Source organism: Pygocentrus nattereri, chromosome 24, assembly GCF_015220715.1.
Source record: "Pygocentrus nattereri isolate fPygNat1 chromosome 24, fPygNat1.pri, whole genome shotgun sequence".
Taxonomy (NCBI): Eukaryota; Metazoa; Chordata; class Actinopteri; order Characiformes; family Serrasalmidae; genus Pygocentrus; species Pygocentrus nattereri.
In genome coordinates, this window is record NC_051234.1 from 27,459,981 (window position 1) to 27,532,069 (window position 72,089).

The following is a 72,089-nucleotide window of genomic DNA, read 5'->3' on the forward strand; positions in this document are numbered from 1 at the left end:
GTAGAAAAGGCATTTGATAGAGTAGAATGGCTTTATCTCTTTCTTACTCTTGTTTTGGTTTTCCTCCTAAGTTTGTCTCTTGGATCAAATCGTTATATACATCCCCAGTAGCATCTGTATGTACTAACAATTTCCACTCACGGTATTTCCAGAGCGAGGCATGAGGCAAGGGTGCCCCTTGTCTGCTCTATTGTTCACTATAGCGATAGAACCACTGGCCGTAGCTCTGAGACAATGTTCTGACTTCAGAGGTATTTGCCGTAAGGGTGTTGAACATAAGGTCTCGCTGTATGCAGACGACCTCCTTCTTTGTCTCAAACCACCCGTCATCAGTCCCCCCACATTCTCTCCTTTTTAGAGAACGTTGGGAAGTTCTCTGGCTACAAACTAAATTTACAGAAAAGCGAGTATTTCCCTATCAACTCGCAAAGTAATGGATTACCCAACTCCATCATTCCTTTTAAGTTAAAGTACTGAGGATTTAAATATGTGGGCATAACGGTCGCACGTTCCCTCAATGCTCTCTTTGACTCTAACTTTGTCCCTCTCTATGACCGTGCCAGGAAAGATTTTGTAAGATGGTCCGCACTGCCACTCTCTTTAGTAGGGCGAGTTAATTTAGTTAAAATGACACTTTTACCCCGTTTTCTATTCTTATTTTCCAATATCCCTGTTTTTATTAGAAAAAGTTTCTTGGTTACTGCATTTCTGCATTAGGAAAACCTTTTTGCAGAGACCAAGGCGTGGAATGGCACTACCAAATCTCTTATTTTACTACTGGGCGTGCAATATTCAAAAGATAGCTTTCTGGATGTCACCAGAAGACTCCCCTTCTGTCCCAATATGGGTGTATGCAGAGAGTCTTGCAGCCAGTTTTCTTTAAACTCTTTGGTATGCTCTTCCCTTCCCACAACCGGAGGTACCACTCCTTGTTTTCTTAATCCTGTAGTCACCCATACCTTAAAAATTTGGTCCCAATTCCGGAAACACTTTGGGTTACAATCGATCTCAGTTTTGAGTCCTATAGTGTCCAAACCACTTGTTCGTGCCTTCCTATTCCGACTCGGCTTTTAGCATATGGTACAAGAGGGGAATTAGAAGCTTTGAGGCTTTGTTTTCAGACAACTCTTTCCTATCTTTCACTGAACTTTCCCAAAGATTTAAGCTACCATGAAGCCACTTTTTCAGGTATCTTCAGATAAGGAGCTTTACTCAAAAAGCATTCAGCTCCTTCCCTAGTTTACCTCCTGTCAATAGTTGATATGTTGTTGAGTTTAAATCCAAATAAACGTGGCACTATTTCCCATATATATTTTACTGTTAGCTCTATAAATCCTCAGATGCTAGAGCATCTTAGGGCGGCATGGCAGTAGGACCTAACTATAGTTCTATCTGATGCTGATTGGGAGGGCATTCTTCACCAGGTGCACTCATCGTCCCCTTGTGCAAGACACGGGTTGATACAATTTAAGATACTCCATAGGCTCCATTTCACTAATTCTAAATTGGCAAAAATTTTTCCTAATACCAGCTCAGCGTGCAACAGATGTAAGCAAACACCAGCTACCTTAGCCCACATGTTCTGGTCGTGCCCTAGGCTGGAAGGAGTTCTGGAGGAGTGTATTTAAAACCTTTAATGACATCTATGGTGTCGTAATTGATCCACATCCTTGGTACACGACCTGAAGGATCATCTCGAACTAAAGACAAATGTCATGTTATCGCCTTCTCCACCCTGCTAGCATGGCACCTAATTCTTTTGACCTGGACGGGGGCTAACCCCCCACACATAAAAAATGGGTTAATGAAGTTATGGCCCACATTCAAATGGAAAAGATTAAGTCCACTATAAGACGCTCAAAATTGGCTACCTTTTATAACATACTTTGAAGGTTTACACACATTTGATTGAGAACACGTTCTTTATAATACATCATATGACTTCTATGTGATGCTGAACTCCAGCAACTGCCCTAATTTTAGGGCTATAAATTTGAGGGTTGAGACTGAATGGGCTTAGGCCCCTATGGGGTATATTTAAAGGGAATGGGGTAAAAAAAAAGAATAATAATAAATAATAATAATAATAATAATAATAATAATGGGAACGTGACTGATCTAGAAATGGTGTTTCAATGATACTATAATGGAGGTAATTACTAGCATTATTATTAATGTGGTTTGGTATTGTGTGTGTATGTATATGCAGGTGTATGTATGAATATTTTGGTGTATGTATGTATGTATGTATGTACATGTGTCAATTTTAGTTTCTATTCACCAAGATATTTTATCTTTTTGTATTAGTACTTGTGTTTATTTATACTGTTTTATTATATTGCTTTGAGCAGAGCAGAGAGACAAGGACGGGTCTAGGGTGTAGGAAAACCAAACAAAGAGTTGGCTCATGTTAGTTTATACTGTACTATGTTGTTATTGTTGAATATTACAAAATAAAAAAACAGAATGTTCAAAAAAAAAAAACTGCCCCTTTAAAGGATGTGACGGTGACCAACAGTGAACCTCCCTCTGTCTGTCCGCTGCTCAATATTCTTGGAAATTTGTTAGATTTGGCAGTGGAGCGAGGGTGCAGGGAACCGAGCCAGTTCATGTTCATATCATTGCCACCGTCCACCTGTATTTGTCTCTATTCCCCAGTGATCTGCAGTTGCCTGGCCCATGTGATGAGGTTGTGGGGTAGTATATCCACTTGCTCAATGCATGTCTGGGCTGTGTGCCATGCTGGAATTACCTCTTCATACACACCGGCGGGTCATCAGTTGTCTGCTTGTATGTATCCATCATTTCAAAAGAGCTGTTTAAGTGCAGTTGGAAGCATTTCCACGCTGTGCTCATCAGTAACATGATATCGGCTGGATAGTTTGCCATGACATATGAAAAAACAAGTGAAGCTCATTGTGTGGCTACCGTAAGAAACAATGAAAGGTGTTTTTCATTTCATATGAGCTCCATTAACGAGTAAATGAGTTTTAGATAGCAAAGTCAAGGCTTGTTCCATAGCCAATCAAGTGACAGGTGCTAATTAAGAACCTTTTTCTTGCACATTATTTGAAGGGTCTTTGATGCTGTGTGCTTTTATGTACCAAAAACACTCAATACTGATTTTCACATGACCATTTTCCAACCTTTCTTTATCCTTTACCATCACAGACTTCCAAGAATTCCACCCATTCTTCCACAGTTCTGCCATTCAGATCATTCATTCAGATTGGTTGGATATGAAATAATTCATTGTAAAGAAACGTCCAGACTAATTTCTTTACAGTGGTGTTGATGGGAACCAGGGATCACCATGTCTGCAACACAAATATAATGGTGGTGATAGGAACCAGTGTGTACAGCACAAACACACGCATATGTTTGGTTCCTGTCACCACCACCGTTAACAATCCTGACTTGGCATGTTTCTCTAGAACAGAGCTTTTACACCAGACAGCTCTGAATGACTTTGTTTACATCCCAATCATTTAATCATGGATCAAGTCTGAAAACATTGGAGCTCCCCTTTAAGACTGATTAGGTGTAGGTGTGTCTAGCAGAGTGGACAGTGAGTGGACACAGCGTTAAAAACTCTAGCAGCACTGCTATATCAGATCCACTCATATCAGCGCAACACTAACACTACCGCCAGTGTCACTGCAGTGCTGAGAATGATCCACCATCTAAATAGTACCTACTCTGTGGTGGTCCTGTGGGAATCCTGACCACTGAAGAACAGGGTAAAAGGGGGTAACAAAGTATCAATTAAACAGATGGACTACAGTCTGTAACTGTAGAACTACAAAGTGCAGCTATACAGTAAGTGGAGACGATAAAACGGACAATGAGTGTAGAAACAAGGAGGTGGTTTTAATGAAGTGGCCACTCTGTGTGTTTTAATGCACAGTTCACAGCGATAAATATCGTTGTACTGGCTGCCCCTGTAGGAAAGGCTTTAGGTGCTGACCCAGCAAGTGAAAGAGCGGTCAACGTGTGACAGAAAGTTCTGCAGACTTCTAAACTCATCCAGTTGTGTCTAATTCCTTCAGAAAGCTTTCAGTCCAACTCTTTCCTGCTCTGCTGTCCTCCATTCAGACCTTCAGGGATGTCACTCAGCCTCCCAGTAATTGAATTCCATCAGAGGACGACGCCAAAGAGACACAAGTCAATCTGTGTCATTTCAACAACTGGCACATCTCCCCTCTGTGTGAGTGTGTGTATGAGGGTGTGTGTGTGTGTGTGTGTGTGTGTGTGTGTGTGTGTGTGTATGGTGTCTGTCTGACAGGAAAGAAAGATGACGAGTGACTGAGATTTTCAATGTGCAGGAAGCAAAGTACTAAATATACATTCTCCACAGAGCAACTTCTGTATATACTCCCCCTGATGGTCATTTTTAAAAAGGCAACCACTGCATCCTTGCTAGTTTATTAGAATCAGAGGTGGACAGTTCATGTTGCTTATTAGCTTAGCGAGCTATTAGAATGAATTAGTGAATCAATTGAGTGGTATAAAATCATGGAATGACAGGAGATGGGAGTGAAGATCATGTGACCTGTTGTTTTTGTTCATGAACATTGATGAGGACGTTCTACCTCCAGCAGTGACTGGTCACAGGTTGAAATATGAATGGGAAAGCTCGTAACACTATATAGGGTGTCTGATTATGAGGAAAGTCCTGCTCTTCAATATAAAGGCCCTATCAGTTTGCTGCCTTGCCAGTGGGAATAGCTACCCCTCACTGTGGACATATGCGTATGAGTAGTAGCCAGAACAAGCTGAAAGTCAAGTTTTTTGTGCATGTTTAAGCCAAATGCTACAAACTCTTGATGCTGTTTTTTTCTGATTTTGATCAGTGATTTCAAGTATGTTTTTGAATCAGTAACATGGCTTGTAGGTCTCTACACATTCAAAGAGATCTTGTATGAGTGGAACTAACTGTCTTTACTATAAGGACTTTGGTTGGAAGCTCCACAGTGGCTACAGAGTTGTTTTTTCTGGCCATGGTCTACCAGGTGTTTCAATTCTGGCACTGCATACCTCACAAGTACCTAGATTTTTGTAGTAGGGTAGTACGAATAGTGCCTGATACCTCACATCTGAATCATGACTAGGTTAGCAGTTAGTAAACCAAAGTTAGCCATAATATATCATTTATGTCGATTTACGGTTATGACATTCTGAAATCTTTAGATGCATATCAAACAACCTCACGGAAGTAATTTTGCACAGAAATACAGTAACTGAAGGACGAAAACACATCACTCATTTGAAATTTTAATGGATTGTTCCTCCCCTTTCGTTCAGCCTGAGTGCAAACATTTACATTTATGGCATTTGGCTGACGCTCTTATCCAGAGCGACTTACAATTTGATCATTTTACACAGGTAGGGCAAGGCGGTGTTAGGAGTCTTGCCCAAGGACTCTTATTGGTATAGTGTAGGGTGTTTGCCCAGGTGGGGATTGAACCCCAGTCTAAAAGGCAGAGGTGTTAACCACTACACTAACCAACCACCATTAGCCTTTCCCACCGTCCACCTTTACCGTTTGCAGTTTGGTGTTTTGCTTTTGAATTTTACGATTTTCCGCTGAATGCAGTCGATCAGCCAAGACATGTTTGATGGCCAAATTTTGCTTCTAGACTAACCTTGCTGACAAACACTGGGAGTCCATAGTCACCCAAACTGTTTCCAGAAATATGTGCCCAACTTGTCTCACCCCACTCAAACCACACCTAGGTCTTCATTCATGTCACACAGACAAGTCAATATTTTAGAACACAGTATGACTCACTATGAGCTATAAAAACAAAGAAAACTTCTCTATGTAGCTAAAAGAAGAGTCAGACATTTAGGACAATCAGTACAATGTCCAGTTATGAGGTTGTGGGTTACATTTTTCTGCACAAATGAGCCTTAACTGTATATAGCTAAACTTGATTATACGCATGGACACACATGCAATGGAAAGGAGTTTTCTGAAAATCTATCACATTTATATTTCCATATGTGTTTGACATTTGTGAATGTAAAAAACCTCACAAAAAACCCGGATCAAAACCTCATATCTCCGAAATGAAAATTTTACATGACAAGGAAAATCATACTTTACTTTTAGTGTAAGTCAAAGGAACCAGACATATTTATAAGCAATTCTGGGCCGTTTCTTTTGGCCCGTTCATTGTGAAAGTTTTACACAATATAATGAACAAAAGTCATTTTTGAATGATGCCAAAAACTGAAAAGCGTTTTTTTTTTCTGACAGCAGTGATATGTGCATATATTTAGTATATATATATATATATATATATATATATATATATATATATATATATATATATATATATATATATATATACATACATATATATTTATATGTGTGTGTGTGTGTGTGTGTGTGTGCATGTGTTCATATGTTTATCTTCCATATAGGCATTGATAAACGCATCTTTTTTAGATTCAGTGTTTGCAAAAGATAAAAAAAAGTAAGCTTTAATTTTTAATAGGACTAAATGGCACCCCAGTCCTGGAATCACTCAGGCATGTTCAATTTTTCATTTTGGCCAGAGTGTACCTTTAACTGCAGTGGACTGAAGGTTGTTTACTCTGCATAGAACAACTGGGCGAAGGCAGCTTTCCTAGAGTGAACCACTGAAGGAAAATTTAAAAAAGGGTTTGAAATATGAAAAAAAAGGAAAAAGGTTTTCAATGATATAAATATAGCGGTAATCACTATATAAAGGCATTATTCACACTGAGGGAGGGTGAAGTGTTCATTCATGTAATGGCTTTTCAGTGAAACATCTCTGTGATGGCAGTCTGGTGGCTTATTGACTGGGAGTCCTATTAGCTTCCTCTTCTGTCTCTCAGTGCTGCGTGTCTCATTAACACGCTCGTGCTCCTTTACTGCTAACATGCAGCATTTGTTTCAGTGGATCTGCTGCGCTTGGGCCTCAGACCACGGCCCATCTCTCTGTCATAAACCACTCTTTCCCTTTCTGGCTCTCACGCCCACACTCGCACGCACAAACACTGTCAGGTTCAAATGCACTCGTAGGCCCACGTGTTACCATGGGAACAGCAGAAATAAAAGGATGTAATTGTTATGGTATTTCTCTCCTTTTACTCTCAGGCAGGAGAGAGGAGAGGGAGACAATACGAGGGGGATGGAGACAGAGAGGAGGGGGAGGAGGAAGCAAATAGAGACAGGGCAAAGGGTTGAGCATGGTCTCATCCCCTGACAGTTAAAAAACACAGCTTATGTCATGGACCTGACGCTTGCACTCCCTTTCTGTCTGTCTCTCTCTCTTTATCGTGGTCCATGCTGGATGTGCACACTGCTGGCCACTGGGCATTGAAACCCTTTCCGAGTGATGTCTGGCTCTTTAGCTCAACAGCCTACACAGCTTTTGCATCTCTCTGAAACCATAGCATTCGTATTGTTTTTAAAGCATCCCTATCAAGGAAAACCTGCATTTTTTAACATAAATACTATACTTTCAAAACTCACTCCATACAGTCCATACTATTCACTCCATACAGTCCATAAAAACATACTATTCACTCCATATAATCCATAAAAACATACTATTCACTCCATATAATCCATAAAAACATACTATTCATTCCATATAATTAATAAAAACATACTATTCACTCCATATAATCCATAAAAACATACTATTCACTCCATACAGTCCATAAAAACATACTATTCACTCCATATAATCCATAAAAACATACTATTCACTCCATATAATTAATAAAAACATACTATTCACTCCACATAATCCATAAAAACATACTATTCACTCCATATAATCCATAAAAACATACTATTCACTCCATATAATCCATAAAAACATACTATTCACTCTATATAATCCATAAAAACATACTATTCACTCCATATAATCCATAAAAACATACTACTTGCTCCATACAGTCCATAAAAACATACTATTCACTCCATATAATCCATAAAAACATACTATTCACTCCATACAGTCCATAAAAACATACTATTCACTCCATACAGTCCATAAAAACACACTTTTCACTCCATATAATCCATAAAAACATACTACGCACTCCATACAGTCCATAAAAACATACTATTCACTCCATATAATCCATAAAAACATGCTATTCACTCCATACAGTCTATAAAAACATACTATTCGCTCCATACAGTCCATAAAAACATACTATTCACTCCATATAATCCATAAAAACATACTATTCACTCCACATAATCCATAAAAACATACTATTCACTCCATATAATCCATAAAAACATGCTATTCACTCCATACAGTCTATAAAAACATACTATTCGCTCCATACAGTCCATAAAAACATACTATTCACTCCATATAATCCATAAAAACATACTACGCACTCCATACAGTCCATAAAAACATACTATTCACTCCATATAATCCATAAAAACATACTATTCACTCCATACAGTCCATAAAAACATACTATTCACTCCATATAATCCATAAAAACATACTATTCACTCCATACAGTCCATAAAAACATACTATTCACTCCATATAATCCATAAAAACATACTATTCACTCCATATAATCCATAAAAACATACTATTCACTCTATATAATCCATAAAAACATACTATTCACTCCATATAATCCATAAAAACATACTACTTGCTCCATACAGTCCATAAAAACATACTATTCACTCCATATAATCCATAAAAACATACTATTCACTCCATACAGTCCATAAAAACATACTATTCACTCTATATAATCCATAAAAACATACTACGCACTCCATACAGTCCATAAAAACATACTATTCACTCCATATAATCCATAAAAACATACTACTTGCTCCATACAGTCCATAAAAACATACTATTCACTCCATATAATCCATAAAAACATACTATTCACTCCATACAGTCCATAAAAACACACTTTTCACTCCATATAATCCATAAAAACATACTACGCACTCCATACAGTCCATAAAAACATACTATTCACTCCATATAATCCATAAAAACATGCTATTCACTCCATACAGTCTATAAAAACATACTATTCGCTCCATACAGTCCATAAAAACATACTATTCACTCCATACAGTCCATAAAAACATACTACGCACTCCATACAGTCCATAAAAACATACTATTCACTCCATATAATCCATAAAAACATACTACGCACTCCATACAGTCCATAAAAACATACTATTCACTCCATATAATCCATAAAAACATGCTATTCACTCCATACAGTCCATAAAAACATACTATTCACTCCATATAATCCATAAAAACATACTACGCACTCCATATAATCCATAAAAACATGCTATTCACTCCATACAGTCTATAAAAACATACTATTCGCTCCATACAGTCCATAAAAACATACTATTCACTCCATATAATCCATAAAAACATACTACGCACTCCATACAGTCCATAAAAACATACTATTCACTCCATATAATCCATAAAAACATGCTATTCGCTCCATACAGTCCATAAAAACATACTATTCACTCCATATAATCCATAAAAACATACTACGCACTCCATACAGTCCATAAAAACATACTATTCACTCCATACAGTCCATAAAAACATACTATTCACTCTATATAATCCATAAAAACATACTATTCACTCCATATAATCAATAAAAACATACTATTCACTCTATATAATCCATAAAAACATACTATTCACTCCATACAGTCCATAAAAACATACTATTCACTCCATACAGTCCATAAAAACATTCTAGAACAGTGCAAGTAGATGCACAACATTCTACAACATTGTAATTGAAGGGATAACATTCTAAAACAGTGTGAATGGGGGGAAACTTCCTAGAACAGTGTGAATGGGGTGAAAAGCCTTTTAGAACGGCATAAATAGGTGAAGCATTCTAGAACAGTGTAAGTAGATGCACAACATTCTAGAACAGTGTGATTGAAGAGATAACATTCTAGCACATTATAAATGGGGAAAAGCTTCAGTAAAAATTATACAGTTCAAATTCTAAGGGATAAGGAAAGGTTGGAAAATGATCATCGAAAAAGGAATTATACATAAAACCCACACAAATGTTATATGTGGAAAAATCTAAATATGAAGAAGATGTAGAATATAAGTCCTTTAAATGCACCTCGAGCTTTTTTTCTGTTTTTCACAAATCTTTTTCCTTTTCTGTACATTTTTAGCTGATTTTTTTAGTATGTTTATCCTGCAGTGTGGATATATGTGTGTGTGTGTGTGTGTGTGTGTGTGTGTGTGTGTGTGTGTGTGTGTGTGTGTGTGTGTGTGTGTGTGTGAGCAGGTTTGAAATCTCATTCGCACTCAGGCCAGGAGTGTGGGGTCTAAAGTCTATTTCCAGCAGGACTGGTGCTATTTTTCATTCACCCTATTTCCTACTGAGCTATATTTGGCTGACCTCATACATTCAGCCTGATCATTCACGTGTAACTGCAAAAGGAAATCACACTGTGGCGCTGCCAGCACACACACACACACACACACACACACACACACACACACACACACACACACGCATACATATACATGTACATAGGCACATGCCAGTGCGAAAGATTATTACCTTACATTTTATCTTGTTTTACAACATTATCATGACACTGCATTGAAGTTATTTTTTAATATCCTTTTAAGGTCATAAAGAAATGTAATTATACGTAAAATCTTCTATTGTTATTTACATTACTTACACTTAATATAAATTTTTTATTTATTTGTTTATACACGTTTAATTGAGGCTGATTTCACTGTGATGAACCCTAAAACCAAGTCGTTATTATCCGTTGTCAAGGCTTTGCATGTTCATGTTTTACAGCAGAAACGGTCAAACACCAGCGCTGTTCTCCAGCAGAACCCGGTGAATCCATTCAGTGAATTAGTGTGCTGTATTAGGGACAGGAACACTGCCGCAAACGGTTCTAGGTAGAAGTCTCAAATGGCTCACGTCTCCCTACATAGAACAGCACGTAGGTCTTAAAATAACGGCTGCTGCATCTAAACAGAGCTCAGTGTGTCTACTAAAGAACCACTTTGGATTCAGGCATGTGTGCACAATTCATTCTGAACAGAAAGCGCAATATTTGGCTCTGAAAGCCAAAATTTCATAACTCACATAGTGCACTATATAAGGAGCAGTGACCTGTTTGAGATTCAGCTTTGGGATATTCTGAGATCTGATCTTATAGATGTTAAATATTGAGCATTAATGAGCTTTTGATGAGTTTTTTCAGTTTTCAGCTCTTTATGTGCTTGTTTAACATTAAGGAACGTTAAATATTACACTTTTTGGCTTTAACTCTGAAACAGGAAATGATCATTGGAGTTTTCTGCTTTTGCCAAAGAAATAAAAACAACATTTAAGTGAAAAAAAATTTTGCAAGTTACCTGTATTTTGTTCAGATATTTTTACTTCATTAAAACAGCCCACCAGCAGTTTGACTGATATTATACCTGGAATGCACAATAAAAAAACGAATGAAATGAAAATTCCTTAACATGGAGATTTCTGCAGGTGAACTCTTGTCGTTCTGGATGGTTGTGATGATTTATGTTCCCCTCAACACGTTCACAGAAGTCTGCTGGGCAGCTCCTACAAACAGTACAGTTATTTGCACTGCACACTTACGGCACCTGCACTGTCTCAAACGTTCCTGCTAATCCACTGCATGAGGAGCCAATCAGGAACTGATATGATTGACTTCACCTGGTCCCACTGGAAGCAACGGGATGACTGGGTCCAGTTTATATACTGTCAGAGCTGCAGACTTGCATATATTCTATATAATATATTCATATATTAATAATTCTATCCTTTCCATGCCAGGTGGGATGTGTTTTCACCTTTTTTTAAGGGGAAGTAACGTTCCCTGACGGAGTCTGCTCCTGCTTCTGCCGTGCTGTGGCTGCATTTGTTGTGATTGTACAGAAGCTCTGCTCGGTGGACGGACCATCCTATGTGATCAGACTGTGCCAGTGTAGCGGAAACTTGTGAAAGTAGAGCAGGTCTCTAAAAAGTCTTCAGTGAAGCTGCCACTTGTTCGCATAAACTGCAGTAATGCTACCGCATGTGTTTAATATCACTGTATGCCAACTACTGATGAGGAGCCAGTTCCAAAAGAGTGCATTCCTCGACTCCAGCAGGTCTAGGAGTCGGGGTCACATGCATTCACATTTTTTTGTTGTAGATAGTTCAAGGCACACTCCTAGGAAGTGTGAGTTTGAGTAGCGTATTTTAAAGTTTTTTTTTTTAGCAGCTTCATAATAATCCAATACCTGTCTGCTAGTTTCTGGTAAAGATGGCCAAACTCTTCATTTTCTTCATGATTAGGGCTGCTATGTACAATGTTTTTCACAGAATGTTGTGGAAAGTAACGTAGCTGACGTTGGCTTCTTTTTTGCCTACTTCTTATTCAAATTCCCCATTCCACCTTAAATGGTGCTGCAGTTACATTCTTGCGCCTGTAAACTCTTTAGGTAAATACTGTATCATTTAAGGTGGAATGGAAAATTCAAATAAGAAACTGGAGAATAAGCTAAACTCAGATTCAGGTTTTGGTTAACTTGCTAAATGATTTTCTCACTACAAGTTCCAAGTTTCCCATCAAAGCTTAAGCTCCCTTCAGCAGCTTCATCATGTGAAATATGTGATATGAATTCTGATGGTAAGAAGTGTTGAAAAATGAACCCTTGTGTGGTGTTCAGAAAGAAAATTATGTGGTTTATTATTATTTCAACCTCAGATTTTTGGCCTTTGCTCATTTTCTGTGCAGAACATATAAAATAACCCATTTTCAGTGCCTTCACTCTGTTCACCCCCCACACATTTATATTACACATGTGGTGTTGGGCTGAACCCACGGGGAGTAAAAGCGATGAAGTGCTGTGTCATTCACTCTGTTCTCCTCCTACATGGCCTGCTGTTAGTGTGTGTATGTGTATGTGTTTGTATATGTGTGTGTGTGTGAGGGTGGACAACATGGACAGGCTGCTGACTGGCTACAGCTGCTAAAGGAGAACCCTACGCTGGCCACTTGTGATATTTTAAACATCGGGTATTTTTACATAAATTATTATGGCTATATTGATTTAAAGAACAATAATGCGGTGGGTAAGAAACACATCTACAGCACACAAGGGTTAATCGGCTGTAATCATTTGTCAAGCTGCCTGATATTACTTGGTATAATCTGTGAATTTTGCCCATATTACTATAATCTTTAGCTATACTTAAAATTGGGTAAAGTATGTTTAGGATAGGTTAATATCTGCTGTATCTCTGTCACCGGCTCAGAGGCTGTCATGGTTTTAAATTAAGTGGAGTCGAGAAGTCGACCACATCGAATCCAGGAGTTCCCAGAGTTGTGCATCACTGATGACAAACACCGAACACCGGCACATATCTACACATACATACATCCACACACAGTGACAAGACTTTTAGATGCAAACACATAGTGAAGACACTTATAATGCATTGCACTTTGGTTTACAAAAACACAAGCAAAACATTCTAGACAAAATCTACTGAACATTTTTTTAATCTGTGATTTAAAATTTTTGTTTGTATTTAAAATATCACCATACAGAATTATAGCTAAAATTGATCAAGGACAGCTTACATGACTTTGTGTACAACAAGGCAATTCAGAAGTCTTGAGAAATAATAATTATTATTACTATATTACAGTCAGTACACACAAAAGGTACAGTGCTTTCTTACTGAAACAAGAGCATTTTTCAACATTTAAATTAAAATTCAGTTTTTTAATTTACAATTAAAGGGGAATTTTGCCAATTTCTGCATAATTAATTGGTTAAGAAGTAAACAAAGTCATTCAGAATCAACGGATATGAAATGCTCTGTTTGTAGTTTTACAGAGGTGGTGATCGGAACCAGATATCCGAAGCATTGAAAGCTACCTGACTCTGAAAGCTACCACACAGAAAGTTATAATGTGAAATATACTGCCTGAGACATTGCATGTGCTCGAAATGGCAAACTGTTATATTACATACTGCATGCTGCATTAGTGTGCTACTCTTCCTGGTAATATACAGTACAGTATCCAGTATATGACAAAATCTGTGTGCCATATTACAGGAAACATCACAGGAAATTCAGGAATCAGGGATGAACCAGACTCATCTCAAAGGCATATCTTGAAAAAAGACATGGTTTTACTGTAGTTTTATTGTAAAGCATAAAATTAAGGTGAAGGGGTACATGGTAGGGGGTAAGGCAAAATAGTACCTAAATTTAACATTATTCATGTTATTCACTGGTAAATAAAATGACTACATTTGCCATGTAGATATTGCAACCCCTGGTTCCTGTCACCATTGTAAGTCTTTACAATGCACATGCCACATCAAACTCCTCTGAATGACTTTGTTGACATCTCAACGGCTGAGTTATGCAGAAGCCATGAAAATTTGTGGAATTCCCCCTCAAAGGTTGCTTTTGATTATCATCAAAAAGGCCATCATTGTACCATGTATGCTACCCTAAATGCTACTGTACAAGCAGTACTGGACCCCATTTGGACTTCCATGAGAGAAGTGGGGGAGGTATCAAATTGTAATAGAACTCACGTGTTTGTACTCCTATAGAACCTGCTCCTGCTTCTCTATTGCCATGTATTGCAAGATAAACCAAACCAAAACGGGATGTAAATCGGCACAAAAAGACGAGTTCTGCCAAAGCCGCTTTGAACCGTCTGATGGCCGATTGCCAAGTTTGCCTTTTCACTTTTTGAGTGAAGTCCATCAGACAGCAGAGAGCAGACAGTGGTGAGGGGGAACGAACAGTGGACTGACACTCACAGCGTGTGCATGAGTTCAAGCTGTGAGTGTGTCCAATCAGTGTTCCAGTTGAAGAGGACCTTAGGCAAGATGCTCCAGAGTGGGTAGTGTCGGTCAGTGCCATCCCCAGGTCGAACGAGGTGACCTAGGACAAGGCTTGAGGTTTGGACCATGTTCACAAGCTTGTTCTCCTCTTCAGTGCTACCACACCCGGCAGGACTCTGCCCCCCTGTTCATCAGTGATGTCTCAGGGCAGTTGAAGGCTTTACGAAATTCCTCGTAGTTGCTCATCGCACCAATGACCCTTTCACCATAGCAACGAGAGCAGAGTGAGTGACGTGCATGGTGCGGTGGTGACAGTGACAAATGGAAAAGGGAAATGGATGCAGATGAGCTGTGTGTGTGTGCGTGTGTGTGTGTGTGTGTGTGTATATATAAGTCTCACCTGTACTTGGGAGGGCTGTGGGCCCCACTTACAATCTGGTCTCGTGCTGCCTCTGGCCTATAGGAGTTACAGCGTACCTGACAAACAAATACACATACAGAGTCTTTATAAAACGGATAGTTCTGGTCCTAAAATCTGATTGGCTGAGCTGCAATCGAAGCTGTTGTAAAATTCATGATATAGCACTCCTGTGACCGCCTCACAGCAACTGAACTCTGTATTACTGCGCCAAAGCACAAAAAAATCCTTGTGGTGTAAATGCAACAATCTTTGACTCATGCTGCTCACATGGATCACAGAGTATGTTGATGAAGTAAGAACCTGTTTTCTGTTTAAAATGAGGGGCTGGCGACTTTTATTCTTAACTAGAACTAGGCTGGTCAGCTAGCTAACAGGCTAAAGATAGCCTAATAGCCTAAACATTAATATCACAAGCTTGAATTGAAGTATATAATGATTAACTGTAAAAGAGCAGTATAAAAGTCTAAAACATGTCACTTCAATGGATTACACACTTCAAATATTTGTGTTTCGGTCAGTTGTACCATTACACTCTGGCTGAATCTCAAACAGCTCTGAACTCCCTAAATAGTGTGCTAGCTATGAAAGTTTAGAAATTCTAGCCTCTACAGTCAGTGCGGCATTTATCTAGTATGGATGTGTCTGATTCCCAAATGACTGATGATTTGTTGGCTGTATTTTGCACCGTTGTGTTTCAGGAACCAGTATTTAAATTCCTACGTAGTGCACCATGTGGGGAGCACAGAGCCATTTGAGATTCATCCCCAGCAACCCGCTGGATTAGTGCTAAATAAGACTTGAGGTGGTAATCTGGTGACCAAAAAGTACTTATGAATGGAGAATTTTGCATTAAACAGTGCTGTGTTATGATATGTTCATTATTATATGACAAAAACCTGAGATTACCACAATATACAGCGATGGGAGACCGAACATTCTTCTCATTCAGTGGTCCATGGTTGCTTGGCAATGATACCATACTCTAAAGGAACTACATTTCTTGGTGGAAGAATTGTTTATGTCAATTATTATTAACTTAAATTATCCTCGGAAAAGATGTGTATTTTATCATAGTTTATGTTGGCAGATGTTTTATAAAAGCAATAAGCCACTTGATGCTGTATGTTACTACAATTTTATCACAGGAGGGGAGTTTTAGGTGCTCTGCTGTGTGTTGTGCCTAAAAACACCCTTCCCCATGATAATATCTAATAAATTATTGCTTTAATAACCCATAGATATGTCACCAAGCATGTTTGGTTTAAGCTTCTATGCTTAAACCAAAAGTATCTGGTAATATAGTAAGATGATGTCACTTAAAAACTTATACTGAGTAAAAATGTCTAGAGATGAAATCTATTTCATATTTAGAATATATTTAAAGTCATTTCACTCGTCAAGATATCATTATTAGTAGTGTTAGATGTGAGGTGAGCTCCGTCTTGTGCTTAAAGTGAAGCAGACCATTCTATAATATAATAATTTGGATGCACTGCAATTTGAGCCATTGTCTAAAAAAGAGAAAAAAACCTGAACATTTTGAGCAAAAATGACAAAGATTAAATATGCCTATAATAAAGTACCAAAGCCCAAGATTTTTCAAAGGATTCTGATGGTAATGAAAATGAGAAATGATTAAAGATGCTTAGTTCACTCTCCTGTTCCAGTCGGCGCAATTTGAGCAGCACCGCATAAACAATCAAAGCACCGACAGCATGGAACTACTTTATGGTTTTTAGGAGGGACATTAGAGAAGTGTATGACAATTTCTGTTTGTGATGAGGGTCAAGATGGGATACAACACCAAACAGTTCCTCCATCACAGGTTTGACATGGACTGATGCACAAGGGAAACGTAGATTACAGTCTGATGAGTCAACCTTTCAGATTGCTTATGGAAACAATGGACGTTGTGTTCTCAAGGCCAAAGAAGTAAAGGACCATCTACGTTGTTACCAGCGTAAAGTTCAAAAGTCAGGGTCTGTCATTGTGTGGAGGTCTGTTAGTTGGTCACTTGTGTATCTGTGAAAACGCTATTAATGCTGAAGGATATGTACACATTTTGGAGCAGCACATGCTGCCTTTTAGACACCATCTTTTTCAGGGATGTCCAGGCTTATTTTAACATGCCAACTGCAAGAAACTGCATGTGTTCCATCAGCATGGCAGCATAATCACCAGCCTGAAAATGTGTGGTGCATTGTAAAGTGCAAAATATGACAATAAAGGCCACATACAGTCATGCAGCTGACTTCTATATTGAAGACTTATTCAAGAATGGCAAAAATTTCTCTTTCAGAACTGGATGTTTTTCTCTTCAGTCCCGAAATAATTATTAGTTGCTGTTAAAAGGGAAGGCGATGTAACACAGTAGTAAACATGCTCCTGTCCCAGCTTTTTTTTTTTTATGTATTTCATCAAAAAAACAAATTTCATAAGGTAAAACATCAAACATTTGTATTTTTTATTGCTTATATTTTTAATATGGGTCACACAGAATGTGCTAATCACTGCTTTCTGTTTTTAATGGTTTTTCATATTGCATATACTGTCCCAGCCTTTTTTGGAACTGTACATTTATATGAATTTGCCTGGATGTTTTAAATCAGTGAAAACATTCTAGAATTCATCTGATTAGTAAAAGAAAAAAAATGTAAATTATAAAAATCTGTGTCTTTTTTATAACAAATAATTTGAAGTTCTACAGAAATTTCTAAGGAATAAAATGTACTTTTTTTTCGTATAAATGTACTTGAGTATAAGCACAAGTATTGAATTTCAACAACACTCAGCTCTTCCAAAATAATGCTTAAGTATAGTAGTGAAGTACAAACACTCAAGTATTCCAACTCTGCTATTAGCTGTATGATACTGGGCTGAAGGTGGAATAATCAGTGACTCACTTGAGCATAGCTGAGGAAGAACAGCTGATTGTTGCTCAGACCCACTCCTGGCAATAACGGCTCCTCCACCCCCGACCTTTCCTTGTCGATCCACCTTCTGTAGGCCTGCAGATCAGCCCACAGAAACACCTTCACTACTTTTACACTAGACCTTTAAGAAAATTCAGAATGTGTTTCTTAGGTTTAGACTCAGGAGTCTACCCTGAATGCTTCTCTCATGCCGCCGTTGTCAGCTATGTTCTCTGCCAGGGTCCTCTTCCCCCTGACCTGTGAATAAACAGAGTTGTGTTTAGAGGGGCATTACAGTGTAAATGAAGATCTACTTAACTATAACTGGCATGTAGAAGATTATATCAGTATCAACACAGTTGCTGTCATCTACATTCACAAGCCAGCATTTCACTACTGAATGTAATCCAAGGCTACTTTAAAATGCACTCTTTGCTCATACAGATACTCAATGGTGAACATCTGTAGCATAGCCAATACATCGAAAAGCGTTGGCAATAGAATGGGACACTCTGAAGTAGTGTACGGGTACTCCAGTACCCGGTGGCAGTATTTAAATGTTAAAATCGCTATTTTGGTATTCATTTAGTTTTGACATAGAAAGACTGAGATAAAATAATGATACAAAGAATTTAGTAAAACAGTGAGTGTGTTTACATGCACTCAATAATCTGATAACTGCAGAAAATCACATTTTGTCATCAGTAATCTGATGATCACATTTACATAAACTTGAGTAATCAGATAATGGGGGAACTCCGGGTCTACAAGAGTCAGACAGTAATCAGATTTCTGCTTTGCGACCAGCCGATAAACTCAAACTCAAACTCAAAAATCAAAGGAAGATGTGACATAAATATAATGTAAAACTTAAACTTCATGCTGTGGCTTTAAAAAAAAGAAAGGAAACATCGCACTACTTAACCTGATCTGATGAAAAGTTTCCATGCATTGAGAAATCTGTTAACTGAGCTAAAGTCCAGCTCTCTTTATCAGATTTCTTAATTGGATTTCTAGACCTTACGCTGATCAAAGAAATCTTAGTATGCTGTTTACATGACCATTTGAATAATCAGATCACTGCAGAAATTAGGAGTGTATTATTGAGTGCATGTAAACGCACTCACTGATTTTATGCTTTAACAGGATTGTAATATGTATTTGCGTGTATGTACAACATTTGGCTAATACAAAACACGAGTGACAAGACACACATGAGTCCTCATAATGTGTGGCCACAATTTACTATAGAGTGGGAACAGGATTTTAATGCATGGCCATGACTTAGTAAGGCATCTGATCCCATTCCCAAGTTTTTGTAAGTTGTGACCACACATTATTTGTATTAGGAAGGGATGTCAACAGTGGGGCTCTGGAGCATCCACTATTGTACCGGTTACTCTCTTAGCGCATGAGCTCATCTGAAGAGGCAGCCTCTGTTACTCACCCATCACGAACACCTACAGATTTACCTACAGAGCTACTTTTGATGATAAAACATTTTTACATTTCCCTACTGCTGTGACCTAAAAAGGTTAGCTTACAGTAATACATTAATGTTGGCCATTATTACAGGAAAAAAGTCTGTTTTTTTCTTGTTTATTCCTTAACTGATTATCTGTTCCTGATCGTTTATGATTTTATGAATATTAAAATTGGTTGAAATGTGAAATGCACACACACAAATATATATATATATAAACTGATCGATGGTTAGCATTCATTGGGCATGATGACCTTAGGCTCATGTGTGGCTGCTCCAGAGAATATATATAAAGCCCCCCAGCATGGAACGCCATTTAATAGCTTTGGGATGAGTTAGAGAGGCATTTGTGATCCTTAACTAATCACCCACAACCCGTTGCTGAAAGCAATCAAATCCTCACAGCAATGTTCCAACATCTAGAATAAAGCCTTGTCAAAAGAGTTGAGGCTGTTACTACAGCAAACTTTCTATTAATACCCATCATTTCAGAAGAAACAGTGAGCAGATTTCTAAACATTTTTAGACAATTATTTTTTTGGACTTTTGCATATTGTACAAGTACTTCCTATTTCCCCCGTTATATCAAAAACAGGACTGCAAAATGCCAGAGCACACCTGCGAGTTGTCAATCAATGGGAGTGAATGGAGCTAATGGCTAAAAATGAAAAGTTGAAATTGTTTCTAGTCACTTGCCCAGAGCTTTACTTTAATTTTAGAAAGTAGAAGGATGTATTTCACTAAAAAAGCAAAGAAAACTACCTGTATGTTTCGTTTTTTCTACAGCAAATGGGTTTTGGGCAGCAGAAAGTGGGCACTGCTGCTACTGAGTGCTGATTGGTTGGCGAGCGGAGCAGCTCATTGGCTGTTCGTGCTCACAGATATCATGAACGTACATGAGGCACTGTTTTAAACTCCTATAACTCGAGTTTAGAAGCTCTTAAAAATAGAACCACGGTGTTAAAATATTTTTTGATATTCACTGTTCAGGAAATGATTGCATTCTTTTACATAAATTTTTTTTTATGCATTTATAAACTATGATTTTCCTCAAATGTTCCATCCTAACCCATTCATTTTGGACTTGGGAGTGCCCTCTAGTGTTTGAGAAACCCAGGAGACATTACAGAGTAGAAATTCTTCTCTCTACAAGTTCTCTGATTGTACGTCTAGGAGGAAGTGAAGTAGGTCAATAAGAAAGCATGTTGGGCCAGAAAGTGGCTACTGTACATTTAATCCCGCCTCTTTCCAGTGGTAGGTGTTGTATTGATCAATCATGCACTGCGTCTTGTCATTGAAGGAAGCGATCGATGCATTGCTCCACCACTGGTCCAGATTACCATCTTTGTCATATTTCCGGCCTGCATAAGCAAAAAACATGAACAATAGGTCAATGGGGCACTAAGTACTTACAACATGACATGGTTACCAAACATAAACTGTCTTACCATTGTTGTCAAAACCATGAGTGAGCTCATGTCCAACAATTACACCAATTGCTCCATAGCTTAATGATCTGGTGGACACATTTGAACGCAATTAAAAGTATGTCCAGAAAGAGACACAGAAAAAAAAGAGAAAAAGCTCTGTAGAGTAATCGAGATCTCACCGAGGGTAGTCCAGTCCCCAGAAGAACGGCTTCTGAAGCTCTCCTGCTGGAAACCCTAAAAAAGCCAAGGAAATATTAGTCTCTATTCATTAATGCCCTTCACTGGCCACTTTATTAGAAACACCCATGTTGTGGGTCTACCTTGCTGGTACAGTTAGAGTTTAGCCTATTTGTTGATGCACAGTTTGGGTTAGCCACCCTCTAGGCCTTCATCAGTGATCAGATTGTGACCACAGAGCCACTGTTGGGTGAATATACTTGAGTGGTAGACCACTACTAGCCTAGCAGTGACAGTGACTGCAGCACTGCTGAGCAAGACGCACTCCTGCTAGTGACACACACAACACTTCATAAGTGTTACTGCTGTGCTGAGAATGGTCCACCACCAAAATAACATCTGGTCCTGTGGTCAGAAGCTGACCAGTGATGAACAGCATGGAGGGGGCTGACAAACTGTGCAGCAACAGAGAAACTACAGTCTGTAATTTTACACCTATACAGTGGACCTGGAAAGGTGGACGTCATAGGGGAAGTCCAAGGTAGGCCTCTAATAAAGTGGACAGTATTGGTGTTTCATCATCAGGCAGCAGTGGTACAGCATGGTATGGTTACAAATCCAAACCCAGAGCTATCCACGCCCTGGTCGAGTACCAGTGTCCGTTTCCCACAGCCCAGTGGAACTGTGAAAGTGGAGTTCTCTTTAGCTTATGTAGTCACATACGAGGTTAGCTGCAGTCAGTGTTGTGCATGAACGGCATTCATTGAACACGCTCATGTCTTTTGTGAACGCTGTACTGAACAAATCAGTTTACAACTGATTAGCACACTGCGTGACACTTCCATAAACACAGCCAAGCATGTCTGGTGCCAGTGGTAGAGACGTAACTGCTGAAGTTGGTTTGTTTGAGTATTTATAACAGTCAGTACCTTTGTTTGTATTAGTTTTTTGTCTGGTGTTGTTACAGTACAGGTTATTCTAGAGGGTTTTTTTTCTATGCAGAGCCCGTTTTTCTTTTTTTTCATTAATCAGAATGAATCCATTTTGTGGTTTTGAATTACTGCATAAGTTAATATTGTCTAAATAAAGAAAATCATATACACTATGCTTTTCATTGTCAGCATGATATGACCCATTGTTTGAGTGTTACAATATATTCTCAGTCTCAGCATTGCTTTTTATTGTAACTTTTTAAATGTAACTCATGTATGTGATTGTTCAGTGGTTAGTAGAATAATTCATTTAGTTTATGAGTGGCATGTCGTGTGATTTTGGGCTGGTGATGGGTGGGTAAAAAGAGGTTCTACTGAAAAAGACTAGCAGCCGATTAATTGAGGAAAAAAGAAACAAATGAGCATGAACTAGTTCATTTTCAGTGTGAACCGGCACAGCACTGGCTACAGTCAGCTGCCTAATGTTTATGGGAATAAAGCCAGCGTCGTGCAGTTTGGGAGTACAGCTAACAGCTTGATGTTTTTTGGACATATGATTTTACATTTTTACATTGTCCCCTGGAGGTGGGGGGGTTTACATTGACACCTCGGGAGGTGTCACAGGCAAGCCCAACCGGGAGGAGACCCCGGAGAAGACCCAGGACACGCTGGCGTGACTATATTGCCCAGCTGGCCTGGGAGCACCTTGGAATCCCCCTGGGGGAGCTAGTGGAAGTGGCTGGGGAAAGGGAGGTCTGGGCCTCATTGCTTAGGATGCTGCCCCCGCAACCCGAACCCCGGAGAAACGGAAGATAATGGATGGATGGATGGACATTGTCCCCTGTTGTCTTGTATAGTGTCCACTGTTGGTTGGATGGTTAGACTGCAGAGCGAAAATGTCACGAACATTAACGTTTTCTGTGGAAAACCCATCAAAACATACCGATCACCACAGTCACTATACAGACCCACAGCAAACCCACACAGTTTACTGGCTCATTTCTCATGATGTTTTTATGTTGTTTCTACATAACATCACATATTCTCTCCCATTCACAGACAGCTTTTACCTTCTTTAAGTCCATACTCTCATATGCTCAACCATACAGTGCTGAAGCAGCAGAATCAATAGCTACTTTTTAATGTAGACTTTGTGGCGCTTGCTCCTCTCTAAAAAAATTAAACTGCTCCACCAGATGAACAACATATTTCATGGAAAGTAAATACCTAAAAAGGATTGAAAAAGGAGACCTATTTTCACTTAATGGTGTTTATTTGGTGGGATAGTTTTCTTTTTCAGAGAGGAACAGGCTTACCAAGAGTGGCTGGTAGCCTAGAGGTAGAAGAGACCAAGTAGCCAGTAAGTTGTGGGTTCAAATCCTTGGTTGTGCCCCCGGGTGAGACACTTAAATGAGAGTTCCACTGATTTTTCTAAATTTCTGCATGATTGAATACTTGAGGTGCAAGCAAAGTCTTTCAGAGTGGTATGCTGTGAAATGCTTACGGTAGCCTAGTTATAAATCTGGAAAAAAAAAATTTTCTTTGCTGACTATTTGGCCTCACAATTTGTTCCCCTCCACACTGAATGGACTAAAATACATGCATTAAAATGCATTTTAAGCCAAATATTTATCACAAAACTGTCATAAATCAATGTATCAGACATCAGGTAGCATATATGTAACCATTCATGTAGCAGCTTTCTGTGAGGGAGCTTTTAGAAGTGCACGTCTGGTTCCTATCACCACCATTGTGAACAATTCTGGCTTTGTACGTTTCTCTAAAATGGAGCATCTGTATGACTTTGTTTACATCTCAAGGGGTGAAAAATAGGTGGAATTCCTCTTTAACCCCCAGGGGGCTCTGCTAGCGATGCTATGCTGCGCTTAGACTGGGCATATTTTGGCAGCAATATGACAATTTCCCCTTGTAGGATCAATAATATGAAAATGAGCCAGTCCTCTGTATCAGAGACATTATAAAGAAGATGTTTGTCTGTTGTCATGTTTTCTCTAGTATGACTACTTTCAATGCGCCAAAGTGTAAAAGGGTCTATTCAGCACAGGTACAACAATGCATGATTATGAATTTGTAGTCATACCATACATTATTGCCTGGTGGAAAATGTACAAGCTAGGCTTCTAATACAGTGGGCAGTGAGTGCAAGTGACCATCAATGAGCAACAGTCTAATTTACACCATTCACTAATACAGCACAAAGATCATAACATATGAGTTCATCTTACTGATCTGATTGGTGGAGGAGCTGTAGAAGGCGTTGACAGTTGTAGGATTGGTGAACCACCTGAAGAAGAAGAGAGAATTTAGCATTTTGCATTTTGTTGTTCCCCCCTTCCCTCCAGACTTGCAGTGGCTCATTGAACTCACTCTGTGCGAGGCACATTCTTTCTGAGCCAGCCGATGTCTGCCTGCGAGATGAAACGCAAAGTCTGCATAACGTTCCCAAAGTAATCCTTCTCCGAGAATGACAGCTGTGTAGGAATAAGAGCACGAGAACTGGAGTCTTTAAAATGTCACTGGTAATTCAATATAACAGGCATGGAAACCACAGATACCACAGGTCAGAGATAAATCAGAAAACTTTAAGCTTGGTCTTTGAACTTGTACCCGTTTAATGTCCTCATTGATGTAGGTATCATTTAGGATGAACTCTGGGTAGCCCACTTTAGCCAGGACTGCATGGGCCTGCGGTGAGAAAGAGGGGTTATATGGAGATAACAGGAAAGTCCTTATGATATTCTTTGCCCACATATAGAGCCACATACCTTCTGTATTGCTTTCTTCTTTGTTTCTGCATCCATCCAGTCGTTCTCTTTCTCCAGCATATCAATAAAGGCCCACCGGATGCCCTCAATCAGCTCCTCCATCTCCACGAATACAAACACACAATATTGTCAGTCAAGTATTTGCATTTCTGATTGTTCTGATCACACGGTATAAAACTGCCTACTGTAATTCTGTATCCTTTCCACTAGATGGAGACAAAGCTAAAAGGAGCATCTTTTGTATAAGTAATGATGGAATTGTTTTCATTGTTGAAGACAACGTTGAGGACAGGGAGAATAGGAAGCTGTTCTCAGATCAGACTTTTCACTCTACATGTAAAGTGTGAGTTTGCAACTAAATTGGCTCACAGCGATTTTTTTAATGCTCTGCAAACTGTCTGTGGTAGATTTCAGAGACATTTATCCACCCACACAGGACATGTTGCCCATAATTTCATAACTGATCTTTTGGAAAAGCAGTAATCACACATCAGCTGGGAGCCAGTTTTTCATTTGCATGTGATTGTTACTTTTTTAATGTAGTTTCTGAAAGAAGTGAAGAATCTGAAACTCCGATTTATATGCCATAAACTGAATATGCCTATGAATGAGCAAGTGAGTGACTGACTGAGTGAGTGTGAGTGAGTGAATGAATGTGTGAGTATGGGTGAATAAGTGAGTGAATGAATAGGTAACTTTAAATTAATGAACTGGTAAGTGAGCAATTAAATGATTGAGCATGAGTGAGTGAATGGGTGAGTATGAGGGAATGAGTGAGCGAGTAAGTCAGTATATTAATGAGTACAAATTAATGAGTAAATGGGTTAATATAAATTAATGAGTGAATATGTGAGTATAAGTGAGTGAATAGGTGTGTATGAATGAGTGAGTGAGTGAATTATTAAAGGTGTAAATGGGTGAATATAAATGAATGAGTTGATGGGTAAACATTAATAAGTGCCTCAGCGAGTGAGTGAATGAGTGAGTGAGTGGGTGAATATGAATGACTGATTGAGTGACTGGGTGAAAATGAATGGGTTTGTGAGTGATTGGATTAATATAAAAAAGTGAGTGAATGGGTGAGTATCAGTAAGTGAATTGGTGAGTATTAGTAAGTGAATGGGTGAGTGTGAGTAAGCCAGTGAGTGAATGAATAAGAATGAGTGAGCAAGTAAGTCAGTGGGTGAGCATGAGTAAATGGGTGAATATAAATATGTGAGTTCATGAATGAATATTAATAAGCAAGTGAATGAATGAGTGAGTGAGTGACTTGGTGAATATGAGTGAATGAGTGAGTATGAATGAGTGAATGGGTGAATGTGTGTGAGTTAATAGGTGAATATTAATAAGTGAGTGAGTGAATGAGTGAGTATGAGTGAGTAAGTGAGTGACTGGGTGACTGAGTGAGTGAGTAACTGAATGAGTGAATGAATAGGTGAATATCAATAAGCATGTGAGTGAGTGATAAATGAGTAAAGTGAATGAGTGACTGGGTGAATATGAATGAGTGAGTGAATGGATATAATAAGGAAGCAAGTAGCTTAAAAACTACCATGTGTTTCTTGTCCTCCTGAAAGTGTTTATCAACAAAGAGGCGTCCGGTGGCGTACATGAGCGTGCCCTCAATGTAGTTCACGCACTTATCCCAGCGAGGCGTGAGTGAGGTTGTTCCTGTGGTAACCTGATGAGACAGAAGATCAGTATTCAGTCAGAGGTAACCGAATATGCGTAATGTGTCATCTATGAGAATCCATCAATGTATGAATTCTATGTTAAATAAAATTAGCAGCGGGGAGGGGACACTCACTCGAGCAAAGTCCAGATATCGGTAGAGGAAGCGCCTGCTAAGGGTAGTGATTCTAGACAGGACTGACCTCCACACCACGTAGTTGGCCACAGTCCTAAAGCCAGGAGGACAGAAGGAGTGAAATAAGCAGATTAAATTAGCATTTAAAGCTAATTAAAATTAAAGCTAAGTATATTAGGTAGTGGTCTGGTCTAGAATACAGGACAGTAATAAAGATTTAACAAGACAGATGAGCAACATGTCCACGTAGACAGGAACACAAACACACACAAAACCACACCACTAATGTAAGAGCACACTGCCCAACAGAAGATGGCTTTAATCAGTTAATTAAATTGATGGTGTCTGTGTGTCTGGCTGGTGTCCTCTCCTCCTCTGGTTCTGGTTGTTACCTGCTGTCAGTGACATTGAGGAGCTTAAAGAGGTCCTTCATGTATTGAGGAACACGCACTATAGTGTGCTCAGATGATGAGATGGACAAATCTGGATACAGCTTAGAGTCGATCGATGCTCTCACAAAACTCAGCCAGTTAAACTGCGGAGAAACAGGATGAGAAGGAGTGAGCTGGCCTGGTATATTCAGGTTCATGTGTTTTGCTCACAGTGTAGGAGTAACACAGTTTGAAAAACATGGCATAGGATTTGGCTGCAACACCTAATTGAAGACAAGATTAGTGATTAGTTGGATTGACAACACGTACATTTCCTAGCTAGGTACTTGTTTATTTGAAAGCTAGTGGAAATGCAGATGGTGGAGAATGCAGTTTAGGGTCATGTGAAACACAAACTAATTATCAATCTGAATGAATGGTGATGCAATTAGTATTTGTGTGCATCATTCAAAGGGAAGAAATGCACAAATCCACATTTGCATGAACCATAGTAAACAAACCCTAAATAAGAATGCAATTTTTTTACAACTAGGTTTAACTAGCTTGGCAAATAGAGCTTAGCTAACAGGTTAACAGGCTACTCCAGTAATAATCTGAGTTATTTCTTCTGAGTTATATATGAGGCTTTAAATTGAAATATTTGCTGAATTCCTGTAAAACTGTGACATACAGTTATATGAGCTTGATGGACATCCTATTCCAAAACCATGACATTAATATGGAGAACTCCAAATCCTGAAAAACAGCCCTAGCACTACCACTTCATGACTAAACTTTCATTTCACATTAATGGCACTTACAGTTGACTGGGGCAGATCTAGCAGGGCAGAAATTTCCCAAATTAACAATGCCACTGTTAAAGTCACTGAGCTCTTCAGTGTGACCCAGATTTCCAGTAATTTCCAGTATGACCCAATTTTATAAACCTTTTAGCAATAGGTGTGGCTGAAACACCTAAATTCAATAATTAGGAGGCTGTTCACACACGTTCAGCCTTAAAATGTAGGTTTAAGTGTTCAAAATGACATTGTCTGCATTTGAATGTGTATTTTTTCATTAGATTTAGTGAATAATTTAATGTTTTATTTTGACAGCCCTAAAGTGCAGTGCCCAGTGAAAAATCCCCGTTGGAAACTCTTTTTAGTCTTAGATTAGCCGTAATCATGGTTTAGAAGCCCTAATGTTTAATCTTAATTGTTGACTAATAACCTTTTCTTTCCCCATTTAATCAAAGCAATCGCATGCTGAGTAATTGACAGTTGCTACTGTATTGCAGGAGTCTCACCTCTGGAATTGTGCGCTGCAGTTTGGACAGGCTGTATTTGTTATACATGCTCTCACTGGTTCGGTTCTCAAAAGGGATCATTATCTAAACACACAAACGGGACAGAGCACTCAGTAATTCAATAAAACCAAAAAGCATCTTAAAGAGGTCTTAGCCCACAAGACCGCAAAGCTTCTGATCCAACAAAACACAGCCTCATCACTTTCGGCTCTTTCGTGGCCACAAAGACAAACAAACGCTTTTCACCTGAGCCAGTTTCATCTCAAAGTCAAGCACCGGCTTCATCTGTTGTTCTGCTGCCTCTTCTGGGGCTCCCAGCATGACGGGAACATCCACCATGAGTCTCAGGAGAGCCTCTCGGTTCTGCACAGCGATACACAGCGACAAACACTGTGGTTATCCTACCAAGACACACTGCTAGGACAGAACATGTTATGATGAATGCATTGGACTCACAGCCTGTGCCTCAGTGGTGTTGGTGATATAATCTTCTCTGGACAAAACCAAAGATGCCTGGTCCAGCTAAGACCAAATAAGCACAAATGATAGATGATAAGAGATAATCACAACATATAACATTAGAAATACATACAGCACCATTCAAAAGTCAGAAAACAGGATTAATTTCTAGTCTAAACGGCAATTATGTACATTCATGTATCCACCTTCTGCCATTTTAGCAGCTTCCATTCTTTTTAGGAGACTTGCTCTGATCTTCTAACAAATCTGCAAGGATATTTTTCCACATGTTGCGTTTTCTGCTTCTCATGATCCAAATAATCCCAATTATATTTAATATACTCTGAGATTCTGAGATGGACAGTGCATTATTTTTTGTTTACAAATTTAATGAGTAAGACGAAGGTTTCCAACGCCAATCCTGATCCCGAAACTTTAAAAGTCTTGCAGTTTACATGAAAGGAAAATTGATTCCCAGAGTGAAAGTTGGTAAATGCAGTACAACTAAACTGGCAAAGGGTGCGCCAATGCTTTGAATATTAATAAGCCTAAAGAAAATATAAAAGGCATATTGTATTGTATTCATTTTTGCATATTATTTTTTTTCCTTTTTTTAATTGGTTGCCCATACATTAAAAACATATCGCTGTTGTCAGAAACAAAACCTCATATCTCCAAAATAGTAACTTTACAGGACAAGGAAAAAAACTACTTTACTTTTAGTGCAGGTCACTGGAACCAGATGTTTTTCCAAGTCATTTTGGGTCGTTTCTTTTAGTCCATTCATCATGAAATTTACACACAATGCAAAGAGCAACAGGTGTTTTTCAAATTATGCCAAAAACTGAAAAACGTCACAAACGGTTTTGTTTGTTTGTGACTCGAGAGACAAAGTTAAGGTTTGCATGATTCTGGAAAACTAACAGTGGTCTTTTGAAATCTTTCAGCTAATTAATTCATATTAAAAATGAATTCATATAAAAAAAAAAACCTCTGCTCTTAGAGGATGATGACTGCCTGACACAGCTGGCGATAGCAACATTGCATTCAGCTTTTTAAAGATAAAATCCTAGATGATCCATAGTCTAGTGCAATATATCGTGCTGCACTTGTATATTGTATTTTTATTGTATTGCACTGTGTATTGTAGTTTATTGTATTGTATTGTGTATTGCACAGAGTTCTGTGTTCAACTCTGTTCCTTTTCTCTCTGTATCTACAGTGACTTTTGTTTCTAGCAGTATCTGAGCTCAGGACCGTCCTTCCCTCTAACCATTTGGTAACTAGCAAAGATACTTTCTCTAGATAGACAAAGCACGTCTTGTAAGACGCTCTGGATAAAAGCGTCTGCTAAATGCTGTAAATGTAAATGTAGTGCAAACACAAAGCATGTAAAAATGTAATTATAAAGAAAATTCTAAAGAAAAAATCATAGCATATGAGTTGTGGAGAAAATGTTTGGATGAGGGGTGTTATAGATTTTTTTAATATTTGTTTATTGCTTTATAACTGGAAGAGGCTAGGTTTTTTTTTTGCTTTTAAAGCACTGTAAGTAACCCAGTGCAGAAAGCAGACTTAAAATGCTGTTTTGGCTTGTAAAGTACATTGAAGACTTCATTATTACAGTTCAGAGTGGTATCTGTATAGTTATTGGCTGCACAGTGAAGAGGGCATTTGTAACCATTGGTAAGAGTAAATTGAACTAGTTAGCTTTTACACATTAATGCGGCTTGCTCTTGTTCTATTTAGCCCGTCTAGTTGTCATCAGTAAGCTACACAATAGCAATAAGAAGTCAAAATTGCATAAGGTTCATTTAAGCCAGTTCCACCATGACTAACATACACCTAAGCCTCACCTTGATGATGTAACGCTGTGAGTTCTTGTCGTCCGGCGAGACGTACAGACGCACCAGGACAGATTTGCTGTGCTGGGTGCGAATCTGAGCCAGCGTATGTAGCAGATCAAACTTTTCCTCGTCCCACTGCACGTCAGCACCCAACACATTGCCAAGTACAGGCCAGCGGAATTCCCGCTTCCTCAACTCCTTTAGCAGCGGCTTGGCGTCCAGCAGCTCCAGAGCAGCTGAGAGGAGCCACAGGGCACATTTTAGCAGAACATAAAGGTCACTTGAGAAAGAACATCCTGTCTTACAGTCGAGACAAAGTTATTCATTCACTGCACGATTTTAGACAAGACAGGTCTCACATTGACTGTTCAGTATTAGACATAATAATCTTAATAATCTAAGGGATTTTGGAGAGTGTCTGTGGGAACTGTTGCCTGTTCATCCAGAAGAGCACTTGTGAGGTTAGACACTGATGTTGATGGGTTTTTTTAGGTGTTTGATGGGGTTGAGGTCAGAGTTGAGTGCAGGCCAGTCACATTTTTCCATACCAAACTGAGCCAGCCATGCCTTTAGGGACCTTGCATTGTGCACTGGGACTCAGTCATGCTGAAAGAGAAAAACTGTCTTCCTCAAACTGTTCGCACAAAGTTGGAGGCATTCAATTGTCCAAACTGTCAAAATCTCTTCACAGGAAACTAAGGGTTCTACGCCAACCCCTGAAAAACAACCCCATAGCATTATTCCTCCTCCACCAAACTTTATAGTTGGCACAGTGCAGTCAGGCAGGTAACATCCTCCTGGCATTCACTAAACCCAGACTCGTCCATCAGACTGACAGATAGAGAAGCACTATTTGTCACTCCACAGAATTACATTTCCACTGCTCCAATCCAGCATCTGATGCTTGGCATTGTGCTTGTATGTAAGGCTTGCTTGCAGCTGTTTGGCCATGGAAATCCATGCCATGAAGCTCCTGGTGCAGTTTTTGTGCTGATATTAAGGGTCCATGTATATGCAGTCACTGTTCTCAATAAACGCCGATGCCAAAAATTGGGACCTGTGTTCCCTCATGTTGCGATTCATGTGAACTCTATGTTGGCTCAATAATTATTACATTACTGAAAGTAATGAATAGATCCTGATGGAGCTTACACTCATATACAGTATCTCACAAAAGTGAGTACACCCCTCACATTTCTGCAAATATTTTATTATATCTTTTCATGGGACTACACTATAGAAATGAAACTTGGATATAACTTACAGTAGTCAGTGTGCAGCCTGTATAGCAGTGCAGATTTACTGCCCTCTGAACAGAACTCAACACACAGCCACTAATGTCTAAATGCCTGGCAACACAAGTGAGTCCACCTCACAGTGAACATGTCGAAATTGTGCCCAACTGTGTCACTGTCCCTCCCTGATATCATGTGACTCATTAAGAGTTACAAGGCTCCAGGTGTGAATGGGGACCAGGGCTGTTAAATTTGGCGTTTTGGGTACAATTCACTCATACTGGCCACTGGATATTCAACATGGCACCTCATGGCAAAGAACTCTCTGAGGATGTGAGAAACAGAACAGTTTCTCACCAAAGAAGTTGAGTCCATGTGTTCCATGCCCAAGAGTGTTAAGGCAGTGCTAGATAATAATGGTGGTCACACAAATATTGACACTTTGTGCACAATTTGGACATGTTCACTGTGAGGTGGACTCACTTGTCTTGCCAGCTATTTAGACATTAATGGCTGTTTGTTGACTTTTCTGAGACAATTTAGCTATAACAAAATGTGCTGCTTTTTAAATGGAAATAAATGATTAATTTATTCAGTATTTTTCAGTAACAACAAGTTGCTCATCAATAAGTAAGTAGCGCATGTTGAACTTCTTTAGTCCTGCTGGAAAAGCATCTCAGGTGGCTCCTCATGAAGTTGCTTAAGAGAATGCCAAAAGTGTGCAAAGATGCATAAAACAACAGGGGGGCTCCTCTGACTAATTTAAGATATATTTATTTCTGCATAGTTCTCTTCACTTCAGCATTACTGTAAAAAGTGGAAATGTCAACATTATATATATATATATATATAAAACACTGTGTAGGTGTGACCAAACAGACATGGTATGTGTTTGTGTGTTTGTAGGTGACTGTTATTTTTAGTTTGTGTTAGAATGTTATATTTAAGTTTGTTTGGTCTGAAACCACTCACTCTCGTTCATGCACGACCGGTAGAGCACCTTGGCTTTCTTCACCGCTTCTATGTCACTGTTTGTAGTGGGCTGCTCCAGGAGCTCTGACACACAGAAAACACATCAGCAGCCCAGTTAGGATATATACTGCACAACACAATGGTAGCTTTCAGCACATGATAATAAAACAATAACCAGTATAACCAGTATAATAAATAGAGGCAAGAGCCATTACCCTGAGATAACTCTACTGTGTATAGTAGGCCTGCGCAAATGTGGTCAGTGAGGCTTTTTGCTGCCTAAAACCATCCAATGAGAGAACAAACATATCTGTATTATATAAATACGCTATTAAATCCTTGTTTTCCTGTTAAAATTGTATTTTTCAATAATTTATTTGCAGAATATGGTGTAATATTTGAAACCTGCTTACTTTATTTGTATACTTTTTGCCTACTTGACCCTCAAACATTGCTTTGGCCCTCTAAGAAAAAACCTTTTTGCATTCTGGCATAGACTATGACCTGCGTCAATATAACTTTATATATGTATATATATATATATATATATATATATATATATATATATATATATATATATATATACATATGCATGATTTAAGGGTTCTTTGCATTGTGAAGGTGTTCTTCAGATTGATGGAGCATGTGCTGCATATGGTTCTATATAGACCCATACTGAGGGTTTGAAATGGCATTGCTGACATTGTAACAATAGAAGATTCTTTTTTGGTGCTATATGGACCCCTTTTCAAAAAAGTTCTATGTAGAACCATCTACAGCACATTCTCCATCAATCTGAAGCACACTTTCACAATGCAATGAACCCTTTAATCATGCAAAGTTCTATATAGAACCATATGTACCATTTATATATTTATATGCTATCATTTATACTAAAGAACCCTTGAAGAACCATAATTTTTTCAGTGTGAAGGCATAAATCTACTACATATGTTACACTAAACTTCTTATACTTTTATGCAGTTTCTCCAATACTCTTTCAAGTATTGGTCAATTAACATTCTCTGTCCAGTATTGTAGTGTGTACTGTTGTTAAAGCTGGGCATTGTTCAAATGATCAATACCGTTGCCAATACCAATACCAATTTCTGCATGATACTATGTATGATACCATATTCATATACATATATTATATATATAAACACAAAAAATCCAGGTTTGTACTCTTAGTTCTGCTTTTTATTACTTAAAAAAATTGGCTACAAAACTACTCCAAATGTTCCAGTCATGGCAGTGTACCCTGGAGGAGTCTAGGACTTGGACTTTGTCATGCATACATATATATGTAATGTACATAGTAATGTTGAACTGACCTGTATTGAATTAATAAGCCACTCACCTTTCAGCTTGAGGTCCACATTCTGGCGGAGCCAGGGGTAGATCCCATAGCTGGAGGAATCTTCTGGAATGGGGTTTTCTTGGAGCCAGCCTCCACATGCATACTTGTAGAAGTCTTCACAGGGCTGGGCAGAGAGGTCCATCTTGTTGAGGATGGATCCAGCTACAGAAGATGTTACAGAAGAGGATGTACATTAGAAAATTATGAAATTCACTAGATACTAGGCAGCATATTCATTACCATTTCATGTAATCATTTTCTGTAAGGGAACTCTTAAATTCTTCAGATGTCTGGTTCCTATCACTACCAATGTGAACTACACTAGAACATAGCATTTCACACCAAACCAGCCTAATTGACTTGATTTACGTCCTAACCATTTAATTATGCAGAAATCTATGGAATTCCCATTTAATAGATGTTTTATCCCAGTTTCCACAAGAGTAAATTCTATCCCCAATCCTGTGGCCAGGAAGAGAAGTGTTTTCATTTTGTCCCCATATCCATGAAATGCCATGGAGTTGCTGCTATTCCCATTTCTCTGCATTTCTCTGCACCATGATATACTATATGTCCAAAAGTAGCCAAACATATCTTCTAATTAGTGAGTTTAGCTGCATTCATTGCTCTCTTAGGTTCAGTTGTGCCACCGCAGCTCGTGTAATTCCTTTAGAAAAGCACTGCCAATATAATGGGATGCTCTGGGGAAGCTGCATATGAGCCCTATCCTAAGAGTCAGAGGGGTATAAAGCCCCCCAGCACTGGGCTGTGGAGCAGTGGAACTGTGTTCTCTGGCATGATGGAGCTCCATCCAGTACCTTTGGGATGAGTTGGAGTGATCCAGAACTGATCATCCAACCTCAGTACCTGACCTCACTAAAGCTCTTGTCTGAATGCAATCAAATCCTCACAGCAATGTCCCAACATCTAGTGTAAAGGCCTCCCAAAAGAGTAAAGCTGTTACTGCAGCAAAGGGGGAGAAACTTCCCATTAATACCCTTCATTTCAGAGGTTACGTTAGATGAGCAGGCGTCTACAAACTTTTGGACACACAGTTTATATTGAAATTATTATATTGACCCTGTATGGGTATTTTAAGGTAGGGTCTGAAGGAGTGTACCTGCTTCAATGCACTCCGACGATAGGCAGAATTCTTCATTGGTTGTTTTCTGTGAGACTAGAGGGAAAAAGAAAATATGTGAAACTGTCAGAGCACAATGCATCCAAGCCCTAAACGGAGCCTGGACCACACTTGCCATGCCACGTTCTCGTCAGCTGTCCAGGGTATGGATGTCATTGAGAATGCTGACCTAATGCTCCACTGCACACATACCAAAAAGGCCAGTGAAAGCAAACACACACACACATGCAGTGCTGTGCAAAAGCCAGCCTACTTTTATTTGATTTCCACTCAAAACAGCCACTAAGTACAATTTTTAAGGAGATATTAGGAAAGTGAAGGAAAAATAAGTGAAAAAACAAGAGTTTCCAAAACAGAAGTTCAAAAAATGATTTAAAGCTTTAGAAAAAATGGGCCTCCTAACAACCACGCAAGACCTGGCAGACACCAAAACTGTCCCTATGGGATAAACAACACTTAATGCTTCCATCTTTGAGAGAGAGGAGAAAATCAAGCAGCTTGAGATCTGAAAATATCCACAGGTGTTTCTGTCCATCCTTCCAATGTGGGGAGATGACTCAGTGACGTGGGTCTGAAAGGATGTGTAGCTGTCAAGAAGAGTGACTGAGAAGATAAATCAAAGAAGAAATGAAACAACGAAGAAACTGGTGTTCTCAGAACAATGGAGTGACCACCTCAGAGTCCAGACCCCTACACAATTGAATGTTTGGCATTACTTCGATTCCAAGAAGCAGGAAATGCAACCAACTTCTAAGACTGAACTCTGGAGGTGTGGAAAAATGTCTTCTAGTCTTCTGCAAGGAACAGAAGCTGTAATAAAGTCAAAGTGTTGACAAAATAATTGCTGATTAATGATTAATGAATTAATGATTAATGATAACTAAATGATATTTAGTTGTTTGTGTAATTGTTTATATATGTTTTATAGATGGAGCTCCGTAGTGGAGATGTTTTATAGATGTTTTATAGATGTTTCTGATGGACAAAAAAAATGTACTTAATGGCTGTTTGATTCAATATTAAATAAATAAAGGGAAGATCCTCTGATAATTAATAGAAAATATCCATGCACACTTTAATGTATAACATGTAACATATAACCAATATACACATTTTGCGTAAACACTGCGTCCCGTATTGATCATGCTGCATGCACATCTAAATGTTGTTGAGGAACTGTTGCAGCCTCGCTTTTGCACTGTTTACAGTCCACTCCGCAACTGGACAGCAGATGACCACAGCATGAACCAGAACACCACTCATTTACAGTGCCTTAGCACAGCATGAACACGCCTCATTACGCTCAGCCTCACAAAGCTGTGCGTGTGTGCCTGTGACTTTATTATGTGCAGGAAAAAATGAGTCTAATTACACAGCTATTCACCACAAATATGTTAACCTTCAAAATAAGAAACAATAGGAACAATAGCCTCATATTTAGCACCTCTGGGCATTCCACCCTCCCTCCTCTCCTCACACATAAAACATATACTCTCTCTTTTTCTTTCTTGAGTGACTCAAAGCCAACAAGATATGTTTTTAAGTCAAAGCTAAAAAAGATATTGTCTTCTGTATGTTTTACTCTGCTGAGCTACTCTGCCCTGGAGTAATTACAGCCTTTGAAGCAAAGCTGTGAGCGTAACTTTATACGCTTCTAAAATAATCTCACACACAAACACACATCTGAAGTTAGTGTGGCTAGAGGGACGCTGCACACTTTTCCCACGGCGCCTCATTCTGCATGTGTTTGTGTGCATCTCTGCCTAAAAATGACTAGAAATTTGTCAGTGGATGGCGGACAACACTGGCAACGTTAATATGGTATTGCACTCATGAGCATGGATTATATGTAGTTGTTTTTGCACATTTTCGGGACAAAAATATCCCGACTATGTAAGAGAAGCAGAGAAAACTAGCCGTAAATAGCCTTAAACGGGATTTCTACAAAAGCTACAGCTTTTGTTTTTATTAGAAGTGAAAGGGCAAAACTTTTTAATATTAGCTCTTATGTTACTGAGGTTAAGATGGGAAACGTCTACCTGTACATGTATATATACACACGTATAATGCACATTGAAGATTTTATTACTTATAGGTGCATATATGCAACCCATATGGGACATACTATTATATATATATATATATATATATATATATATATATATATATATATATATATATATATATATATAATATACAAACATAAAATACACAGGACAAATTGTTAATACAAATAGAGATTCATGGTCTTCAGGCAAATGCCTGTTGCCATTTACACTGTGTGCAATTTTCAACATTGATTGGACAAAAAAAATGGCCCAAAAATTCTTACAAAAAAGTCTGGTTCCACTGACTTCCATTGACATTAAAATGTTTTTTCCTTCTGCAAAGCTACACCAGCAATATTAATTTTACACATAGTTACCTATGTACACATAATCCATACTGGATAAATGCAAGACCACACACTCTAACAAGGTACAAACACAAATATGTGTGTGTAGCGCACTTACCCGCAATGACAGCAATCAGCAGAGCCAGGCAAAGGCACACTGACCCTGTGAGGGCTGCTTTCATGAGTGTTGTGGGGGCCGCGCTCTGCTTGGAGCCCCTTCCGCTCAATTTCTCCATCTCCATCTCCATACTGCTGGGCTCACTCAGCAGTACCTCGATTGGCTGTCCCTGGCTTTCTTAGCTCTCGCTTGTTCCTTTCCTTCCTTTAGCCTTCCCTCGACCTCTCTCTCTCTCTCTCTCTCTCTCTCTCTCTCTCTCTCTCTCTCTGTCCTGTTGGCCGTGGCCCTGTTTCACCCCTGCTGGCCCAAAGATGATAAGCCCTGGTCCCGGATCAGTGCAGCAAAAGGCTCAGCCAGCTGGGTCTGAGGTATGTGTGTGTTTGTCTGTGTGGGGCCTCGACTGGACAGACGTTCACTCTCCGTTCCTCCGGTCTGCAGGTCTCAGGTCAGCCGTGTAGCTTTGTTCTTAATGTCCAGCTCTCTGTGGTGCTGCTGGTCACTCACGGGCCAAAGGGAATAAGTGTTTCTCTCCACATGCCAAGAGCATTTCAGAGCCACTGGCTGAGAGAAGCAGCAAGAAGGAGGGAGAGTAATAGAAGGGGAGGGGGGAGGAAAGGAAGGGGGTGAGAGAGATTGAGAGAGAGTGAGAGAGGGAGAGATAGAGGCAGTGAAGAACCAAAAAGTAGGAGGAACTCCTCTCCATACAGTATACGGAATGACTGGAGCTCCTAACTAGCAGGCCTAATTATACACAGCAGAGTTGCATGGGTGGGATGATTGTGTGTGTGTGTGTGTGCGTGTGTGTGTGTGCGCGCTGCTGAAATGTGGTCTGCGTGTGTTTACCCTGCAGGTCTGTGCCTGTCCTGTATGCCCCGGCACCTGCCCACTTAGCACTAACTACATAATGATGAGTTAACCCTCAAGCTAAATCAAGCACCTTCCCTTATTTCCCCGCACGTCTGGAAAAAAGGAACAAAATGTGAGTACTAAAAACCACATGTCTTATGCTGCCACCATATCATCTATTCTCCACTGATTATCTAAAATGTTTGTACTATTAAGTGGTAAAGATGCAAAGAAAGTGGTGTGAAATGCTCTGTTCTAGAGAAGCTTGCCGAGTCAGAATTGTTCACAGTGGTGGTGATAGGAACCAGACGTCTGAAGAGTTTAATGTCTCTAAAAGCTCCCTCACAGAAAGTTATTACAAGACATGCTTACATTTATGCTACCAGATGTCTGAGACATTGAGTGCTTTGACATGCACTTAATAATCCATGATCATTATCAGATTCCCGGCAGTTATCGGACTATTCAAGTGGTCATGTAAACAGCACAGTCTGATTTCTTAGATCCTAGCAAGGCCAAGAAATCCGATAAAGAGAGCTGGACTTTAGCTCAGTAATCCGCTTTTTCAGTGCGTGTGAACTCTTACTCTGATTTCTTTCATTTTTCTCAGTCTGCACGTGTGTGAAAACAGATGACTGTCCTGGAAACAGTAAGCAGCGCTTAACTAAGCACCCACATACAACAACAAAATATTTGTGTATAACAAAATGAAAGATTTAAATATTTGGGATTTATAGATTTGAATATTTTCCAGCGAAACAAAAAAGTCACTGCATGATGTTTGAGTTTTAGATTACATCACATCATACTGCGAGTTTATTGGTATTATTTCAAAGCAGAAATCCCAGTACTTCTTTACTAATGTTGACCAGGAGTTTTCGCATCATCTAATTACCCAAGCGCATGTAAATATGTTGAATGAATGAGTGGCAAAATCTGATGATGAAATCTTGCTGCAGTTATTAGACTATTGCATTGCATTGTGCATGCTCAATGTTTCATGATAGGTTTGAGATATAATCAGATGTGGGAACAAATCACTAAGCTGCAAGTAATAAGTAAATCTCAAGTCTTGACACTCAAGTCCTGAGTCAGTACAGGTGCGTCTCAAGTCGAATCCTAAATAAGCCTTTGTGCTTAAGCAAATTTGATGCTGAAACAGTAATATAGCCTTAATTCACAACCCATCCATCCATCCATCCATTTTCTAAGCCGCTTCTCCGTCAGGGTCACGGGGGGTGCTGGAGCCTATCCCAGCAGTCTTTGGGCGGAAGGCAGGATACACCCTGGACAGGTCGCCAGTCCATCGCAGGGCAGACAGACAGACACAGACAGTCACTCACACCTAGGGGCAATTTAGCATGTCCAATTGGCCTGACTGCATGTCTTTGGACTGTGGGAGGAAACCGGAGAACCCGGAGGAAACCCACGCAGACACAGGGAGAACATGCAAACTCCACACAGAGAGGACCCTGGTCACCTGGCCGGGGAATCGAACCCAGGCCCTCCTCGCTGTGAGGCGACAGCGCTACCCACCACGCCACCGTGCCGCCCTAATTCACAACCACTTTTCCAAAAATGTTTGTATGCTGTGAAAAATGCAACAAAAAAATGCAGTGATATGCAGATCATTTAAACCCTATATTTCTTTGAAAAAGCTTCAAAGAAAACAAAAGTTGAAACTGAGAAATTTTATTGTTTTTTGAAAAATGTATGGCCATTTTGAATTTGAAGCCATTACATTGCAAAAATGGGTTCACCACTTTGTGAAAGATGGCATGATCAAATAGTTTCTCAACATAAAATAGCAAAAAACTTTTGCTTTTCATCGTCTACGGTACATAATATCATTAAAAGGTTCAGAGAATCTGGAGAAATCTCTGTATGTAAGGGACAAGGCCAAAATCCAGTATTTGCTAGCCATGATATTTGGACCCTCGGGCCGCACTGCATTAAAAGCAGACATGATTCTGTAGTGGAAATCACGGCATGGACTCAGAACCACTTCTGAAAACCACTGTCTGTGAACACAATTCATTGCTTGTTAAAACTCTTAAACGCAAAGAAGAAACCAGACATAAACAGGATCCAGGAATGCTGCCACCTTCTCTGGGCCCAGGCTCATTTAACATGGACTGAGGGGAAGTGGAAAAGTGCCCTGTGGTCCGACAATTTGAAATTCTTTTTGGAAATCATGGGCGCTGTGTCCTCCCGGCTAAAGACCACTCAGCTTGTTACAAGTGTACTGTTGAAAAGCCAATATTCATGGTGGTATAGAGGTGCCATGGCATGGCATGAGTGACATGCCCATCTGTGAAGGCACCATTAATGCTGGATGATTTATACATGTTTTGGCAATATTAGCAATATCAATTTTTTTCAAAAAACAATATAATTTCTCAGTTTCAAAATTTAAAGTGTTGTCTTCACACAGCATTGAAATTTGTTTTTATTAATTTTGCCCAGTGTTCCAACTTTTTTGGAAATGGGCTTGTAGTTTGTGAGTTTATTTTTTTTATTTTCACCCTTTCAAAGAAATGACAAGTGCACACGGACAACCAGGACTGGCACAATGATATACACACAAAGAGCAGTGCAACTACACATGAAAAGAACTTTCAATGTACCACTGAACTTAATTAAAAACATTAAAAAAAAGATCAGTTTGAATAGAATTTAGACGACAAACAACAGAAGCCAAAACAACCAGACTGAACAGTGTTTACAGAGAAGACAGCAATGGGATGGTCAGGACATGAAGCCGTGGCTGGTTTGTCTATTCAAATTTTCCACTCCTCCTTAAATGGTGCGGCTGACAGGTGCCAGAATGCAACTGCTGCACCATTTAAGGTGGAATGGGAAATTCATATATAAAGCTGGTGAATACAAAGTCAGCTGTGTGGTGAATAAAATGAAACTTAAAATCACACTTTTATTTTAAACGGAAACCAACAAACCTCCCTTACTCTATTACAGTGTAATTACTCTGCTATATAATGCTGATTTGCATAACTGTTCAAATGTTCATTTCACTCTGTAATATTCTGTATATAATAGTTCTTATATGCCTGTTTAGACCTGCATATGTACAGATACTCATATCTGTATATCTACAGATATTCACACCTCTTTTCAGCTTCATTTTAGTGATTATATTTTATTTGCCCCTTAGTTAAATATCTCTTAATAGTCTGTGTGCTTGTCTGGTCTGTTCTGATCATTATATGCATGGCACCAAGACGAATTCCTTACATATTTGGCGAAATGAAGTGATTCTGATTCTGAATGCTGCGCTTGTTTTAACTACAAGAGCTGTTAAAACCGTGCAGATAGAGAGAGCTTTGTTTCTTTTGTTTAACAACCATCAGGAAAAGCTAAGTTCACTCAGTAAGTTTCTCTGGAGTTATCCAGTTTGTCTGGAGCTTGTTTCTGACTTATGGAGGCAAAGATTAAGTCTCACAATTCACTTCTCTTGCAAAATAAATAAGCCAAGAATAACGGACAAATGTAGTAACGGACATTTGGTGACATTGCTGCATATCAAACTTACTTTTTTTGCCATTTTTCCCATTTTCCCATCAATTTGGCTATGTCTAACTCCAGCCACTAATTAGATCTGCCCCAATCACATGATACCACCAGTGCTAGGAGGGTGAAGGCTAGCACAGGTGTCCTCCGTGTCCTGTGAAGCGTTACTGCATAATTTCAAACTGCCGCTAACGCAACGTCACTGGACAGCTGAACACGCTTGGAGGAGAACGCTAGCCAACAGTTCTGTTACGTCAGACTTTCACTTCACTTTTACAATGTTAGCTGCTAGAATTACTGTATCAACCAAATACTGTATGCTGTATACTGCTGCTCTGGTTGCTACCTTAGTGACTGCTAAGCTTGTATATGCTAGACTATCTGCTAATCTGCTAATATGTTATAGTATGTTACATCCTCTGTTGCACAACTCCACATACTCTCATACTGTATTGTCTGCGCGGTGTATATTGTAAGTCTGGCACTTTTGTTCCTGTGGTGCATCATGGTCCTGGAGTGTTTTGTTTCACTGTGTACTGTAGTATAAAGCTGAAATGACAATAAAGCCTGACCTCACTTGACACCCATGCTGGCCAGCATTGCACTGCGTGATGGGGGAGAAGTAGGGCCTTCCTGCCCACCCAGAGAAAGCGAGGCCTGGACATAAATTTGATGCAGTAATTCTGGCAGGAAACCAATCACACTCACTTATTTACTCACTTCTACACCAGCTCAACGTCCAATCAATCAGCTCCACTGACCATATTGTAGTTCTACATTTTCAGACTGTAGTCCGTCTGTTTCTCTGCATACTTTGTTACCCCGTTCTTCAATGATGAGGACCCCCACAGGGCCTCCACAGAGCAGGTACTATTTGGGTGTCGGATCCACTCGTACCAGCACACCACACACTAACACACCACCACCACGTCAGTGTGACTGCACTGCTGAGAATGATCCACCATCCAAATACTACCTGCTCTGTGGTGGGCCTGTAAATCGAATGTATACCAAAGTGTCAGACTTCCTCTAGACTTCCAAGGGTTAAACAAGCTTGCTGTATCTAAATCCTTTAAACAGGCTGTCCTGCTTAGTGTCCTGGCAGGAAGATACACGTAGGCTGTCAGCATGTTATCCTCCCAAAGACCTCTCCCCTAGTCCCCCTTATCTATTGAGGCAAGATGAGCACTTCTGTCCAGAGACGATCACTCTTGTGTGCAGTCTGGCTCCTCCATCAGAGAGCCAGCAGTCTCAGTCAGCACAGAGCCAATGAGAGAGGTCAGGAGGCCAGGTTAGCCTTCAGAAATCATTACCAAGAATCCTGAAGTTTGACAAACTTAATTTATATTTAGGATGATTTGGCTTTTATTTCTTTTCCTCTGGTTTTCCCACAGTTTGAGCAGCTTGTTTGTGTCACGGTTGGCCCCTCCCAGTCCTGTCCATGTGCTCCTTTGTTTTGGTTTTAGTCCTGCCCCCTGTTTGGTTACTCCGCCCCTGATTGTGTTCACCTGTCCCTCATTGTTCCGTGTATTTAAGCCCTGTGTTTGCCCCTTGTGTTTGCCAGTCTTTGTATGATTGTATCTTTCTATCTGGTCTTTGTTTGATGTGTTGGTTCCGGTTTTTGTCATGTCTTACCCTCGATCTGTCCGTGTCGGCTCATTGACCCTGGACTGTTTTGACCACGACCCTGGATTTGCCCATAATAAATCTCGCTTATCTCAGCGTGTGCATCCGCCTCCTCGCTCCCCCTTACAGTATGATGTTTTTTTTTCACGAGAGGTCAAAATAAATATGTGCTTTAAATATTTTTAAAGCAAACAAACTAACAAAACTGTTTATTCATATATGGACAGTTCTACCAAGTCCAAATTGAAGTTCTACAGTAAGAAACAAGTACTTAAATAAGTAAGTATAGCAGCTGTCAGACGAGAACCTTGCATCTCTAGTTGTGTTGTTTTTCAGTTTTTGTCATAATTTGAAAATACCTGTTGTCCTTTATACTGTGTAAATTTGAAGATGAATGGAGCAAAAGAAACGGCCCAGAATATACACATCGCTGCTGTGGGAAGAAAACCTTGTATCGCCATTTTTGTCGTGTTTCAGTTTTTGACATAATTTGAATTTGCTTGTTGTCCTTCACATTGTGTGGAAATTTCATGATGAATGGGCTAAAAGAAATTACCCCAAATGACTTGGGTTAATGGTCCCATTAACTCACTTTAAAAGTAAAGTAGCATGTATATATATGTTCACTAGTGTTAGTTCAGTGGTAACATAAGACTTAAAATCTCATAGGGAAGCTAGAAGAGATTTGTTGAGCAAGTTTTGACATTTACCCACAAACTGAAGGCCTAGAGTCACCACTTAACATAACCAATTACATGATGTAATCCAGTCTAGAATCTATAATCAAATCAAAGTCTTTTTAAAAGACCCTCCAGAAGAAGCTCCCCACATTAGCGCTGATGTCATGAGTCTGTGAGAAGGAGCGTAATATGGTTTCTTTCATTCTCCTACCTGTGTGTGTGTGTGTGTGTGTGTGTGTGTGTGTGTGTGTGTGTGTGTGTGTGTGTTCCAGATCCAGTGCAGGTGTGGTTTGGGTATCTGCTCACACTCACTCTGAGCTAATCTCATGTGAAGCTTTAACAGAACACAGACAGCTCTTCTGAGAGAAACAGCACCAGGATGTAGACCTAATAAGACCTGTTAGAGAGAGAGAGGCATAGAGAGGGTGAGAGACAGAGAGAGGGTGAGAGACAGAGAGAGAGGGAGAGGAAGGAAGAGAAAGAGAGGCAGAGAGAGAGAGAGAGAGAGAGAGGCAGAGAGAGGGTGAGAGACAGAGAGAGAGGGAGAGGAAGGAAGAGAAAGAGAGGCAGAGAGAGAGAGAGAGAGGCAGAGAGAGGGTGAGAGACAGAGAGAGAGGGAGAGGAAGGAAGAGAAAGAGAGGCAGAGAGAGAGAGAGAGAGGCAGAGAGAGGGTGAGAGACAGAGAGAGAGGGAGAGGAAGGAAGAGAAAGAGAGGCAGAGAGAGAGAGAGAGAGAGAGAGGCAGAGAGAGGGTGAGAGACAGAGAGAGGGTGAGAGACAGAGAGAGGGAGAGGAAGGAAGAGAAAGAGGCAGAGAGAGAGAGAGAGGGTGAGAGAGGGGGAGAGGGAGTGGAAGGAAAAGGAAGGAAGAGAAAGAGAGGCAGAGATAGAGAGAGAGAGGGAAAGAGAGAGAGAGGCAGAGAGAGAGAGAGAGAGGGAGAGAGGGGGAGAGGGAGTGGAAGGAAAAGGAAGGAAGAGAAAGAGAGGCAGAGATAGAGAGAGAGGGGGAAAGAGAGAGAGAGGCAGAGAGAGAGAGAGAGAGAGAGAGAGAGGGAGAGAGGGGGAGAGGGAGTGGAAGGAAAAGGAAGGAAGAGAAAGAGAGGCAGAGATAGAGAGAGAGAGGGAAAGAGAGAGAGAGGCAGAGAGAGAGAGAGAGAGGTAATGTACACACATTGAATTGTGATATTCAGAAACCACTTTGTACGCGCATGTATGAAAATGTGAAATTAGGATAGATCCCCTGATGACTTTTCTCCCATCATGACCCGCATTCAGCGCCCCCCTCCCTTAGACCAAAAATAATCAAGTCTCAGTAAGTCAGTAATCTGAGTTCACACGTAACTTTTTAAACAAGCTGAAGTTTTAGAAACAAGCAGAAACATTCTGAAAGTGCCGTTTATGAGTGCATACAGTGTTGATTAGTGCGTCCTTTACATAAAAAATAATTTTACATTGCAAATAACTGTGTAATTATCACATATATGTGTATATAAGCATTATATAAGGTAAATATAACTGATGTCATGTAAATGTATAGCAAAACAGCAGTAAATGAAGGAATGTCTTTTACAGGCGTCAGATGTTTAATCTAAACAGTCGAAAAATGTTCATCAGTTTTAGTTTACAGCTAACATACCATTTAAAATCTCATACAGAAGCTAGAAGAAATTTTGCTACAAATTGTGTAATTGTTTGCATAAATATGCAAATATATATCTGCATATATCATCGCTGCTGTTGGCAGGAAACCTTGTATCTCCATTTTTATCATGTTTCAGTTTTTGACATAATTGTAAATAGCCTGTTGTCCTTTACATTGTATGTAAATTTCATGATGAATGGGCTAAAAGAAATGACCCCAAATTACTTGGAAAAAACGTCTGGTTCCACTGACTTACATTAACAGCAAAGTAGTTTTTTTCCTTCTGCTGTAAAGTTACCATTTTGGAAATGATGTTTTCTTCTGACAGCAGAGATATGCATTATATAATGTACTTATAACGCATGTCATGTAAATGTATAGCAAATCAGTATTAACTGTGGACATCTAAGGGTTAATCAAATCTTCCTGAGGCTGATCTTCAACAGTTGAAGTGAATTCTCTACGGCGGCCATCAGGACCCTATGCACAGTACAGTTTAAACCACGCTGCAAACTCATAAACATGGTCCAAATTCAGAAAACACTTTATATTTCCATACTATACTTTTTAAAGTCCTTGAAATATTCAATAAAACAACTAAAAATGTCTAAAAGTGTCTAGTTTCTAAAATTTAACCACAGGGTTTTATTACAGTTATTATAACTGAACCAGTTTGCACTGAAGTCCATGTAGTTACTGAATAATAAGCCTTAGTATGTAATACGCCTGAGGTTTTAAGGGTTTAAATCTGCATTTCATTCATTGTTTTATGTAAAATAACAAAAATGATTAAGTGATTCCAAACGGGAACAGCTGTTGTGCATAATCAGGGCATACATGGTACATCTGCCTTATTTTGAATGCAGCACAGCTATAATGACTGAAGACGTCAGAGAGCGACCCACAGGGGCCTGACCACTCCTCTCTCTCTCTTCCTCTCCATTTCGCACATTCCAGCCCCCCTCTGTTGTGGTGTCTTGTATTTATACACAAAGCAATTTTGGGCTGTGTGCAGACGAAGAGCCACTTTTTATAGAGGTCACGTTCTGCGAGACGTTTCCCATAACTCATTATGTGTGAGCTGAGCGGGAGGCCTCAGCTGGGAAGCGGAAGCGGGTGGGACAGGTAGACAGGGTGGGAGGTTAAAATACGGTTCTGCATATAAACACAGAGAGGAAGAAAGATACGCCCTGTGTTTCAATTCAGGCACCGTGTTCTTACATTATGTCCTCCACTGTCTTTAATGTAAAGAGGCAGATTTACTAAGAGAGGTGCTATTTACTGACAGCCTACCGCCACTTTGTGCTGGTGGGGGCGGCCAGTTCAGCAGCTTTTCTACTAAGACCTTCCATGCAAATGAGCTCATGGCTTTTTGGCTCATTTGGCTCATTGGCTTTTTGTATGAAAGCCTGTTTCTGCCCAGGTATCTGTCTGTTTCAGGCTCATTAGGTCAAAATAATGACTTGTTTTCTTGCAGCACATCCAAAGAAAAAACAAAGGAGGAAAATACACAGCCAACACATTCAGGAAGGAATTAAAAAGAAAGACACATTTAGAGCACATCAACAAAGGTCTGTCCATTTGGACCTGATTTATCTTCCCATTACATACAGCACTTCTGAGCCAATACGAAGTGATGGGTTCAAAGCCTCCTTTATTAACCAATGTAGTCTTTTGTACGGTGGTGGACATTAACTAAGTAAATGTAATTCATTACTGTACTTAAGTAATTTTTTCCATTCTGGGCGACTTTTTACTTTCACTCCACTACATTTCAGAGTCTAATATCCGACTTTTTCCTCCACTACATTTTGAGAAATCTGTTGTTCCTTTTGGTTTCTGTGTGTATAAAAATGTAAAATGTCAAAACAAAAGAAGCGCAAAGCCAGAGCACCAATCAGGGCCCAGCGGTCACTTTGTTTAGAGCTGGTTTTGACCTGTTGGTCATACCGACCCAGTGCAGCACGCGGTTCAACGTCAGCGCAGCAGCGTAAAACTTCGGGAGAGTCTGTTCAACATAAATGATGAACTAACCTAACTTTGTGTAAATAGAGCACAATATAGAAATATGTCCACATATGCAGTCGAGACTGACGCGGCTTTTTTCTGAATTTCTACAAACACCATTTCATTTTATAGTAAATGAGTTTGGGCTGGTTTATGTTTATGAACAGACGCCTACAGATCAACATAGTAAAGGAGCTCATCTGTGATCCTGAGTTTAAAGCCAGTTTTTATTCCACTTAAACTTGGAACTAAGTTGTAAATAAATCTGAAACTGAAACTTTGCTTGTGTGTAAAAAGTGATTTCAGAGCCACTCGGTTCTCCCTGATGGAAACTGTTTACCTTCAGTGTTTTGTGCTTCTGATCATTTTAATAGACGTCAGCGTCACTAATTAATGACGTTCTATTAAAAGACTGGTTTACCAAGAGAGACGCTGGAGGACTTTCACCTGAAATGAGTTCATGAAGCCAGTCTGGTTATAAAAATGATAACAGGACCAGATCAGAGCCAGAATTACTCTTTTAGTACTTTTACTTTATACTTAAGTACATTTGAAGGTAAATACTTCAGTACTTTTACTCAAGTGGAGGTCTAAAGGGAGGAACTTCTACTTTTACTGGAGTAATATATTACCTAGAATCCCGACTTTAACTCAAGTACATAGTTTGTGTACTTGGTCCAGCACTGCTTTTACATCAGGCATGTACAGCAACAACACACATAGGGCTTAGTTTCAGTGTGTTTTTGCTCTCCGCCACTCCTGAAGCAGGTATAAAGATTAATGAGTTTAGTGGAAGGTTGGTTAGTGGGGCACTGCCTTGCTAAATACCCCCCTGTTGAGAAAATACATGATCATTTCTACATACTAAACAGTGATTTTGAAAATGTGGGCCATTATTTTGACCAATACACCAGAAATTTCAGAAAAAAAGTGATTATTTTGACTTTCTGTTTTAAAGCTGGTGGGATGAGCTGAACTTTCAGTGCCGAGTGTGTTTGGAACCTAAAATCCCTGTTTAATTTCACTGGGGGCGCTCAGGTCATTTGGGAATTATAGGATTTTGATTGTGTTCTCTTAACTATGTGCAGTATATCAAAGAATGACTGCGACATTTCGGCCACAGCACAGAAATAACGAAGTACAGAGAGACATTTTCTAAACCGCTTATCCTTTTGGGTCAAGGGGGGGGCGTCTGGAGCCTATCCCAACGGGGTCATTGGGCTGAAGCAGGAAACACCCCAGACAGCTTGCCAGTCCATCGCAGGTCACATATACATTCACACACTCACACTTAGGGGCAGTTTAGCATGTCCACTTGGCCTGACTGCATGTCTTTAGACTGTGTTAGGAAACCCACAGAGGAGAGAACATACACACAGAATTGACCCTGGTCACCTGGCCAGGGAATCAAACCCAGGCCCTTGCTGTGAGGTTACAGCGCTACCCACCGTACCCCTCAATAACAAAGTAACGAACAGCGAAAGAGCTTTTTTTTCCATGTACGTTTAACAATCTTTTGTAAAGAAATCATCATTTAGGCAAAACTGCTCTTGGATAATGTTTTAAAATACACCAAAAAGTCTAACAGAATGGAAGTTTAAAACATCCCTCCTTGCTTTCTTTCTTTCCTGACTCAAGAATAATGTGATGTAGCAAGCAGTTACAGTGTTTTTATCAAAACATTATCAAAACAGAAAGTCTTTGATAATGTTTTAAAATCCACCAAACGTGTTAACACAATGGAAGTTTAAAATGTCCTTCCTTCAAAATGATACACAGCCAGCAGTTACAGTGTGTTTTTTCCATCAAAAATAAATAGTGCAGCCATGTCAAAATTAAATAACAGTCATTATTTATCAGTCCTGGTAAATGGAAGTAGTTGCTTTATTGTAATAATCAAATGGCAAATATACTGTTGAGTATATTCAATGTTTTGATTTTGCCGCACCACAAAACTTTACTAAAATAGTATTTTGATCTGTGCGTGCTGTACGGTGGGATTTCTATTTCACTGTAACGCCGGGGAGCGAGGAGGCTGAGGCATATGCGGAGATAAGTGACTTTTATTCAGGGCAAATCCAGGGTCATAGTCTAGACAGTCCAGGTTCGTTAAGCCAACACGGATTGAACAGGGGGCAGACATGACAGACAAACCAGAATCAAAGAATCAACACGATCAAACATCAAACAGTTCAAACAAAGACCAGTAACCAGACAGGGGGAAACACAACGCGGGACAAGTGGAAACACAGGTGGAGACAATCAGGGGCGGAGTAACCAAAACAAGGGGCCGGACTAGGAGACCAAAACAAACGCACATGGGCTAAACCAAAACACGAACACATGGACAGGACTGGGAGGGGCCAATTGTGACATTCACACTTTAGTGCTTGTTTCTGTTTCATGTGTTTCTGTTTTAGCACTTAGAGCTTACAAGCATTCTTAGCAATTTTGGTGGTTTCTGTTAATCAGCTTTTATTATCCCATCAACATTTGCTTTCACTTGAGGCTTTTGCTCTGTTTCATATGTTATCCTCAGGCTAAGTTTTGTTATTTAAAGTATGACGTGATCTGGCTATAATAGGAACAAGAAATGCTTAATGGCAGGTTACAGGTATTTATAAAGGCCAAAATAAGATGTATGTCGCATTTATGTTATATGAAATTGCAACACCCCCAACTTAAAACACCTCCCAGCACCCCTGAGCTAAAGTTAGCTTTAACCTAGTATTGCATGCCGTCTGCCTTTCATCAGAGAGTCTGCTGGGTTTTATCACTTAAGAACTGCCTACTTTGACAGGAAGGGGCTGTTTTGCTGACGTGCAAAATAACCAACTACAAAATGTTTTGAGGTGAGGGGGCAGGCGGTTTTTAAAAGGGTGCTACAACACAAGCAGACCCTTGAAGAACAAAAGTGACATGCGTCAGAAAACATGCAAGGATGTCTTATGTACTGTCTACTGAACTAACACTCTGAACACTCAAGACTAACTTTTAAACATGTGGTGCTGTGAAATTCACAGCAGTTTGTAGCAATATTATATCTTTCCACAAAAAAACCCTAACTTGTCATTGTGTACGCAGTGATCAACCACTCCTGTTGGAAAGATAAAATCCAGAGCACGGAAGCGAACATGCGGAAGAGCCGTATCAGAATGCAAGTGAAAAATCCTGATAGGTGTGGCCAGCTTAACCTGCAATAGATACTAATACAGATACTTTGAGAGCTCAGAGCTAGTCTCAGTCTCAGATGCTGTGTACATGTTGGCAGAGCATCTGAGGCCTAGACGAGCTTGTAAATAGCATCATATTCAACCCTGTTTCCAAAGAAGTTGGGACTCAGTGCATCAGGCTTACAATGATGACCACATATGTCTTGTTGAAACTTCCTTTAATCTCTGTTATAACAGAATGTTCTCAAACTATATTTGTACTTTTCCAGTGTCCAGTGTTCCTTGTACCGGCAACTTCCTTCATTTATAAATGTATGATTCAAACCACATTTCCACTGTTAATCATACGTACCCACTATAGTCTCTAAAGGAATAAAAAGGCTGTCCTGATTCATATTAAACTCAGCGTGTCTTTAAACTTTGACGCCTTTCTTTATTTGCTCTTATACAGTCCTTGAAGCTTTAGAGCAATTTTTCCTCTTTGACCTGGAGGGCACGGCGTCCATGATTTTTAAAAAGAATGAAAAATTTTGACCCATTGGACCACAGGACACTGTCCGTCTTAAATGAGCTCTGGCCCAGAGAAGGCGGTGGTGTTTCTGGATCTTGTTTATATATAGTTTCTTCTTTGCATGGTAGCATTTGTAGATGTGTTGACAGACAGTGGCTTTGGGATATGTTCCTGAGCCCATGCAGTGATTTCCACTACAGAATCATGTCTGTTTTTGATGCAGTGCCACCTGAGCTCAATGATAAGTATGATAATTATGTATCGCAGATGATGAAAAAGTTCATTGCTATTTTACATTGAGAAATGTGATTTTGAACTGCTGCACTACTTGCCCACTCATGTTTTTCAAGGATGATAGGCAAAACACACCAACCTAGATCACCAGCAGCAAATGTTTGAATGTTCCAGCAGTGTATTTTAAAAAAATATTAGGTAAAATGTATTAGCTATTTACCTTTTTAAGGAAAATAGTAGATTACTGCAGTGTTTCTGCTGTAAATGTACATCATTACTTTACAGGGCAGCTCATTTATATAGCAGGTGCTGGTACAACATCTGGAAATTGACCTTTACAACTGAAGAATTAAATCAATCTATTCTTCAATTAATCATCAATTTATTATACTATTCAAATGTACTTACATAATTAATAATTATATACCGCTGCCGTCAGAACAAATGCTCTCCATTTTCCAGTTTTCTAAATATCTTGAAAATGCCTGTTGCCCTTTACATTGTGTCTAAATTTCATGATGAATGGACTAAAATAATTGGCCAAAATTAATTGGACAAAAAGTCTTAAGTTTTTTCCTTCTCCTGTAAAGCTATTATTTTGGAGATACCAGGTTTTATTCTGACGACAGCAATATTTAAGTTAAGCCATAAGATGCTTTAGTTGACTCTACATTTGAATTACACTCCAAATCTGCACTTCTAACTTTTTTCTGTTTATTTCAATGTTGGGATTTCTCATAACATGACTAAAGATTTTTCTTTCCACAAAACAAGACTGTAACTTTTCATCAAATTCAAACCATATTAAAATATCCTCTACTACTCAGGAAAACAAATGTACTATCGACTGAAGGTTTAGAATCTGCTCTTTCAGCAGTTCTTTCATTGAGCTATGAGAGATGACTAATATGTAACTAAACCATGCTGTTTACAGTAATAGTACAGTACCAGTCATTATATTTTGCACTGTAAACTTTCTACATGGAGTAAAAGGGGCTACTGTGCTGCAGAAGTGCTTTATGTGAGATACAGAGATACAAAGCACCTCTGAGATGGGGAAGTTGAGGCAGGGAAAGAAGGATGAAATGAGCTCAGCCTGGGAGAAAAGTTGACAGAGGCAGAATCTCTGACACATTCCGGCACTCAGTCCTACACTGCGGCTGCTCTGTTTACAGCAGCACAGAGAACAACAGGCTGACAGTGTGTCATTACACCAAGATCAGCTTTGGCCCAGACAGACAGACACACACACACACACATACAGAGTGAAGGAAAGAGTGTTATCAGTCAACCTCAGCAGATATCAGAACCTCTCAGTCTCTGTTCTCACATCAGGATAAACAGAATCAATTCGGCGGGTCATCAAAATGTGTTGCAGTGTGAGCTTAACTTCTTGCTTACTCGCACCGTCAGCAGTTTTCACTTGAACATTATGAGGGTGATGTCTAATGACGTGTGTTTGCCTCACCTCCTTTCCCTTTAATGATGATTCTAGCCTGCAGTTCTGTCTCACATAGCAGACTTCAAACAGCTGGCGCTTACAGCAGAAAGCAGACTATACGCAGACTGTATTCAGACTGCACTCAGAGCCTGGAGACACCTACATTAACCACAAATAAACACAAGAAGTTAATGAATGTTGTCCATGCATGAACCTCTAGTTGACATCAAGAAAGTAAGTAGGAAAAGCAACAGTGAATAATAATATACTGTATACAGTGTAGATACTGTCATAACAAAACCTCTAATCTGAAAAATGCTCACTTTTAGGAGAAGGAAAACACATTTTTAGCTTTAAAGGCGCTTTGGAATGGAAAACTGGATTGACAATGGCATAGTTTAATAGGGAGAGTTTGGTACACGGAACTGACATATTCAACGTCTGTCCAATGTTGGCAGTGACATCAAGCCAACATTGGGTTTGGACATCAGCCTGATTTTCATTTTCATCTAAAACTTAACATCTGTCCACTGTGGGAGGATAATATCAAGCCAACTTCAGGTTTTGGACATCAGGCCAATTTTCATTTTCAACTAAAATTCAACGTCTGTCCAACGTTAGTAGTGACATCAGGCCAACTTCGGGTTTTGGACATCAGGCCGATTTTCATTTTCAACTAAAATTCAACGTCTGTCCAACGTTAGTAGTGACATCAGGCCAACTTCGGGTTTTGGACATCAGGCCGATTTTCATTTTCAACTAAAATTCAATGTCTGTCCAACGTTAGTAGTGACATCAGGCCAACTTCGGGTTTTGGACATCAGGCCGATTTTCATTTTCAACTAAAATTCAACGTCTGTCCAACGTTAGTAGTGACATCAGGCCAACTTTGGGTTTTGGACATCAGGCCGATTTTCATTTTCAACTAAAATTCAACGTCTGTCCAACGTTAGTAGTGACATCAGGCCAACTTCGGGTTTTGGACATCAGGCTGATTTTAATTTTCAACTAAAATTTAATGTCTGTCCAACGTCGGAGGGTGACATCTAGCTAACATTGGGTTTGGATGTCAGCCAGATTTTCATTTTAAACTAAATATTGTCTGTCCAACATTGGAGTCCAACATCTTTCTGGTGTCAAATTGATGACCTGTGCCTACTGGGATGCTGTGAACCTCAAATACAGTGGTCTCCTCATTCAAATACAAATCTTGAATTTACAAAAGAGGTTGGTAAAATGAGCCAAAATGAAATCTAAAATCTAAAGTGTTATGTAACAGACTTGACATATTAATAATTACAATCCATAATTTACATACTCCAGGACTGCAGGAAAGGACAACAGAGCAGCAACAATGAAAATGGCAACTATGTGCAGAAATGTCCCGGAGCAGGCTGTGAAGGGGATGTCGACAAGGAACTGAAGTGTCAATGAGCATCGTTGATGTTCAGCTTTAAATGAAGTTAAATATGGCTTCCTATTCACAAGCTTCTTAAGTGGATGTTCCATTTCACCTTAAATAATTCAGTTTGTACAGGAGCCAGAATGTAACCGTGGCACCATTTAAGGTGGAACGTAAAAATCCCACAGCAAGCTGGCAAATAGGAAACGAAAATCAGTGCCCACATCTTTTATCCTGGACAACTTTAATTCAAAGTTGTTAGTTTGCTCTGCAAAAAAATTCAAGACAATTTCTCAACTTGAGAAAACGTCGAGCAGCTTCGTTTGGCATTTCACACTGAAGAGATTGAACAGAGGAGTAGTTCCACCTTTACCTCAGATACCTGTAAGCAGCCATGCTGTGAGCTTTATCAACTTTCTCGTGTTGAAGCCAGTTCATCTTAAGTTAAAAGTTTCATAGTGAACTAACAACTTTATCTTGTGTTGCTGTTGAGATCGAAACCAAGTAGCTTGTATAGGTAATGTTAGCTACTAGCAAGCGCCACGTAACTGGCATAGCTAGCTAACTAAACAGCGTGATGAGCTAGCTTATTTACAGAGAGGTTCATTTTGCTTTCCTGCCTATTTTTTTTTTTCAACACGTTGCTAATATGTGAGCCATTGTGGTGCCTCACTGTAAACCAGCCAATTAGAACAGAGCTCATTAAAATATTCCTGAGCCCATAAAAAAGGGAAAATGGCCCATTTTGTTCTAGAGCCAAACCATGGGGCTGTAAATGGGCGTGTACAATTGTATTTTGACATTTTTCGTTTTGACCAAAGTCACATACTTTCTATATAGACATCAGCAGAGCTGTAAAATCCAGGTCCAGAAAGTAAAAATCCTTCCCAGAATTTTGTTCCAACGACCTGGCTTCTCTAGTTAGATCATACCACCAGCAGAGCTGTCCAGGCCGATGGAACAAAATCCTGGGAAGGATTTTTACTTTCTGGAACTGGGTTTTACACCTCTGGACATCAGACAACAACTTAAAATACTGAAAAATGTATTATATGGCAACTTTAATGTAGGCTAAAAGCCTTTTCTTTCGACCGGTCCATTCATCATGAAATGGTCACACAATGTAAAGGGCAGCTGGGATTTTCCAGTGGTAAGAAATAATAAAATCCAAAAACATTTCCAGTCAAAATTGATTTGGAAATACATTTGGAAAAGTTGTTTATTGTAATGGTGAGAAAGAATGCAAGCACATTGTTTTACTGTAATCCATAATAGAAACAACCACAAAAGCAACAAAACAAAGAAGGACAAAGAAAGAACGCTAGCAATAAAAATACATAAACTGAGGCAAAACAAAAGACTAAGGAGCAAGAAGGAAACAGATATACAACAGGGAAAACACAAAACAGCACCTGAGACGCAAACACCCCCCCCCCCCACCAGGAGGAGATGGGAACCAAAACAACAACAAAAGCATGAGAAGAAACAGAGGATGTTATATTTATCACAAGTCAGAAAAAAGAAGATATTTAACAAATAATACACAAAAGCTGCAACAACTGAATATAATACTAAAGTGTTCAGTATTTACTGTGGCCCTCTTTGCCATTATTATAGCTTCCATTATTTCAGGAGACTCGCTTTCAGTTTTTCAAAGAAATCTGCAGCGATAGTTTTCCACACCTTTGAAATTCAATCTTAGAAGTTAGTTGCATTTTCTGTTTCTCACCATTCCAGTAATCCCAAATACATTTTTACTATTACTTGAGTGGTGGTCTGGACTCTGGGGTGGTCTGTCTACTGTTCTGAGAGCACAAGCAGCTTCTTGGTTTGACCCATAGCGCCGAGGCATCTTCTCACAGTGGAAGGAAGGGCAGAAACACCTGTGGATGTTTTTAGATCTGAAGCAGCTTGATTTTCTCCTCTCTTTCAAATATAGAAGCCTTACGTGCTGTTTATCTGACGGGGGCAGTTGTGGTGACTAGCAGGTCTTCCAGGTGGTTGTTAGGAGCCTCATTTTCTCTGTAGCTTTTAATCATTTTTGAGCTCCACTTTTTTCCCTTACTTTCATTTGTTTTTCCTCTTTCTTAAAATACATAAATTAACTTATACCCCATCTTCTCATAAGTATCTCCTGGCGAGTAACATGTAGTGCCCATTTGGATATTAACTGAATGAGGGGTCACAGTTGCCTTTAATTTTTTTCCTTTTCAATAGGTCCATTTTTCATTAGTCTATTTGTCATGAAATCATCACATAAATTATCAGAAAATAAAAAACTAAAATACAATTTTTGGTTTTATATACACACTTGTCAAAATAAGATGGCTCTTATTATGGGTTCTGTAGAAAAAAAAAAGGTTCTATAGGGAACCATTAACACTGAAAGAACCCTTTGCATGATTAAAGTGTTCTTTGCATGGTGAAATGGTCTCTTCAGATAGATGGAGAATCAGTTGTGTATGGTTCTGTACAGAACCTTGGTGAAAAGGGTTCTATGAGACACCAAAAGGGTTCTTCTATTGTAACAAGCTTGACGTTGTAGCAAAATAAGTTCTGTAAAGAAACATATGTAAAACATTCTTTAACAATCTGAAGATGCAAAAACAAAATCCTCTTTGATCATGCAAGGGTTCATGGTTCTCTATAGAACCCTTGAATGATCTTTTTTAAGAATGTATGCATCTGTGATTTCAATGTAATTCAGTCAGTATTTGAATAGCAGATGTTCTAATTGTTGTCTGTCTCCTGAAGTTTAAATTTGACTGGAAAATGCTTTTACTAAGTTAAAAACATTCTGGCAGTGGAACATTCGTGCTATTTTCTGGCCCAGTGTGGGTTAAAAACAGGGTGCTATAGGATGCAATTTGCCTTGGCTAGAGACTCGTCCATGATTGAATAGACATAAATATCCCCTGTTTCCAGACTGCCAACTGAAAGAAATAGGCTAAAGGAGAATTTCAGTAGATTTACATTAGACCCAACAGATTTATCTGTAGTTAAGGTAAAGAATTAGGGTTTAATAGACACAGTATTCAGTACTGATGTTCAGAGTGGTCAGCAAGTCAGCAGAATTCAGAATAGAGCAATGGGAGATAGTGTAATAATGCAATGTAGTACCCAGTATCAGTAATGTAAAACAATAATAAATAAAACACAATAATATTAGAGGTAATAACGCAGTGCAACAATACACAGAACATATGGTGAAAACAATCAGAGAACACGGGGCTGGTTGTCACACTTTTTACTTCTTTACTTTTACTTTTACTTTACTTAAGCCAAACAATTCATATCAGTCAAAACTAGAAAAGTGGAATTTAAGCACTTGCTAGGCGGTTGCTATGGCACTGCTAGGTGGTTGCTAGGGTGTTGCCAAACGGCTACTATGGTATTGTAGGTGGTTGCAATAAGTGGTTGATAAGTGGTTGCTATGGTATCTCAGGTGATTGGTGGGGTGTTTCTAGGTGATTGCTGTAATATCACAAGTGGTTGCTAGGGTGTTGCCAAACGGTTACTATGGTATTTTATGTGGTTGCAATATGTGGTTAATATATGGTTGCTATGGTATCTCAGGTGGTTGGTGGGGTGTTGCTAGGTGGTTGCTGTAATATCACAAGTGGTTGCTAGAATGCTGCCAAATGGTTGCTATGGTGTTTAAGGTGGTTGGTAGTGTGTTGCTAGGTGCTTGCTGTAATATCACAAGTGGTTGCTAGGGTGTTGCCAAACAGTTACTATTGTATTTTATGTGGTTGCAAAAAGTGGTTGATATATGGTTGTTATGGTATCTCAGGTAGTTGGTAGGGTGTTGCTAGGTGGTTGCTGTAATATTTCAAGTGGTTGTTAGGGTGTTGCCAAACGGTTACTATGGTATTTTATGTGGTTGCAATATGTGGTTAATACATGGTTGCTATGGTATCTCAGGTGGTTGCTTGGATGTTGCTAGATGTTTGCTATGGTTCCCCACATGGTTTATAGGCTTCTAATAAACTTTTATCAACATGACATCAGTTGATTTCTATTGATTTCTATGGGTAAAAAAATAATAATTTCAAAAAGTTTATCAATGATTGTACGCAAACTGTATGTCCAAACAAAAACTGTGTATAAATACATTGTTTCTGATCAGACTGAACATTCCGGTGCTGGAATGGTGCCAATATCTCGAAAAGTGCAGGATGAGTTAGTGGACACAAATGTGGCAGAAAAAAAGTTAAAAAGTATATACATCGGATAATAATATTGTTCACAATCACTAATTATCTGTAACAGCTTCGGCATATTGTAACATTTTTCTTAAGTATCCTGGGCATAGTTACAGTTGCTAGGTCATGAAGAACCAACTGGGTGAACTCAATTGCACCAGCGACACCATGAGGCAGAGCAGTGCTGCATCTTTATTTTAAGCTTATTTTTAGGTATTTCCTAGAAATTTTATTTTGAGCCATTCAAATTAACCAAGAGGTTAATCAGGAGGTTGCAGACCAGCCCTGTGTTTTATACCTCCGTTGTCTCTCAGAATGGGGTTGGTTGGTTGTTTGTTGGAACCATAAAACTTTGTTAAACCTAAACAACTCAAAGTTAATTTTCTCAACAAAGAGTAAGATTTCACATAAATAGAAACTATAGAGATCAAATTGTTAAATTTAAATATCTTGTTTAAGAAATGAATCTAAATAATCTGAAAATATCCATATATATGAATAATTTAAACATTATAGCTAGTATGAATTTTTCAGTCACTTCTTTTTACAGAGCAGATAGAGGAGTTTTACTGAATGACAGGCGTTTACACTGAAATTAGTCCTGATTCTGATTAGTCTCGATTCACAACACAGCATTCATGTCAGTGACCAATAAAAATACCCATAATAAAAATAACATTGAGACACAGATTTATGATTTATGACAGTGCTATAGCTTAAGCAGCAGTGTGTCATGGTTGAGATGGTAAGTGAATCACCTGAGAGAGATCTCTGCAGCTCTGAAGGCACCAGCAGCAGCTCCCATACAAATGTTACACCTTCTTCATTTATTTCTGTCTAGCAGGATTATTTCTATCTGAGCTCAGAGGACGCAGCTTGACTCCCTGTAGACCAGAGCTCTTTCCTCAGTGCGCTGCAGCAGCGATAACCCAGCGTTCCCCTTCTGACTTCAGCTCACACTAATAGCCTCGCTGTAAGATGCAGTAAAAAGTGGAAAATGTTAAAGTAGAATTCCACCCATTTTTTAAAAAAAATTTTAAATAATTTAATATGTTACTCTAATGCATCACTCTAGAACAATCAGAAGATCTTCTGTGGCCTTTTCCTTATTATAGTGATTTTGTGGGCTAGAAATGAAAAGATAAAAAAACAAAGCTTTGCACTTTTGACAGAATTTCGCTGCTTGTTTCAACGAGCTGCCTGTTCCAACAACCAGAGGTCACGCAAATAACAACTTTATTTACTATCCGAAATGACCAGTGGGCCTAGGCATGTCTTCTGAGTCTTTATATGTAATGTTGATAAGGGTGTAGCAGTGGTGAATCTGAAAGACATGTTTTCTTTGGGCACACCCTGCACATACCTGTCCATCACACACACAGGCCAAAAGCTTATCTACAATTTTCTTAAAATTGTGAAACAGTGTTGCAGACATTGGACAATTGATTCATAACCTTTCAATGTAACCGCTTTCTGTGAGGGAGATTAAACTCATCAGACATCTGGTTTCTATCACCGCCACTGTGAACCGTTCTGACTAGAATGGAGGATTTTAGACCAAACCACTCTAAATTACTGTTTACATCTTAACCATTTCATTATGCATACATTTTGATAAATGGGTGGAATTCCCCTTTATATACCGGTTTACCTTTAAGCACAGTAATTTACCATTTGTCTTTAAACTTTATCAACTTAACAGAGACCATCGTAGTTGCGATCATTAGTACTACCAGGGCCATCTAAGAACAGACACTACACTCATGCATACAGACAGGGCAACAGCTAAAAGAGTGCACAAGAGCGCTTATCATCACATACATAAATATCATCATGACATTAAAGATAGATGCGGAAACATACTATATATAGACATGGCAGGAATCCCTCGGCCATTCTGCTAGGGCAGGGTCGGCAACATGTTGCTCCAGAGCCACACGCAGCTCTTTTACTGTCCTGTTGTGGCTCCACAGCAGACTTAGATTTCTAGGTAAACAAATAAAATAACCCTCCTTTGCAGTAAAATAAAGCTTTTTAACAATAAATGGTCTTAAACAACGGAGTTAATGTAGAACTGCTAATTCAGGTTGGTGCGCAGGCTGATGGTCACCATAGCAACGCAGGCAACAGTCTCACCAAGCTAGTAGCTAACAAAACAGCAAAGAGAGAGATGTAAGACAATCATCGATGATTTGGAGATGAATGGACTTACTTGCATTTATAATCACTCCAGCTGGTTTCCTGATACGTTATATCTGCAACGAGAAACTGACAAAACACTATAAAGAGACATTTTACAAGAAACTGTTCCACTTTTGCAGAAAAGTTTCCAGCTGGACATGCGAGAACGGTGGCTATTATTGAGCTAAACCTTAGTAGTTCTGCGCGTATGATTATATTATACTTTTTAAGCTTTACTAGGACATTATCATGTACTGAGACATATTTACAGCCTAGATGGTGGAACGTTACTTCAGTCAAACGGACATGAAATGTGTTTGTTAAAACTTGACACAATGGCTCTTCTTAACATTTGGGTTTCCGACCCCTTTTGCTAGGGAGTGAGAGGGAGAGTGAGGGAGAGAGAGTGAGAGTGAGGGAGAGAGAGTGAGAAGGGTGTGAGCAAGGTGTGGGCGTGTCTGTCCAACCCAGTTATGTACTGTATTTAGGTTTGCTTCTATTCCTGAGTGAAATGATAGAGCCGATGATAAAGTGGCTCACAAGAAACACAGAATAACCCACACCCAACAATTCACGTGCACACTGCTACACAAACACACACAGAGATGTAGCAGTGAAATGAGCAATAATAATAATAAAAAGAAGAAGAAGAAGAAGAAGAAGGACAGGGGCCTATAAATAAAAAAAACATGAGATATGTGAATACAAATAAAAACAGAAAACAGTGATTTGTAAGTCCACTTTGACCTGTACTTGAGCAAAAACAGGTTAACTTCTCAACCTCATTATTTTTGTAAATAAAAACAATCTCTCAATGGACCTTGTTCACTAATATCTTCCTTATGAAAGTTTCTTCTTACGTGTCCTGCGAAAAAAATCTACGTCACATTCATGACGTGTTCTTAAAGCGCAGAACTGTTCACACCTTTGTGTTCTTGAGTGTGTGTGGATTCTGGTCTTACAAATAAGAAAACACTGAACTTCAGAATCTTCGTAAAAACTGCGTAAGTGGGTTTTAAGAAGACATTACAAAAGCTCAGTGAGAACTTTAGGTATTTCACTCTCTGAGGCATAATATCATTAAAAAAACAGAAAAATCTCTGTGTGTGAAGGGCGAGGCCGAAAACCTCAACTAGTCACCAAATATAATGAACGAAGTGCACAATTTTTCAGCCATCATTCAATAAATGGCAAAGCATCTATCTAACAATTTCTAAACGTTAAACAGTGTGGCTAATTAGGAAGGAGGAGGTGATTAGCATTAGCTTAGCTGGCATGACAGCAGCTCTGCTCACCACAGAACGTTTTTGTTTCTGGCAAACTGAAAACACTGGCCAGTTTAGACCATCAATTCATTTAAATGAAATGAATGATTTAAGTGAATGTTGACGGCGGAAAGAAAAAATGAAACCTGCTCCATTGTGTTTGGATCTGTAACCAGATGAGCTAACTTACCGACTTACAATTTGATTATTTTTACACAAGTAGGTGAAGGTGGTGTTAGGAATCTTGCCCAAGGACCCTTATTGGTATAGTGTAGGGTGTTTGCCAAGGTGGGGATTGAACCCCAGTCTACAGCGTAGAAGGCAGAGATGTTACCCACTACACTATACCAACCACTACTGTTAGCATTTTGGCTATGCTAACAACAGCGTAGCTAGCAAGCCAAACTTGCACAGCACAGGCTTGGTTTCAGCCAATTGATGGTAAAACAACATCCGTATAAAGGATGTCTGAGACCGCAAACTCAAGTGACTGGTGTTAAAGTGAAACTGAATGAGTTCTGTGGCATGCGTAGCTCTTAGCTCTTAGCTGAGCCACTAACAAGCTAAGTCTTTCTCCTCTTTGTATCAGCGCCACCTATCGGGTCACTCTGCCAAAATGTGTATAACTGGCTGTTCAGACATTGAATTCAAACCCGACACGTCATCATTTTCCGAGTATCATTTAAAAGACAAAAGATAATTGCCTTTTAAGTTAGATGACATAGTAAATTGTTCTAGACACATGAACTAACAAAAAAAATCACTCCAAATCCACTAAACCTTGAAACAAATACATAAGAAACAGAGCAACAATTTTAACATATTTTATAAAAACTCATTAACATGTTAGAAGTGGCCAGCACGGCCTTCATCAAATGCGTGTTGGTTATTTCAAACAGGAAACTCAGCAAAGTATGCAGCAAGCTTCTCCCCCATGTCTCTTTGGAAAAGGGCCGACCCAGGAAATGAAAACAAACACAGAAGGAGCTTGGGGATTAGCACGTGGGAATCTGAATGACTTCTACGTCCTGAGACACAGCAACAGTGCGAGTGAGGTAGAACCTGCAATTGGCCGAACTTCCTAACCGTGCAGCAGCACAAACCCACACACAGGTTGACAGTGACATGGGCGCAGTCTGGCTTCTCAATGCACAGCTTCATACATGTATAATTACACTGTTCTGAAATAGCACCGTTGTCCTAGGCCAGGGGGGTGGGGCCGTGGGCCGCGGGCGCAGCCTGCCTTGGAGGAAGTGGCCCAAAAAAGCCAGAAAAGCCACCAGGGGAGGGGCGCAACTGCCACTGTTTACTGGTTTTGATTCATTCAGATGGGACAACCACAGTCCTGGGACATGGGCCTCCAGAGGCTAGAGCAGAGTGGTGAGCTAATGCCAGCCTGAGCGTAGGAAGCCAACAAACATTACACGTTGAAGGATAAATCACACCCCAGCTTCCGCTGTTCGTCTATCATTTACCATTTGACAACCATACAAGTGTGAGTCTGCTGAGTCATATTCACACAAAGTGGACGGGCACAGAGCATCCTGTCCAAGCCTTTGAGACTGAGGCTGAAGACTGACAAATGGACTTCTACACTAAACCACAAGCTAAATCTTTGATATACTGTCATCACGTCTCCTTTAGTAGCTTACGTGCTCCACTTGTTCACTCATTAAAGCAAATTTTGTAGATAGTAAAATTTCTTTAAAACTATTTAAATTTTACACCATATGTAGTTGGTTATATTAGGCAATGTTGTTACTTGTGGAGCCCTGCCAGTGATACTAAATTTTAAATTAAAATAATGCGTGGCCACGCCTTATTAACATGTAGAAACACGATCCTAATGCATAGCCATGAGATCATGCCTTGCTTAGTCATGGCCATGCATTAGGATCTCATTCTCATGCCTTACTAAATCATGGCCATGACTCATTATCTTGTTCCCATGCTTTACTAAGTCATGGCCACGCATAACCGGCCTTCGTAACAGTCTTTCTGTCTTGCTTTTGCCATGAAAGCAAAGCGAACACAATTAAGTAATTTAGCAATATTGTTTTTAAAATCAATTATATAGAATTCCAAGCACCATAGAAGTGCTTGTCCTCACAGTCATGTGTAAAGGTTGAGGCCATATTTTGCCATTTTAACCACAATAATCTATACATGACTATGAAATATATCAGTTAAATGACATAAAGAAAATAAATACCAAATAAATATGATAAAATATATAATAAAGGTTGTGATCCCCTGGAGTCGTGTCACTGGTGTTACTGCATAACAAAAAATCTCTTATTTTGAAATAAAAGTCACACTGATGACATCACGACTTTTTTAACCTACTTTCTGAAGATCTATGAAGAAAAGCACATGGTGAGTCCACTGTGTCTTTCAGTTATCAGAGATTTTCTCATTTCGCTCATGATTTCCTATAAAGCTTTTAGCTGACGTCTGAAGCTAGTGTGACATTGTGAAAAATTAGAATACAAATGGATTAAATTACATATTTTAGTGGATAGTCCATGACAACATGTGGTTTCATGCTCTCTAGCAGCCGTTTAAAATGCATTTTTATGAAAAATGTCTCTGGTGTTACCTGTCTTATGTGCAATACTAATGAGGATCGGTAACACCCGTGACTCCTATGCATAAGGGGAGCGAGGAGGCGGACGCATGTGCGGAGATAAGCGACTTTTATTAAGGGCACATCCAGGGTCGTGGTCGATACAATCCAGGTTCAAATGGTCAATACGCAGAGCAGGAGGGACAGACATGATGAACATAAACAGGTACACAAACAACAGGGCCGGAAGAAAAACAACATACATCAAACCTCAAACATCAAACAATAAACAACATCCCAAACAAAGACCAGCAAAGACAAGGGGCAAACAAGGGGCTTAAATACAGCAGGGATGATGAGGAAGAGGTGGAAACAATCAGGGGCGGAGTCACGAAACAAGGGGCCGGACTAGACAGAAAAACAAATGCACGTGGACGATCAAAAAGTAAACAGAAAAAGCACATGGAGTAGTGGAAGGAGCCAACCGTGACACTATGCATAGATAGAAAAATGGACGTTTCTGTAGAATGACCCAAAAGCAAAAAGAATAAAATAACAAATAAAATCACGCTTTCAACAAATAATAAATCTTTTCAAAATCTTTGACAAAACCTGTTGACTGCTTTTTTTCTTTTTTTTGGTGCTTTTCTGCAAAATCGGCACACCGTCAGAGACTGCCTCGTTGTTTTACACTCCAATTAAATTCTGAAGAATAGAATCGTGTCCCACGTACAGTAGATTGCCATCCAAGTACCCTGTTTCACTCAGAAATACATCACAGCAAGGAAGAAAATTGTGTTTTGATTTCTGTTCACAGTGACTTTAACAACTGTTTATGGTTTGAGGGCAAATGTGTGATGGTTTATGCGCGCAGTTTACATGTTGTGAGGCTCATTAGCCTTGCAGCCCATGATGCAAAACTTTGATAGAACATTCACCGTCAATTATGTTGAACTTTCTGTGGAATAGGTCTAAATGAAAACTAGGTTCCTGCATGTTTATTGTTTAAAACAGAATTCAAATTTCTATGGACCCAGACCTTTTCCAAGTTTGATATCTATGCCTCTTGCACTAACAGATTGTGATCTTTCCAAGAACCAGTGTCAACAACCCTTGCAGGAAACGTTCTTCAAAGTTATGTCTGGCTACGCTGTTACACAGTGGGAAATACGGAGCATTTAGAGTCAAAAGGGGGAAACACACAAGCACACAGTCACGCACACACAAGTGCAAATGTGTTGAAATGATAACTGTCCCCAGTGTGTCCCCATAACTGCTGTCCTGCTCCTGTTGTGTCTAAAGGAACATGTAGAAGCCATTAACAAGCTGATGGCCATTGGGACTTCTGAGTGCTACACTGATGTCCTGAGCTGTGGGACTGAGGCTGGGATCTATCTTTGTCGTTCTAGTATTACTCCAGCTGGATTAGCTTTACCTGCCAAGGCCTTTTTATGATGTTAGTATGAGGTCAGTTTGGACAGAGGGTAGCAATATTACTCATCAGACTTCAAAAATCTACACCGCAGATTTTTAAAATAGATGTATTTTCAGAGGAGGAGACAGTTCATGTGTTGATACAAATGGCTTGTAACGTTCAATGTGGCAATTGTACAGGGTGAGTCGAAAGTCACAGGACACCGTTTTATTATATTTTATTTTTTATTTTATTATAGACTTTTGTCTCTGGGGTCATCTCAAGCAAATTGTGTATGCTGAGAAAATGCGCAACAATCACCACCTTCTGCACCGCATCATGGAGGCTTGTGAGCATTTCTCCAGAGATTCTCCTGCGGGTTCATAACGATTGGAGCCTGTGCCTTCAGCTCTGTGTTCAGCACCAGGGACAGCACACTGAACTCGTCAAGTAGCTGTGCATCACAGGCAACGTTTCCAGTTGTTGTTGCAACTTTGTGTTGATAACTTTTGAACCACAAGAGATATTGCAAATCTGATTGCGGCGATCGATTTCTGAGACAATTCTGGTCTTCTTTGATACGCTGCATGACCACCTTCCCGTTGAAAAATCCTGCCCTTGATCCAATATGCCGGCTTTAATGATGGTGGCCATGTTCCGGACATAGCCTAAAAGATAGGCCCCTTGGCTCATTATTTTCCCTTTCATTTCTGAAATAAAGGGTGTCATGTGACTTTTGACTCACCCTGTATTATGGGAAGTCCAGCTCTTTAGCTAAAAGAAATGCTAAAGTGGTACAGATATCTTAGCTCTGGACCTCTCATCAGAAGATCAAGATTTTGGTCCACAGGAAATCTGTTGAAGGGACCGCAAGACAACCTAATTGGTCTCGATTGATCTATAGGTGGGTAGATGGTTCTCCCTCCCCCCCATCACCTAGCTCAGTGCAGCCCTCTCTTAGCAGTTGTAGCAGAATAAGCAGCTAACATTCTCTTTTGAATGCATTAAGGTGTCGATTTGCAATGCGTTAGCGACAGTTTGAAAAGATACACTTATTGTTCATGTGTCTCGGAGGAAGCAAGTCCTAGCTTTCAGCCAGCTTTCACTCTCCTAGCTTTGTAGCATCTAATCACGAATGTCCCCCACCAAAAAAACACATTATTGGTAAGATGTAAGCAGTAAAAATCCCCTCTTATAGTGGAGAAATACACCAATCAGACATTCTGACCACCTCCTCGTTTCTACGCTCACTGTCCATTTTATCAGCTCCACTTACTGTATAGCTGCACTTTGTAGTTCTACAGTTACAGACTGTAGTCCATCTGTTTCCACGATAATTTGTTACCCCCTTTTACCCTGTTTTTCAGTGGTCAGGACCCCCATGGACCCTCACAGAGCAGGTATTATTTGGGTGGTGGATCATTCTCATCACTGCAGTAACACTGACGTGGTGGTGGTGTCGCCTCAGTCTCTCTGCTGGAATGAGAATAGTCCACCAACCAAAAATATCCAGCCAACAGCATCCTGTGACCACTGATGACAGACTAGAAGATGACCAACACAAACTGTGCAGCAGCAGATGAGCTGTCGTCTCTGACTTTACATCTAGATGGACTGACAAGCTAGGAGTGTCTAATAGAATGGACAGTGAATGGACACAGTGTTTAAAAACTCCAGCAGCACTGCTGTGTCTGATCCTCTCGTACCAGCACAACACACACTGACACACCACAATCATGTCAGTGTGACTGCAGTGCTAAGAATGACCCACCACCCAAATAGTACCTGTTCTGCAGTCATTACTACAAATAATGACTTTAAACAGAGGAGCATTTTATATCTGGACAGGCTGCGCTCAGACACATGGTGCTGTAACCTTCTCACTCAGGTTGAAAGCTTAAACCTGGGTGAGATCTCTTTGTGCTCCCAGTACTTGTGACAAAATTGCCACCCAGTGGAAGATGTCAGACATTGCAGGTATAGCCTCAGTTATATCCCCTCACAAAGATTGCCAGAAGAAAAACAGCAGTCTCAAGGCTTAATCTGTATGTTACATTATATATATGTATATATATATATATATATATATATATATATATATATATATATATAAAACCAAACTTTTTCCAAGTCATTTTGAGCCATTTCTAAATTTTCTATGTACACAAAAGGCCTTTTTCTCTCAAATATTGTTCACAAATGTGTCTAGATCTGTGTTAGTGAGCAGTTCTCCTTTGCCGAGATAATCCATACACCTCACAAGTGTGGCATATCAAGATGCTGATTAGACAGCATGATTATTGCACGTGTGCCTTAGGCTGGCCACAATAAAAGGCCACTCTAAAATGTGCAATTGTATCACACAGCACAATGCCATAGATGTCATACGTTTTGAGGGCCTTTCCTGAGAAGACACAAAGATTACTGTAGTACATTATTTTATGTAATATTCATGAATGTCACGTCTAACAGTCTATACTTCTTACTGTAACACACCAATGAGTGAAAACAATAAGATCACCTGCCTATGTGTCCATGTACTGTTGGTCCTCCATGTGCTGTCAGAACAGCTCTGACCCACGAGACATGGACTGGCACCATGGAAAGTCTGGCACCAAGACGTTAGCAGCAGATCTTGTAGGTTGTGAGGTGAAGATGCTATACATGCAGAACCATAAATCTCAGGTTCTAGAATAACTGCATTCAGGAAAATGTACCGTTTTATTCCTAAACATTCTTAAAAAAGTCCTTATAGCTGGATTGATGTTAGATTTTGCTGACCTGAACAACTGCATAGTGCTGTCCTAAATGAAATGATAAAACAAGAAGGTTGAAAGAATCAGTTCTGTAAAAATCTTGCTCTGCAGTGTCGTCACTTTGAAAGAAACATTCTAATTCTAACATCATCCAAAGGCTAGACTTAGGTTTAAAATAGGTAAATATGTGCATATTTAAGTAGATAGCATCTCATTTGCAACTTTTTTACAACTTCCAATACAAAAAGTAGTTGCAATAATTCAGTATATAAGTAACTTCTTGCCAAATTCAGTGATATTGTTTCTTTTTTGTTTAAAAAGCTGTCATTATACTTTTCCTACATATAAGTAGCCTTAAATCAAGGGCGTCAAATTCTGGTCCTAGAGGAATGGAGTCCAGGAGATGGATATCTCTACTTCAAATGTCCTGGAGTCTCACCCAAGTCACCATCTGACCTGTGTGCACTTATAGCCTCTAAACACTGATACATTTTCAAAACGCACCGTTCACTTTTCAGTCCATACGGCCCAGGTGTCTGTTTCATAAATCACGTTTAACTTAGACTTCCTGACTAAGTTTTAACCTCACTAAACCTAGCAGGTGGTTCACTTTCTCTGTTAACTCAGGTTTAGATACTCAGGCTAGGAGTGCTTTGGTTAATATATGTCTAATTATGTTAAATCAAGTGCCTTGCTTAATAAATCCATTTGTGGAACACACCTCTTCAGTTCATTGTTTTTGTGACGTGATGAAAAAATAAATCTGTCTATTCAGTCTACAGCATTTAGCCCTGCCCACTCACTCTGAAGTTATAAGGAGTGTTTCTGCTTTTTTAAATAGGGCACAATACACAAGACAATCAGAACAGAGTTCCTTTCCATCTATTAGTCTTAAAAATACAGAGACAAAATCAGCCTGTTTAGTTCAAAGAGATAAAAAAGAGGTTGGAAGGTAACATAAAATGAATTTTGACCGTTTTTGATCCTAAACATGGGGAGTGGAAAAGTCTCTACACCCTCCACTAACACACCCACTAGACCTGCTAATTAACTAGTGAATAAAACAGATGTGTCAGGGCAAAAGATCTGGACGACTCGTTCCACAAGCTAACAGGAATATTGGGCTGACAGAGGTCAGGGAAATAGAGGAAAGTGAGAAGAAATGAAGAGACAACTGCATTACTGAAGATTGAAATGTGTTAATGCCATTCCCCCCGGCCATCCCACAGGCCTCCACAACCTGCCCGAGGGCCCCATAAAGCCTGCCACTCTGACACCTGCATTGCTACCAGACAGGTGTTCATATTGAACGACATGCTTCAGAGCACGCGGTTGTCCCATGAGCCGTTCCCTCAGGCTAACACGAAAGACAGAGAAGTGTGAACACTAGATGAGTAGGTTATTGCAGCAGAACCTAATGCATTGAGATGTTAGACCTGGATTAGGTTCCCTTGAGGAGACATAGCACAAAGATCACTTTATACTGTATTACTGTGGATGCTACCTCTAACAGTCTATGCATTTTACATTTGTACTTGAACCGTGCTACGTAACATCGACATAGCCATGCCATATACATGCCGTTAAAGATGGCATATACAGTCATGAGTTATCAAAATGAATGCCTAATATTGTTCTAGTCCTCCGTGTGCCACAAAAACATCTCCAACCCACCGAAGCACCTCTGAAGGTGCCCTCATGTCTGCCACCCAAATGTGAACAGCAGATCCTTTAAGTTGCGAGGGTGAACTGCTGTGGATCAGACTTCTTGTTCCAGTGCATCCACAGATGCTCGATTGGATTGAGATCTGGGGAATTTGGAGGCCAGGGCAACACCTTGAACTCTTCAGGTTCCTCAGATCATTCCCCAACAATGTGTGCAGTGGGGCAGGGGGCATAATCCTGCTGAAAGAGGCCGCTACTATCAGAATACCTGGTCCGCAATGATGCAAAGGCAGGTGGCACACGTTAAACTGACATCCACATGATTGTCCGGACCCAGGGTTTCCCAGTAGAACATTGTCCAGAGCATCATGTTGCCCCCACCGACTTGTCTTCTTCCAAGTGCTGCTCAATTCCACAGGTAAATGCTGGGGGTGCCCAGCTGTCGACGTGAAGTAAAAGAAATTGGGACTTACCAGACCAGGCAACCTTTTTCCATTGTTCCAAGGTCTAGTTCTTATACCCATGAGCATTACAGATGTTTTTTGCGGTGGACAGGGGTTAGGACAGGCACTCTAACTGGTCTGTGGCTTTGAAGCCCCATATCCAGTGTGTTGTGACACAATCCTAACCGTTTAAAATCTCTGTGAATTGTGCCACAGTAGCCCATCTGTCAGTTCAGACCAGATGGGATAGCCTTCGTTACCCTCATGCATAGACAAGCCTTGAGCTCCCAATACCCTTTCACTGGTTTGTTGTTTGTCCCTCTTTGGACTTCTGTTGGTAGGCATTCACCACTGATGACCAGGAGCACTCCACATGCCTTGCCGTTTCTAAGATGCTCCAAACCAGTTGCCTGGCCATAATGCTTTGGCTCTCGTCAAAGTTGCTCAG

The 72,089-nt window shown here is 39.6% G+C and overlaps 1 protein-coding gene across 1 annotated transcript; it reads right to left on the bottom strand.

Annotated features, from left to right (window-relative positions):
• Nucleotides 1-13,579: 13,579 nt before the first annotated feature.
• phex (phosphate regulating endopeptidase homolog, X-linked) lies at nucleotides 13,580-38,666 on the bottom strand. Its single transcript, XM_017718277.2, has 22 exons — nucleotides 38,059-38,666; nucleotides 35,525-35,581; nucleotides 34,405-34,566; nucleotides 33,045-33,128; nucleotides 30,847-31,073; nucleotides 28,988-29,053; nucleotides 28,778-28,894; nucleotides 28,532-28,615; nucleotides 27,247-27,389; nucleotides 26,855-26,948; nucleotides 26,600-26,728; nucleotides 25,048-25,149; nucleotides 24,890-24,967; nucleotides 24,650-24,753; nucleotides 24,508-24,566; nucleotides 21,332-21,386; nucleotides 21,171-21,238; nucleotides 20,953-21,083; nucleotides 18,432-18,497; nucleotides 18,231-18,335; nucleotides 15,307-15,383; nucleotides 13,580-15,165 (listed from the first exon to the last, which is right to left on the bottom strand). Exons 1-22 carry the CDS (start codon nucleotides 38,186-38,188, stop codon nucleotides 15,063-15,065), a joined length of 2,241 nt encoding a protein of 746 aa, XP_017573766.2. The 5' UTR covers nucleotides 38,189-38,666; the 3' UTR covers nucleotides 13,580-15,062.
• Nucleotides 38,667-72,089: the final 33,423 nt, after the last annotated feature.

Bases quoted from the DNA above. Each gene is read 5' to 3' on its own strand.
- phex (XM_017718277.2), bottom strand. From the start codon at position 38,188: ATGGAGATGGAGATGGAGAAATTGAGCGGAAGGGGCTCCAAGCAGAGC. The intron at 25,150-26,599 runs GTAGTTTTTAAG...GTATTCGTGGAG, and splicing joins AGGAGGACAAGAAACACATG to ATGGAGGAGCTGATTGAGGG. The intron at 21,239-21,331 runs GTGAGATCTCGA...TGTGTCCACCAG, and splicing joins TGGGGACTGGACTACCCTCG to ATCATTAAGCTATGGAGCAA.